At 45.5% G+C, this 72,089-nt stretch overlaps 2 protein-coding genes across 3 annotated transcripts; both read left to right on the top strand.

Annotated features, from left to right (window-relative positions):
* The first annotated feature begins 26,756 nt into the window (after positions 1-26,756).
* LOC139046973 (nose resistant to fluoxetine protein 6-like) lies at positions 26,757-50,112 on the top strand. Of its 2 annotated transcripts, none has more exons than XR_011507012.1 (5): positions 26,757-26,862; positions 37,134-37,233; positions 44,342-44,528; positions 47,408-47,550; positions 49,734-50,112. XR_011507012.1 is itself a non-coding variant. In XM_070520891.1 (5 exons), exons 1-4 carry the CDS (start codon positions 26,845-26,847, stop codon positions 47,503-47,505), a joined length of 414 nt encoding a protein of 137 aa, XP_070376992.1. In that variant the 5' UTR covers positions 26,795-26,844; the 3' UTR covers positions 47,506-47,550; positions 49,734-50,112. The 2 variants fall into 2 exon arrangements, 1 of the variants encoding a protein (XP_070376992.1); XM_070520891.1 differs by having other exon boundaries at positions 26,795-26,873.
* Positions 50,113-63,080: 12,968 nt separating this feature from the next.
* Positions 63,081-71,553, top strand: LOC135897675 (uncharacterized). The gene is made up of 3 exons (XM_065426369.2): positions 63,081-63,218; positions 65,812-67,482; positions 71,018-71,553. Exons 2-3 carry the CDS (start codon positions 65,953-65,955, stop codon positions 71,357-71,359), a joined length of 1,872 nt encoding a protein of 623 aa, XP_065282441.2. The 5' UTR covers positions 63,081-63,218; positions 65,812-65,952; the 3' UTR covers positions 71,360-71,553.
* Positions 71,554-72,089: the final 536 nt, after the last annotated feature.

Below are 72,089 nucleotides of genomic sequence, written 5' to 3'. Positions count from 1 at the left end.
CGCTTCTATTTTCACAAAATAATCTCTTCCGCTGTGTCCGCTATCTCTTGGAATTTGTCTGCCGCAAAAATAACCCGACATTCACGGAATACCTAACGTGATCGCTTAGTGGCTGCATTGGCGTTCTTCTGCGGAACAGGAAGTTGCTGTTTCTACGTCGATGAATGAATTAGTACCCTGACACGCTCAACTTCAATACTTCCATATTCGTTAAAACGGCCGCACTTCGAAGGGGTATGAATGCAAACATTTGCGTGTCTTGCGTTTTGTGGATGTCGAGAAATCGTAGTGGGTCGGAATTATTCAACATCACTCTCGTGTATGTCCTGATCTGCCTCTGTGGTGAGTTGGGACGTTACGTCCCATCAAACGATAAACTGATACTCAAGATCCAGAAAGAGCAAGAGTTAAAATTTTCAAACTGCATAGATGTGAGGTAAACGGAATACAATAAACAAGTAACGTGTACTACTTACGCACCCACTGCATTAGTTGCCAAGAGCATGGGCGGAGTGGTTGGGAGGCGAAATCTTCGAGTGGAAAATTTCTGAAGGCGTAATTTAAATCTTCGCGCTGGACTGGGATTTTTCGGTTGTAAATTTATTATCAACTTCTGGAAAAGCACCTTTGTATCCTCGAGGCGTTCACCGGTGAACACTGGTGGATGTAGAATCGACTAGAAAATTAGCGGATAACAACTAGTGTTGTAGGCATAGTGATTTTTGAGAACGAGTACAATACGGATCGTATAGTGCCACAAGCGAATCGAATGTAGAATTGTTTTGGAACAATGAAGAGCTGTTATCAGTATTCATATAAAGCGACGTTCACATCCTAGTGTTTTCAAAGTTGGCATGTTTCTGTCATTACATATCACGTTACGAAGCGTTGTCGAATAAAAGCAACAATTGGAGCATTAGGAACAAACAAGTAGTTTCCTCAGATACAAAATATGCTTAAGAGAGTGCGAATGCTCAATTTATAGACTGTAAAACATGGCTACCTAAACGACGTAGCTTGCGCCACTACGCAAGTCTTCCCGTTTTTTGTCTATACTACACCCACAAGCATCATAATTTACCGTAGTCTTGCTCTAATTTTGTGCTTAACAGCGTGCAGTTCAAGTCTTTCAATGTTCAAAAAGTATTCGAAAAGTGTTCCCATTTATGAACAGTGACTATTCGATTCGAAGACCAAATCAAATGGGACACTATTCGATTCGTTATTGGCAAGTTTCGAATAGTGGCACACCATTAATACCAACTATTGTTGTGAAGAAATCCTTACGTTATAATTATTGGTATATTAACGAACACGGCCGGTGAATCGTAAAGAGCACTTATGAATGAAAAGCTGTCTGGTATAGGCCCGTGGTTCCTATGTGCCATTAGTTATTTGTAATCGTGAAAAGGTCGTTTTATTAGGTTCTCATAGTTCGTATCAGTAGAAAGCAGCGCAAAGCCCACCAATCAGAAAAATAGCCTTAGGTTAAGATAAACTTTACAAATAGCGGCACTAACTGATATCATTCCAGTAGCCGCGGTCGAAAAAAAATATCAGAAGCTGCAAGCCCTCCTCGCTTTGCAGTCATTCCTTTGACTGCTCATTTCCTTTTTTACGAAGGGAGCCATGACGAGGAGGTCCTTAATTAAGACAATAATGCATAGTAGGATATAATGTATGATCAGTCATGTAAAATTGACAGATGCACTTGGCCCATAGATCGGATCTCGACCGCCAAAGACCGTACTCGCCACTACAGTTGTGATTTCCGTGCTGTTTGTTTTGCTAGGAACGAGTTGGTCCAGTAAAGTAATCAAGTTTTTCTTGTGCTTTTGTAGTCCTGTATTTCACATTTACTACAGCGTGTCATTTTTATGTGTTGCAGTGCAGCCCTCAACAATGGTACACGTCGGCAGACTTCCAGTGTTTTGCGTTCATGCTGTTCTTCACAATAAGACTGAAAAGGCAAGAAAATTTCTCAAACCTTTATTTTACTCTTCGTTTGACCCGTCTGAAAAAATATGGCAGCACCAATTCTTTATTGCATAGAAAAATCTATTTTGCCCATTCTACATCAAAAAACTATCGAAATCATGATGAGCTGATTGCCCTACTAGCCTGGAGTTTGAAAAGTTAAGTGCTGTATTACAAAATTAATTTTACGTTAATTACGCTCCCACACCATTGTTAACTTAACTCGTTCCTGTGCTATTAAATACTTTCGGCTGAAATTGCCAAAAAATAGCTTGATGGACACATGCAACTACCTGGTGAGATATTCACTTCTCATGCTGAAAATAACCTCTCCACTTATCACTGCGATGACTCCACCATGACAGAATCCGATCGTGTTCGTTGCATGCTAAACGGCACTAAACCTCCGTCGCGTTTAAAGCACTCGCGATGGAGAATGTCACTGCCGCTGACGATGCCGTCGATATTTGCCAACATCTGGACGAACTGCAGGTGACCCGTTTACAGCCGGACGCCCATGACGCACGTCCTTCCTCGCATGTGGACCTGCCTAGATTGATTCGGGCTCTCATATGCCAAGTGCTTCAAGCACGTGGCCTTTACGGTGCTCCCATCATACAACCTCAGTGTTCGGTTACTGACCTGCGTGACATATCATAGAGAAGCTGTCCATCATGGCCTGCGCTGCAAGCTGGGACTCTTCATCCCCGCCGGCCACACGTGCCCAAGTTGCTGTCATGCAACCCGCTTTCATTCAGACAGGGCATCTTGCTCCTAGTCTCAAACATCTGGGGTTTATAGCAACCCGTGCACCTGCGTCTGCATATTGCTACACCTGGCGCTCGCCCCGCCTAATTTGTTATTTTTGCGGTATTCGCGGGCGCCAGTCACGCTAATGAATACATTAGCGCTCTATAAGTCGTTTCATACTCTCCCTCCCAAGTCTTCATTTTTCCTTTTGGCGCAACAATGTATTCATTAGATCCCAACCAACTCGCCCGGCCACAAGTTCTACTCCCCTATCCCACTTTTGTCGGACACTCAAGCACGATGAACGCGGTGGCTACGATGCTCACAAAAGGAATACGTTGCCTCCATGGAGCCAACACCAGCGCCGGCCTTCACTACGCTCCTTTTTTCTGTCCTGCCCACCAGAAACTACTCACAACTACCATTCCTGGCTGCCGCCGCTTTAGCGATACGTTTGAACGTGCAGATGGTGTCCTCTGCAATCGATAAGCTGCATCGGGTATGTTAGCTCACCAGGCCCTCTTGTTCCAATATTCATGGCTGTGAAAAAGCTCACACGAGCAATTTTATAGCCTGTGTAGAGCGTGTCATTTATTCACTGCCTTCGTGATTTTGTCGGCCTAATGTAGGCGAAACAGGTGCATGACTTAACGATCGCCTGAGATAGCATCGAAATAACGTAGACAAGAATAATGACGTCTTTATTATGGCGAAAGCCTTATACATATATGTCTCGTCAATCAGTCGACGTTCAGTGCTTGGGCAAAAACGCGTCGACGATTCGAAAGGTACAAAAAGGCTACGAAACCCTCGACTTTTGGAGGGAGTCGAACTAACGACTTTCGATGTTAATTAAGGCTACGAACCCTCGACCTTTAGTGGGAGTTGAACCGCTACCAGTTGTGGAAGTCAAAACCACTACCATTGGTGTTAATTGGCACTCAAACCCACGAGCTTAGGTGCTACTGAAGGTGCAGTTGAGTAGGGCTCAGTTAATTATGATAGAGGTAAGGCACTCGAACCTACGGCCTTGGGCTGCAGTGCAGCATTAAGAAGATGAGTAAGCGAATCAAGAGGGATGAAAAATCGAATTAGACAAAGCAAATTAAGGGGTATGTCTACGTCATGAGTCCATTTTCAATGCATCGGCACTTGAGCTTTCGCCATCAAGTCATCCTGTGGATAACCCTGTAACCCTACGAGTCTTTGTTCTTCATTCCGCAATGATTAAATATCGAGGAAATTTTGATAAAGCCAGTATTACCAGCTACACTCACAATCAACAAATAAAATAAAATAATTGAAATCCCCAATTACAGCTTGGCTTAGTAAACTTTTGTTTCTATGTCAAGAACTTGGTATTACGAAGAAGTTGTATAACATACACGGTCAATAAGCAGGTAAAAGTTACCCCTAGGTATGTACCCTTTCTTTTGTACTCGTGTCTGGTACGCCGCCTACTCTAAATAACGCAGTATTTAATATCGAGGAAAGTGCTATATTACGGGAGTAACTTCACTGCCGTCTTGTGTCGCCGTCTTGCGTCCATAAATTTTAATACTTTCCGAGTGTCATTATAAAAAAACAAGCACGACACAACGTTAACCTAAGGCCATTGCGAGTTTTTGTTAATGTGCTTCACTGGAACGCTCTTTTCATGCACAATAAACAGTGAGAGACCATGTAACATGGTGCTCATAGCTCCACGTTAACCGCCTCAATATCGCACGCATAACAAAAGCAAAGTGCTTTTGCAAAAAAAAGTCATGTGGATCCCACGCGATGGAAAGTTCCAAACAATCTTCTCGCGTCGCCTTTCATCTCTGCCACAGTCCTGCCTTGTATATGCACTCTCTAAACAAATTCCCGATTCAACGTGCAAGACAGCCACAGCAGCAGCAGCAGCAGTGGAAATGTCGAAGGCAGAAGTAAAGAAAGCTTTGCTTTAAAAGGTGAACATACACTATGGCGGATGACTGATATTCACATTAGAAAGTGAAACAGAACACTGTGACTCAAAGTTGGCGTTTCGCCGAGAAAATCCACACACTCGAACTGCTTTACACGTCGACGACTTAATTGCGACCGATGGTTCAAATTCCTTCCAGGACAAGCAGCATGCGGCCGGTTGTCATTGCCATGGTAATGGCCATGTTGTTCAGCGGTGTTCAAAACTACATGCTGCAATATCCCGCGGGAAATATCTACTTCTCACCTATGAATAGGTACGTAGAACCATTATTCTGCTGCAAACGGTAACAATTGGGTCACCCATTAGTTTTCGTGTCTGCGGTCCCTACGTCACAAGGTGTCACTAGAAAATTTGCATAAGAGCTTCAAAATAACCACTCGAAGTGAGCTCGAAATCGGCATTTATTTAGATGCTTTGTGTTTACAAACGGTGGAAAAGAAGCACGACGAATGGTTTAACTACTCAACCCAAAGGCTGAGGGCAGGCTTCAAAATAAATGGGCAGGAAACTAAACCAATGAAAAGCAAGTATGACGGTACTTAGCCATAACCACTGACCTACATTTTCTTTTCTTTACTTACTGGACGAACAAAACGCAGAAGCTGAAATAGACCACCAAAACAGCTCTAAAGCTTTAAGTAAACTTACAGTTAATTCTCAGGCAAAGAGGCACGTGCGTCTAAGAACGATACCTATTGATGCCGTAGCTTTTGAGCCATGTACACACTGCGTAAGTACGCCAGATCTTCTGAAAAAGAATCGTTTCATTGATCACGTGCTTTCGAAATTCTATACAGGCACCATTAGCAATAATATATTGTAGGGAGGATCTTCGAAATTTCCTAAAGCAGAAAAACCAATTTTGCTGACTTTACGGAAACGGGCCGTTGTGATCACTGTAGCAGTTCCGAGGAAGTGAATGAATGGTAGTAGATGTACACTCGGTCACAAAATATTTCGGACCATGATAACTTATGAAAAGCTTAACATCTCTGCAACCTTCCAACGCAGTCTGGTGTTCGCATTTCGCGCCTCGACTAGAATACGCTAACAACATTATTGTGGACAGTTTTATCGGCTACTGCTACCGGCTGATCGGGAAGAGCGTGTTCTGAGGTCCCGTGGTCCGTAAAAAATTTCGTGGATGGGTGTAAGTACGCGCAGAGATGTACGCATCGGTTCATGATATGCAGATTGGTGCACGTACACCAATCTACGTACCACTTTCATTGCGCTGCGTGAGAGAGATCATTCCGTGGCAAGCACCAGAAGATCACGCGCCACACTGTAAAGCACCTACCATGAATATTGTTCATGTGTTTATGTTATGTCCCTACTTGCATTTTAATTCTATGAACCGTGCCTCCCCCAAGAGGTCTGTAGCCACGTCGCTTGTGAACCGCGTGAACGGGATCTTCAAAGAAACCGGAAGGTGTTACTGCTGACATACAGCACGTGCATCGGGATATCTCTCAAAGCGGCTACCCTGACTCATTCGTACGTTCCGTAGAACGTCAGCTAGCCCTTCCTGCACGCACAGACAGCGCGTCCCAAGAGTCGTGGTCCTGTGCCGTACGTTCTTGCGATCAGCGAACACATGGTGCGTGTTCTGCGTCCCTGCAGTGTACAAGTAGCGCATGTGCCAACAAAAAGGTCAAGACACTCTCTGATAAACATTAAAGCAAGCTATCTAAATTCCCAGGCGTTATCTACCTCATCCCATGCGCAGACTGAGATCGAAGTTACATCGGCGAGACAACTAATTTCCAGCAAAGAGTGAAGCAGCACATGTACGACGTCAAAACAGTGAATGTATCTTCGAATGCTCTTGACGAACACGCAGAAATGACTCGCCATGTAATAGACTAGCACAGCGCAAGGATAATGGGAAAAGTTAAGAACTGGACTTCTCGGCTTTTCCTTGCGTCCCAGACAGTCCAGATCATGGAGCACACACTTAATCGCAATGACGGCAACTTTCCCTACATGTACGCAGGTTGCCTACGTCACATGTTAAAGCCTACATAACCGGACCATTTGCGCTTTCAAATTCATTGTGAAGAAGGCTCCCTTGCGGGAGCCGAAACGTCTTTCCTTTTATGAACTTTCGTTATAGGCGTCCGCTTTCAACTGTCGTCATGTTTATGTTTCCGTTTTACGAGTATTTTGCGTGACAGACAGTTCACGACAGAGCGCACATGTATATACTGCAGCTACTATTGTGTTCTACTTGTGTATAACAAATAGGCGTGTGTTCGGTTGGAAGAGCTACAAGAGTGATTTTGGCGCTCAACCTGGGTGTTTTCTTTTCCCGGCGTTCCTCAGGTACACCGATGGGGACTATGTCTATTACATGCCGTACAGCCATGTTCCTAGCTATTGCATCGGAATAATTGCTGGTTTCTGGTACACAACAAAGATGTCTCGGCCGCTGTCAAGGGTAAGCAGTATCATTATTGGGCTTCCCAACGCTTATTCTAACCAACTTACAGAAACGTGCGTAGTATTGAAACGTGCGACAGATTGAAGTATATAAGCATATAATGTTAAACATACGGCCTAATCAAATTTGAACTTTTAGTGTGTTGGAAGATCAGAAAGTCCATACTGTCCGACCCAAGTTGACCGAGTTCATTTGTAGGGGTTTAACTCTCTTCCTTCTATCATCGGATATGCAGTTGGGGATCTCTTGCACGATAGCGTTCAGACACCGTATCTTCTAATCGAATATATGCTGCTTGTTGCCAACAGACAGGTAGAAGAGACAGTGGATCTGGTATTCTGGCAGAAAGCTGGGCTAGCTGGACTTGTGGTAACTGATGTATTCCTAATGTTGTGGAAGAAACAGCGGCGCTTTCACACCACACGTGTTATGAGAAAATACAAGGAAGAAAACCACAAGTTGATTCTTCCCGCCTGCAGCATCGAAGACGTGTCGATAAGTGTATTAGCGTTGCGGCTATCTTACAGACAATAAAAAAGTGCGACACATGGGTGCAGAAACTTGTCGTACACATCTGTGACGCTTCGCAAATGCGCCACGATTCTGGGTCTTTCACTTGATGCCACGTGGCATGTGGGTGTATCTTGCGCTAGTGAAATCACTCCACGACTAGCATCCTCCCGGTCCCCCTTCCCTTTTACTCAGTGCATATTTCCCGCTTGTCCCGAAGCACTGGAAATGAATGAGTTGCACATCGGTTACTACATTTCTCTCACTTGTGCCTCAAAAAGTACAAGTGGCATATTCAGGCGACTATGGATAGCTAAATCAACTTTGTGTACCTCTTTGTGCTGAGGGGATGGCTTATGAGGACTAAATGGTGCCAGGAAATAAATAACCAGTGATGTGTCTATGTAAATATAGCTACGTGAGAGCATATATTTACACGGGATGACGGAACCCAGTCATGCCAGCTACATCGCAGCAACTCGAGCAAGGCGAGCATGATGGGGCTTTGCACGCTCCGGCAGACGTCCCGCAGATGTAGGCCCTCTGGGAGTTTTACGGTGACCTGCTCACCGTGTGTTTCGTCTTGCTAGACAGTCACTTTTCCGTTAACAACTGCTACGCTACCACCACGCACAGCGAAATCTGTCAAAAACCTCGCTTCCGTTACACCAGATGCCACCTTCTGGACCAAACATCTAGGATAACCTGCGGCAAGCCGTCACACAACTAATACGCTACCTGCAAGCCGCTAGTCTCGTCTAGTGGGCACTCTGTCACAACAGCTCTCACCAGGTGAACCGTTGCCATTTTCTACGTCATGGCATCGCGCATTGCCTGATTCAACAGTGCCACTCGTCATCGGGTGCCGCATCCGGTCTTCGACTTTCTGAAAGGAGGAATCTGCCTGTTTGTTCCTTTCCCAACTGAAAGACCCCTGTGTGACGACTCAAAGCAACCGTCCGGCGAGCCACAAACACTCTGAGCTACTCTATGCACCACCCCCCCCCCCCCCCCATGCTCTGTCCTTGCAAGTTGCCTCATGCTTTCTGCCTTCTGTTCCGGAAAAGCTCATCCGTGACCACTGCGGGTTCTGTCTTACTTGCAAATTTTCTCTCGCTGGCACAGGGACGTTGCATGCACAGAGACTTCGGTGGCTTCAATGCTTACCACGTCGTACTCCTGTCACCAGTATCGGAGTTTCCCGGCAAGCAGCAGCAGACAGACCAAGTCCCGAAGCGGTGGGGTCTTTCCGACAGCAGCCGCCAACCCGTCCGTTGTTTAACAGGAGCAAGACTGTAATCTGGTTCACTCTACAGGAAAGCCACTTTTACCTCAATGACGTGACTCACCGGAACTTGAGCTATTTTCACGCAAGTGGCAAGCTGCGAGATGGCCTTACCTAGAAACTCCAGCTTGCACCCAACCCCGGCATCCAAGTCAACCTGCGCGAGACCCCAATTGCATTCCCGTTTTTTACATTCACGTAAAAAAATGCTATGGCATTCCCCTGTTTGCACCAGGCCACCAAGCTGCGGCTGCGAGCCTGCAACACTGCAACTTTTGCCTCTACCGCAGTCGCTGCCTGATTCAGGAAACTTAGATGCTACATCCCTAGCATGTAAAACATCAACGCTCTCTTCCGCGCGGCCATGTTATGCTACTGTGACGCGCCTTGCGCACGGCCCACCAACGCCTCCGCGAACTAGCAAGGTGCGCCACTACAGCCCTCAGAAGTAATTTGGCCATTCCTACAAGGAACCATATCTATCTTACATGCGTCAATCTTAAAGGTAATGCCAAATAATCACTCCAGGCTGGTGCAATATTTCCTTTACAGCGGAAGATGTCAACTGTAATTGTGTTTATTTTTATTTTAAGGAGATCACGTCATAATGCATAATGTAGACGGTCCGGTTGTTACGCATAAGGCAGACTGCGCAGTCTTATGAGCAAAGTCGTTACGAAGGCAGCGACTATGACCCAGAAGCAACATCATCATGATAATTAAGGTGCCAATGCTGTGAAAGCTCAACCCGTTCTCCCAACTAGCTGTGTTGAAAAGACAGAACCTGTACTACGGACAACCCAGCACGGCGTTCTAGACTCCGGTGACGATGGTTTCATTGCATTCCTTGATTTCTATTGGAGCAGGGCAAGGTGGTCTTCCTGTGGGTAGCAGCGCTTTGCAGTATCTTCATCGGTCAGTTCGGAACTGTCCTGTGGATCGGGCACGCGCAGCCTTCCAGGATCATCACGGCTTTGTACGCTGCGACACACCGTGGACTGTTCAGTGCGGGAATAGCATGGATAATCTACGCCTGCCTCACGGACCGCTCTGGTGAGTTGAAGAAGCCAGCCTTGAAGGCGCTTGAGGCATAATTCAGCTCTCCCTAATTCAGTTAAGTCATAATTCAGCTTGAGACATAATTCAGCCTAATTCAGCAGACATAATTCAGCTGCGCCTGTCCCGTCTTCTTCCTTGTGATTATCTACAAAGCGCATTGAAACTTTCCAAATAATTCAGCTGTTGAATCATTCGCCGAGAGGGGCCGAGAACCCAGTCAGGCATCAACTCTGTGTTCTCTCTTGTCATTATTATCCTCAAAATTTAGCATACAAGGAAGCTTTGGTCGATTTTTATGCAATACATTTATAGCACTCCTCCTACCATGATGGCAACTGCAGCAAGTGTAAAAATGTTCACCATTGACAAGACCTAACTTTACAGAAGAAGGCCAGGCAAGCGCTACTGCGCTTCGTGCGATCTACCGGCCTTCGTGAACGTTTCTAACTGGAACGTCCTTCGTATGGGTGTCTCCGTGTGTGCACATTTTCATCTTCCTAACCACTATCCCTCACCGCGTTTTAGGGTAACAAACCGGAGACTAATATCTGGTTAACCTCCCTGCCTTTCCTCTTCATTTCCCTCTCTCTCTAAAACATTTGACAGTTTTCTTTGCTTGCACCGAAACCAGCGAATAAGCTTGTGTAACACGACATGTTAAGTGTTCGGTGTGGATAAACAAAGCTCATTGCACACCCACTCTCGAGCTCACCAAATCACTCGGCGGTCTGAAGGTCTTGCTTCCACCACAAGAAATGGGGTTAACCGAGGGCACCGATTTTTATTATTCATATCATACGAAGCCAACAAACACTAACGCCAAGGACAACATAGGGGAAATTACTTGTGCCTAATAAGTGAAATAAAGAAACGATAAATTCATAGAAATTAAAGTGGCTGAAAAAACAACTTGCCGCAGGTAAGGAACGATCACACGACATTCGAAGGTTGTGAGAAGGTTGTTGGAACGTCTCTCGCTCAATGCTGGCACAAGCAGGACAAGAGACAAATAATAAACCTCACTCAGCGCGCGCTCAGTTCCCACTTGTTTATCTGAAATCCTTTCTCCACACTCAGCTGCTTGTGTTGCCAACGAAGTCACTTCTTGCTTCTTGTCCTGCCTGTCTACTTGGGCTTATGCCCTATTCTGAAACATTATCCAATGCACATACTCGGTGACCCAAGTTATCTAGTGGGGCACATATTCAGTGGATCAAGGTGCCTATTGGGGCACAAGGTACATGGCCTGTTGCACAGACTCCATGGTCCTATTAGTATGATTCGTATACATATTCTGATATTGACAGCTAGAAGAGCGCGCATTCTCGCTTTTATCAGTACATTGTTGGCATTTTTTTTGTTCGAGTGTACCTTACAGGTCTTATGGCAGGGCATAAAGAAAGGGGGGCATTTCAAATGGTAAAGACATAAAAACTACAAATTTCCAGTAGGAAAAGTGCTATAAAAAGATTGCCATATCATACAATATTCAAGGCACAGGGAATACAAAGCAATATCTGAAGGCACACGAACACTTGTTACCATTAACAGAATAATAAGAATACGGTTTATGAAAATAATATTGACACGTGTACTTGCCTATCTTTATCGGGCGACCACGTTTCACAAATGTTATCGCTCAGCGCAGGACGCACCTACATGTATCGGAAGTTTCTAGAATGTTATCGATGGTTCCATCCGATGTCTGTATACACATCGGACCTTGTATACACAAGGTTCGGTTACAGACAGCGGATGGAACCATCGATAACATTCTAGAAACTTCCGATACATGTAGTTGCGTACTGCACTGAGCGATATCATTTGTTAGGCGGTGAAACGCGGTCGCCCGATAAAGATGCGCAAGTACACGTGTCAATATACAACTTTGCAGAAATGCACGATAAAATCAACTATACTGGACATTCGTTAATGGCATCAAATGGGTAAAGCGTGAGTAACTGACAGCGGAACGTGTCGTGATTAGACATGGAGGCTATGTCATCAGGGAGGCCATTCCAGAGATGAATGGCGCGAGGTAGTGCAGATGAATGAAATGGATTTGTTTTACCGTATATGCACATGACACTGAATTGATTATATAATCTGCGGGAAAAAGAGTGGGGTACTTGTAGTTCTAACCGGGTTCGCTTATTAGTGTAAATATATTTGTGGAATAAGCACAGAAGAGCGATGTTACGGCGGATATCGAATGGCGGCAGTAGAAGGTCTAGTTTGTGTAATGCTTGAGTTTATACCATAGTAACGTGATATGAACCGGGCTGCTCTATGTTGTATCTCTTCTCTCATATTCATTAGGTAATTTTGATGAGGGGACCAAATTGAGGAGGCGAATTCCAACTGTTGCAGAATTAATGTTTCGAAAGCGAGTTTTCGAACGTGATGCTTTGGTGCATGTAGAAGTTATGTGTGGAATCCACGCAATATTCTCTGTAAGAACACCACCCGCCGTGGTTACTCAGTTGCAATGGGGTTAGGCTGCTGAGCACGAGGTCGCGGGATCGAATCCTGGCCACGGCGGCCGCATTTCGACGGGGGCGAAAGCACCCGTGTACTTATATTTAGGTGCACGTTAAAGAACCCCAGGTGGTCAAAATTTCCGGAGTCCCCCACTACGGCGTGCCTCATAATCAGAAAGTGGTTTTGGCACGTAAAACCCCATATATTATTATTATTATTATCTGTAAGAACACCAAGGTATTTGTAGGATGAAGTGTGGGAAAGCGTAGTGTTAAGGTGGTACGAAAATTTAGAATTCACACATTTTCGGCTCAAGCACATTACCTCGCACTTTGTAAAGTTTTGTGCCATGAGCCATTTGTTACACCAGTTTGCGATAAGGGTAAGATCTGCTTGAAGTGCCAACTGACCGTTAGTCGTGTTAATAGGACTGTAAATTATGCAGTCATCGCCGAAAATGCGCATGCAGGAAGTCATCTTGGTGGGTAAGTCGTTATTATAGGTTACGAAGAGCAAGGACGCAGCCTTGCGGCCCACCAGAGTTCACAGAAGAAGGTGCGGAAGAGAAATTGCTAACAACAGTAAACTGTTCTCGAAAAAAAATGTGGCGTGAGACACGTGTTAAGCGCCTCAAAGCGCTTTGGGTGCTTGAAGTTGGTTCTGAGCGAAACGTATTTGGGGAACCAACAACCAGCTCGTAATGTTTAAGCCGGCTATTCCATGCTCAGGACCACTATTTCTGCGCTTAGGCAACGCAATCAACTTTTTAGCGATCAATATTGACGAGTGCTTGCTGCTATTCTCCCTCTCCATGCGCAGGTTTCCTCAGCAGCGTACTAGCATGGCCAGGATGGGCGCCTTTGAGTAGGCTTTCGTTCTCCACATATATGTTTCATGACATCATGCTTCAGTATGAGTGGACGAGTTTTCCTAGCAGAGTAGACGGAGGCTATTACTTCATGGTAAGTACTCCTCTCGTCATTAAATGCTATTCCTTAAGCCGTAAATGCTCATAGACTTTACTCGGTGGACTGAGTTTAAAACACTCCAACTATTTTCTGCCGAGTGATTGTATATCAGAATATACCTCGTGACGAACGGCTATACGGTACCTCATCGATTGGTTGCACCCTTTTAGCTCAACTTGAAGCATTTAGTCAACTGGGATATGAAATTATAGAAAGGAACACTTAATCCTGCTTCGAAATGTGCTTTATAGTCAAGGTAATCGACTATAGATAATTATTTAAAATGCCCGAGTGACCCACGTTTCCGGAAAATCCGTTACTGTTGTAGGTGAAAAAAAGAATGGTTTTATTCGCCATTGAAAGAGAACATTCCAGCAGAAGGCATCTCGCGATGACTATCAGCGATAGGCTATTAGCATTCAAACAATGTAGGCTGATATCATATTGCTACGGCACCTTTATTTATATTCTGTAGTGGTCTTTCCAAGATTTTAATTGCTGCGACTGTATACGACATACACTATACATCTGCGGTATCATACCTATCTGCTATGACTCTCGCTAGCCAATGTCGTCCATGACCTTGAAGGCATCTAGATGACTGCATGACAATGACGCCATGACACCGGAGGAATCAGAAATAAACGAGGCAGCTGGAACGACGCAGAGGGCATTACGAAGACGGCTTGAGGACAATGACATCACGGTTCTGAAATAATGACGATGATATGGCCACGATATGGCGAGGACGACTGCTTGACGACACTGGGATCCCACTTCTGAAATAATGTCGGTGGTGCAAAGATGACAGAGAGACGACGATGGCATGAGTGCAGTGGGATGACAACGACTGCATCATGCGACAACTATATGACGACGACTGCGGGACGACGACGGTACTATCACAATTGTATGACGAAACTTGAATGACGACGATAAGACGTCACGACGGCATCACAACGACGCTACGACCAATCATGCACGATGACGACTGCATGATGACGAAAAAATGACGACGATAGCATCACAACGGTGACATAATCACGATTGAATGATGACAGCACAAACGAGTATTACAATCGAATAACGTCGATGGTATGACGAAGGCGCGACGGCCATGACGGCATGACGACAATGGGATGACGAAATAAATCCAGGTGGTATTACGGTGAATAGATGACCACGTGATAATGGCGATGGCAATGACAATGGCGGGATCAACACGGTTGAATAATCACAGCGTGACCACGATGAAATTACGAAGAAGGAGTGACGTCCAGGGAAAGACGAAGGCAGTTTGACGACTCTCGCACGAACACAATGGGACGACTTTCTGGAAACAATGAATATCGTACGGCACGAACGTCACTATTGTGGCACATGACGAGAGCAGGCTGTAGAAGCTGGATGAAACGACCACGGCGGCATCACGGCGACGATAGGACAACGAATACGTGTATGATAACGCAATGATGGCGCTGACATGGGAACGTGGCATAATCACAATTTAATAATGAGATCGGGAATACAGCGGCGTGAAGAAGACGTGGCGGCCCAAGCTAGTCGAGAACTTGGGTCGCTGGATCGGCGTAAGAGGATAGACATACATGCTGGGAGCTCGGTTTAGCGGAGGCAAAGAATACGCGTTTTGATAGCTTGAGAACGTGTAGTTGACGGGCTTTGTTCGAAATAATAGCAGGTTTGCCCAGTAGCAGTGGTAGCACCCCAGTCGGGCAGACGCCAAGAAAGAACAAGGTGCAATGACTCGCACGTCGGGGCACGGCGAGGTAAACTGGATTTCCGGAGCAAGGGACAATGACCCCGAGGGTGGGGCCAAATAAGTGACGGACGGTAGCGACAGACAGACAGACACAGACAGACAGACACAGACAGACACGTCCAGACAGACAGACAGACAGACACACAGACAGACACAGACAGACACAGATAGACAGACAGACAGACACACAGACAGACACAGACAGACACAGACAGACAGACACAGACAGACACAGAGACAGACACAGACAGACAGACAGACAGACAAAGACACAGACAGACAGACACAGACAGAGACAGACAGACAGACAGACAGACAGACAGACAGACAGACAGACAGACAGACAGACAGACAGACAGAGTGTCTAAAGTTGGCAAAGAATGCTAATCGCATTAGAAAAAGTACTTGATGTATCGATATTTTCACGCGCATGTATAGAAGGGCAACAACGTCAATTCGTCATCTTATCGCGGAAGACATTTTTCAGTTTTTACTGTGGATCCTGTCAAACGTTAATCAAACGCGATTAGCGTAAGAGCGTGGAAATAATTTCAATAATAACTACATACTACATAAAAACCAAACTGCCCCAGACATCATGGACATCGATCGCACGTGGTGACATTGAAGCAGGCATGCGCTGGGTTGAGGTGCGATTTCGGCGAAATCTGTTGCTCAACACGAACAAATTCTGAACACACTTGACGGCGTCGCTCTTCGCGAATGATCAAATAAATAATATTTCTTGATGTTCACGACGTATAAACGACCAGAGAAATTCAAAACATTCAACAGTTCTATTAAATGTAACACACACGTCCTTTAAAGAGAACTTCGCCGGTTGTCAGTACTGGTACTGGTTGCTCTGGATCCACCAGAAAAAGCAGTCAAGTGCCGGTAGCATAGAGTGTACGGCCCAGTTATTCTGTCTGATGGCACGGAAAACGATTGTCAATGGCGTTTTTACAAACCAAATTGTAGGAAAAGTAAACCACGGAGTCTTGGAACATAATCGCAGTGGCTTGGAGAATGTACGAAATTTCCGTCCGATTTTGCCCAACTATAAACAAATCACACAAGCTGTCCCTAAACCCAAACTTGCCTTAGGTTAGACTTCATTCAATGTCCGATCATTTATGGTTCAGATAAAGCAAATTGTTTATTTTTCTTTGCTTCAGGCTTGAATCAGTACGAATTCAAAGCAACGTCTGTCTTTTCCCGACTTTCGTTATGCCCAGGCGATCTTGGTGGCCGGAAACTGCGTCGCTTCAATTGCCGCGGCACTGGTGATGCACGCCGTGTTTGAGAAGCCCCTCGCCTTGCTTGCCACCTTGCTCGAAGAACGCCTGCTGCCTCGCCGACAGCCGGTGTACGATGGGTCCGCCGTGGAAAAGCATGAACGCGTCTCCGAGGGATTGGCCATTAATTGTGACAGTCCCCGCATCAAGCAATTGTGACGATGCACGTAGCTCGTTTTGTAAACAGCAAGCCTTCACCGAGGCAGGCATTTCTATCGCTTCCGAATTGTTCATTGTTTTTAAATAATGCCAAAACAAGAACATTCTTCGTCCCCCACTGCGGTACCACATGACACTGCGCCCTTGTTTGTGCAACGCGACACGTATACAGAGCCTTATCGTGCACACCCGCCGTGCTGGCTTAGCGGCTATGGCGTTGCGCTGCTGAGCACAAGGTCGCGGGATCGAATCAAGGCAGCGGCGGCCACCTTTCGATGAGGTCGAAATGCAAAAACGCCTGTGTTCCGTGCACTAGGAGCTCGTTAAACATCGCCGGGTGGACAAAATTAATCCGCAGCTCCCCACTACGGCAACCCTCATAATCAAATCATGGTTTTCGCACGTAAACCCACAGAAATCTAAGCACTAACGTGCACACTCATTCAGTGTTAATCGAAACACCTGATCAGTATTTGAGCCAGTTTAACTTTAGCATTTCTTCACCGCGACGAAAATGTGCCTCATACGATTACGCGAACACCGATTACTGTAGCATTAGTTAACTTTGTGCATGTCAATCACATTTAAGTAAGATCATGACAGGAATAAACATCCCTGGCTCTTTTGTTTTTTGTGTCCCATTGCACTGTATTAAATATGAACCAAATAGCCAAGTAATAAGGACTGATAGGCTGCAGTTGTTCTGTAGGTGGTCCTGCTCTTTTGTTCATCTCGGTCTTTATGGAATCTTTCGTCCTTTAAGAATTCTCACCTCTCTCAAAGTGCCAGACGTAGTACATGAAGTATTGCCTTGGCAAGGGTCTGGGACCACCTGAAATGCAAGGCCTGTTTGAATTGGAAGCTTGGAACATAGGGCGAAATTGTATGACTGCATGATGTACCTCTACCGCGCGAAAGAAACGTTCGCTCAAGGGGCGTCCGAGTTCTTTCCTTGCCTTAAAATATCATGAATACGCGTGCCAACCAGATATATCAGACTCGTCGGTTGTCTATATGCACGCTGATAAATTGACAAGGGATATAGCGGGAGCTTCGCTAAATGAAAAAAAATGGCAACACGTGCATTAGCCAGGCGTCGCTGACTCAGCTCAAGAGTGAAGCTAATCTGATTAAGAAATCCGTTGTCAGACCTCACTGAATGCTATCGTCCGTGCATGTGCGCACACATGCGTGATTTTCGTTATCGATTTAATTATTGCTTTCTGTGTGTAAAGAATTCTATGTCGAAATCAGCGCTTGTCATGTGTTTTCTTCAGCTGTGCCCACATATTTTGCGCTCTGTAAAGCTGCACTCTGTTTGGATGTATTAAGCCATCGTGTTCCCATGCTAAAAGGAACTGTAGAGTATGGAAGTGATTGTGTTCCCTGTTCTGGTCTGGCACCACAGTATTTTCTGCCCCATTACTACGGGGGCCAAATCTGTGCCGTCCAGGGAGCCCACGATGCAGCGGCCATGATCGGCCTGCCCGTCCCAACGTGGGAGCGGCCCGCTGCGCGATAATCGCATATTTGAGAACAGTTAATAAAGTTTTTCCATCCATCTATCCATTATAGTAATAAGTATGCACCTCGAAGCCCAATAACAAGTATTGGTATATTTCTGTGTGTAACTCTGGTTAACGGTAACAACGTGCATCTTTGAGCAAGTTGGCATTTCATCAAAAAAAAAAGAAAACACGGACTAACTGAAAAGTAGATTAGCGAGAGTGGCAAGCCCATAAATTTATGTATCCTGCAAGAATTCTGAAGATATTGTTCGTCCTTTCTTTTCATCTAATGCACAAGTGCTGCAGTCTCTACCACATCGTGTCTATCGACCGCAGTTGCCGAAGCGTAATAATTTACACGTGTTCCAGCATCGGCCAAAACTTCACGACCACTGTGAATCTGTTATTGTGATAGAAGCACTCGAAAACTCATGATTAGCTCGGTGAGTTGAAAATTGAATGATGTGCAAAGTTTAAATTCCGAGAAAATAGCGAAATGTTAGAGCTGAACTGTGCAAAAATAATGAAATGTGTGCATTACTTCTGGGCTAGGTTTTGATAAATGCTCGTTTTCTTCTTGTTTGGAAAAGCTGTATCAACCATAAACTTCTATCCTGCCCCAGGTACTTATATATCTCGCGCTTCTGCGAATGCTGTCGATGAAGTGGGCTTGTTCACTTATTGTGATGCAGGGTTGCATCCGCTTAGTATAAGCAATGATCACTTTCTCATGATTGAAATTTTTCTGGCTTTGTTGTGATGTGCTCTTTCTCTGTCTTTCTGATTTTTACGTAACGTATATGTGATAAGTTCCCGCCTAAGGAACTTTTTATGCACTTTGCTGTGCACTAAACTAATTCAATATTATTTGACATTGTTCATGCTTTTCAAAGGCCATGCACCGATCCTTCATTATGCATACTTACTATGGTGAGCAATATACGAGCGGGAACACAGGAGCGCATGTCAAATAGCCACGAATCCTGCTATGGGCGATACGTGGCGGCCGCCATTGGAAACAAATGGGAAAGGAGGACGCTCTTCCAATAACCGTTGACACTCCCACCGTGCGTCTCTTTACGCAAAGTGAGAAACATTGCATCGCCGGCGCACATCGATAAAGCTGTTTGATATTGCGGTTAATGATAACTTTGTGCACCGAAGCATGGCCAATGAAAGCACTGTTTGAAGCCTAAACATTACAGAGCTACATCCCTGGGAAATCTGTCCGTCTGTCTGGAACGCGTGACACAATACTATTCATAGGATATACGTCAGGTCCTATGAGGATATAACCAAAAATATCTTACGCTAAACGAAGTACAGGCGTCTAAAAGCTGCGCTCTCAAACAAACAAAAAAATAAGCTTGATTTAAAAGAAATTATTCGCTGTAAGTTGATGTGCACGTAACCGTCTTATCGGCTATCGGCGGCCAGTGAAATGCTGTAAGTTTCTGTTTTCCACAAACGTAGCCGCGGTGGGAGTGCCAATAGTTAGTGGAAGAGCGTCCCCCCTTCCCCTTTGTTTCCAAAGCTTCATCCGCGTATCGCTCTAATTCGGTTTGCAAGCTATTAGCGTTCGCGTGTTCCCGCTTATATTGCGCACGATAGTACGTGTTCGTGTTCAACTATATTTTTTTCTTGCATCTGCTTGTGCTACTCCAAGCGATATCGAAAAAATTTGAATTATTTCCATTTTTGTTGTGCCTACATTGCTGTCTATATTAGTGTTTGCACTTAGCTAATAGTTCAAGACAGTGGGCTGTTCACTAGCCAAGCTTCCAACCTGCTAAGTTATTGAGCATCAACGTGGAGTCATCCTTCGTAATTTTCGTTTGCGCTCTGTGCCCACATTATCTTGCAAATAAAGTTTATTCGGTTTTCGTTTTAATGGTGCATTCACTCACACTTTATTTCCCGCATAGTCACATCGCCATATGACGTTTTGTCTTTGTTGGTCTCCTTTTCTGAAACGTTAGTTTGTGTGTTAGATGCCACTAAATGTTGAATTGCAACATGTGCAATCAAGCAGCGCATTTTGTCGTATAAAATTACTGAAAAAAAATATTCACCGGAAAAAAGTTTCGCAAGTGCGATGCGAAAAATTGTTGGACAAACAAAGGCGGGGAATGTTCATCTGCAAAAGATGTATTAGTAAAATAAAAGTTTATGTTACATTTAAAGCCGAAAACATTCATCGAAATTCAGACACATAAAACTTGAAAACTCTATGCGGGCAAAACTTAGGTGAGTGGTTTCGTTACAGCTGCTGCAAACTTGACTATTGTAACCATTTACTATGACTATTGCTCGAAAAACAACAACACTGAAGATCCCTGAAAATCTTGTTCAGATTCAGCAAGGCCACAGAAATCTATTATTTTTATCCGGCCATGTTTTAAAGACAAACGTTCTATTTCTTTTTTAGGTGCCTATAATTTTTCAGTAAAAGTATGTCTTTTGTCGTCATTGTTGTCATTGTCGGCATCGTCGCGGTCATCGTTGTAGAAATTGTTTTATTTCACAAATGAGTTAAATCTTATTTTCTTATGTGCCTTCACTTTAATGCCGTTATGTGAATGGACTTTATCTTGATTGTTTATGTACAAATTATGCGACAGCACTTTACCTTTCTCACTGCCAGTCTCCACATTGTGAACACTATTTATAAAGCCAAGTACACCTGAACAAAAACTAGCGGTCCAATAAAATCCCGTCCCTTTTTTTTTTACCTCGGCGTTTCCTCATTTTCCAAAGGCGGACACGAAATCTCGGCTCAGGTGGCCGTTAACAGGTAAAGAACTTGGCCGCGAGGGTTTTGGCAAATCTTACCGTTCGCTATCAATGTCCAAGATTGTGGGCACTTTTTCCAAAGCCAAGTATATCCCAGCGAAAACTTCCGAAAGATTCCGAGAACGCGATTTACCAGCATGCATCACGTGTTTCCAAAGAACAAAGCCGACTTGCCCGTTGCAAGAAAACAAAAAAGAAATAAAAAGAATGCTTCACACCACTTTTAGCTCCCTGCAACTTATCCCATAACTTTCATATAATTCTTATACAGAACTGTGGCGCTAGTGTCTACAGGAGCTGCAAGCGTGGCAGTTTAGCCAGCGTGGGTAGTATGGGCAGTACATGGATTTGCCTAAACTTCGGCCTTCTGACTTTAAATGGCTTCGTGACTTTGCAAAGTGATCACATTGAAGAAAATACTGCATTATAAATAATTAAAGAAACAATCGAATTCTCCGAAGGCAGGTAGTGAACACAGGACGTTTAGTACAGACGCCCGATATAGAGACCATAACGCAAAGGATGCATGGACAAGCGGAACCACTGCAATTAGCAGCGATTACGCGTGCTTGCAGAGCCTTATCACCTTCCGCACTGAAGAAAGTATAACCTGCTTCGACATTTAGGCATGCTCATCCCCAGATAAAGGGCAATAAGGGAAGCCACAAGAATTTCTAAAGCCCCAAGCACATTTATCAGACAAATCCATGTAGTACCCATCATTCGCGTGGCGGCTGGACGATTTCAGCGTCAGAGTTTCCTCTAGCAATTTTAGGAAACCCCACGTATTAGCCTTATGCACAGTGGTAAATTTTCATCTTCACAAAGAAACTGCTGACGTGCCTGCCTGGCTTGCGCAGTACCGATTCCGTTGTTGGTGACAATGCGAACCCCAGAAAACACAAGGATAAAAAAAGTCAAGAATTAAGGGGACTGATAGATGGAGTACCACACTGTGTTATGAAAGTTATAAACAGGGATAAGGTGCCTCAGACAGGCGAGCCTTTCTGAGGCGCCTTATCTCTGTTGGTAACTTTTATACCTCATTGGACAAAAAAGAAACGACATGAACGAGATGAGCGCTGGACACCAACAGAGTTTCCTCACAAAGCGTGCACGTTAGCTTGACGCACAAGAGAGGGCGGATATGTCTGTGCACAAAAAAAAAGTTACCTGAAAAAAAAACGTCTGCAAGAACAGCATAGTGATGTCGGTCAGAAATCGGACCAGAGGCCCCCATAATAGCAAAAAATGCATACAATTTCACGCTTGCGATGGAAACAAAACAAATGCTGTGGCTTTATGTGCCAAAACCACGATATCACTGCGAGGCACGCCGTAATGTGAACTCCGGATTCATTTCGACCACCTCGGGTTCTTTAAATAGCACCCAATGCAGGGCGCAAGGGCGTTTTCTGTGTTTCACCGCCCATCGATGTGCGATGCATTCATTCAATTCGATAAGCGCACCCCCACTGGTGCCCCACAAATAGCTATAGTATTTGTGTGCGATGCAACCATTCCATTACTGTTGCTATTCGTGGGGCGCCAGTGGTGGTATGCTTATACAAGTGTAGCTTTTGTTCATAGCTACTGCTCTGTTTTAGCCTCGGGCATGAAGCCTTCGTTTATTAGAAAAACGATTCAGGGAGCTGATATTTCAATTCCGAAATGCACAGATGACTTTCCTTTCTTTCGTTTCTAATTAGCGAGCTTTCTTTCAGAGCCCGCAAAGAAGAATCACGTAAACAATAGCTTACTACTTTCACAATACAACGCATGGTCTAAAGCTAACAGGTAAAGATGTCATAATTGAACCTAGTCAGCTAACTAATTGCCCTTCGAAACGCCGTGCCACCCAAAGTCGACGCGGAAGTAGACAAGGTTGACCTACATTGTAAACGAAAGCTTAGTTATACCAGCAGTTCCCTGAGGGGAACTCTCTTCACCAGGGCAGTTTCAAAGTGTGTGTCGTTTTTCAACGTGGTAGCATGGTGTCTCCGTGGTGGCGATTTCCCTAATCATCGAGAACATTTGAAGTAGAGGAGAGGGTGGCCCACCTAGTCAGCCACTTCTGGGGCACTTCTACACTAAAGCTGCATGTTGTATGCTGGCTGACTTCGAGGGTGGTGCATATGTGGGCCTTTCCCGTGGGTATGGACCCCTGTGCCATGTACCGCTCTCCAATTAACTTCTCTGACGCCAGTTTGGGTGTGTACCAGTGGGTGTGAGCCATTGGAAATGTGCTGCATGGGCCACTGGGTACCCCCCGTTCATTATTTAATGCCCCTCTGACACCAGCTTGAGTCACTGGGTATCACCACAACAACAGAGAGCACCATCTCATGCGCATCACATTAGTTCCCAACACGTCCTAAAAGCCTTGAACGTACTCTGCAATATTTATATAATTTATAAAGATCATTCTCTACCAAACAAAGCATGCTTCGTATTACATAAATGTCAGTTGGAGTGGTGAAGATTTCTTTTTTTGCCTGCCTTCCACCCACCCCTGTCAATGGTTTGGAGAAAGGGATTGATTGTGCATTTAGCTTAGAAGACGACGGAATGTTGCTGAGGCATATGAATCGGTGTATACAGGGTTTTTCATCTAAGTTTTCATTTGTGTGTACAAAATTGTGTAGGCACTGCACGAACTCTACGCACCCAGTGTTGTTCACTGTCCCCTATAGCTGCCTAATCTATTTTTTTACTATGAGCTTAAATAATTTCTTATAGAAACATTGTCTGTCCGAGTGGAAAGCATTCATAGAAACGTAGCACATTCAACGAAAACATTAGAGGCACAATTGAATCTTTGCACGAACATGCGCTGCTGTTATTTCATTTCTGGGGGATCCAAAGCACGGAAGATTTAAAAACGTACCATGTGGCCCTACATGGGCAAACTGCGGCATTTCTTTCACCTTTCAGGTAGAAAATGAGTAGTTTCTGTAGACCAAATGCACGAATCATCCTCAAGCAAAACTACTGGTAAACAGGCGGCGGCCATGACCATGGTTTCAGGCATGCGTCATTAGCCACCACGAAAACCAGCTCGCCCTTTACGCTGTCTGACAGCTACAAGAACAGTGACAGACCTCGAAGAAATTTGATGCGATTTAGATTGCTGTATGACATGGCTTAATTTCCTCCATTGCTTCTCCAGATAAGATATCATGGAGGATGTTGAAGCTGCTGTCTGCAATTCGTATACGTTGCTTTCAACTATGCAGCATCCATCATTGGTTAGACTCACGTTTGAGGGCACAAATGCAGCTGCGCGCGAATTCTTAGTCACGTGGAACTTTTTGCAGACCTCACGCATTTTCTATTGCGCCCGGAATAAATAACACCACAAGAGTCAAGCTCGTGTAATAAAATCGGTTGAATATTGCTCAACAAGGTCCCCAGCTTGTTCGTTCAATTTTTTTGCGTTTAGCTCAATCGTCTTTATACAGTCGGTAATCTGTTTAAGTAATGAAATATAAGTGCTCAGAGTAAAAGTTACGCAGACTTGCTCAAAAGGACTGCATAGAATACCAAGGTGGTTGCATTTGCATAGCGCACGTGATTGTTTATATGCTTGGTAGAAGTTAGCTGAAACCCCCTCTAGAGCCATCTGTACGGTCTCCTGTTGGCTTGAGCGCTCGCGGTCACGGGGCCTGGCGTCACGCGGGGGGTAGCTCTGTAGCCTACGCCACCGGTGCGTCTCGAAACAGGTACCTGGTCCACACTACCGGGGCGTAAGAGGGCAACCGCTGACGCCCGAACTTTTACGACGACAGTTGCTAGCTTTTTGATGAGTACGAGGTCGAGAAGTTCGAGGAACGGAACACGGGGTTTATTCACATGTGGGAAAAGGCGGGCAATCTTATTTATAGGCATACTCGTACTGACCGAAGCACGCAACGCTGTACAGCATTCTCATAGCATGAGCTAGATGTCAGAGCCGACTACGTTGTTCTGGGAAAGCACATCACCACACACTGGGAATGTCTCTTAAGAGCCCTCCGTCTTCCCTAGTTTGCACGATACGGAAACGGATGATGTTCCACTCAGCCAGTCCAGTGGTGCGTATCGGCAAAATACACCACCTCCGAAGAAGAGAATATAGAATACAATTTATTGACAGGAAACACAGAGGAGTCGACCTGAGCTAGTGCGCTCTAGTCTGCTACTGTGCACTGGGGAAGAGGGAAACGGAGTGAAAGTACTGTGATGGGTGATGATGATAAAAGAAGTGGTGAGCGTTTGTGTATATGAGACAGTTGCCTTGCTAGAGCCGCTCGTAGAGTTTGGTGACCTGGAGAAACTTCAACAAGACTTTAGTTGCACGCATTGAAGTTGCAGTGTCAAGCCGTGGGCCGAAGATAGCTTCCTCCGACAGTGGTTCCCTGCCAACACTGGCTAGGAAACTTTCCACCGTCCTTGGCTCCAACATATATGCTAGGCCATCGCACAGTATGTGTTCCAGTGTTTAGCACATCTGGCAATGTACACAATGTTCGACTGGCCGATGAGGTGCGCATAGCGACGGGTTAAAGCAACGCCCAGCCTAATCCTGTGTAGTAATGACGTTTTGCTCTGCGTAACCTTCGAAGGCAAACAAAATTTACCGAGGGTTGACACAAAGCCCATGCGCCTCCCCCAAGCTAATCATGGAAAGGGGTAAGCAAGCACACCAGACCCAGTGTTTCACTGACGACCAGAGAGAGATCAATGGCTCAAGCTCGCAAGAAGGTACAGCTTTTCCTGGTCCTGGCGCCTTTCGCTGAAGCTCTGGGAGAACCTCCGTCGTGTCGTTCTCCCGCCGACCTCTGATTCGACGTCACTGTCAGCATCTCAGTGTCCACGTTAACTCGATGAAATATTCGACGTCGGTTCCACAATGACCCCGGCCTCCGCTCCAAGGTAAATATACCTGGTAGCGAAGCTTCCATAGGAGCCCATACGTTAAAAACATGGCGGTCCATCGGCGGTCCTTGGGGCTTAGCGCCATCTGTATGTGGTGGGAACACTTCCGGCGGAAGAAAAAATAATGTGACGCCATGTCCGTGAAAAGCAGAAGCGACGTCATTTTGTTTCCGAAGGCGCGAAATTTATATATATATATATATATATAAATGCCCCGCCATTCGACTTGATGGGCGTTTCGAGCTTTCAGCGTGGAAAGCGATGCAGGAGAAGGCCAGCCGTACGGTGGTCGAAATCGCATCCCTGCACAGAACATACTTTCTTTGGAGGCCGACGAAAACTTTAGGTGTAGAGTGCTGATCCTATTGTTGGATGCCAAGCCCGTCGGCCAGCGCAGTCGCCCGAAAACAGCTACACAATTATCTGGCGGTCGTAACTCACTACTTTTGACTAAACAGAGTAAGAAGCAATGAAGCTACCCGCGTCACCAAATTCAGACAAACTTCGACAAGCAAGAAAGCACAAACTGTGAGGGGGGCGTATTTCGACAGGTGATACGAGTGCGCCTTTCTGCCCATTTCAAGATGTGCATTGCATTGCGAGTGATAGTGGCGTCAACGCCCCCTGTAGCGATGGGCGCTGAAAAGAAGTGCATTTATTAATAATAATAAAATTAAGCTTGTATTTTCTCAACTCGTCACGAATATATAAAATTGACTAGGAATTTTATTTTCGTTGAATGAATCTAACTGTGTCTCGTTTGAATTAAAAAAACGCGTTTTTCTTTCCCAATGTTTGTTCCCTCCAAACCTAGTCGCGCTTCAATCGCTGCTCCCATAACCCCCCATGCTGATATCGGTGACAATCTGTACTGAACCGCTTTTCGCCCGAAGCTTCGCGACCTATTTGAATCGACCTTGTCCGCTCCTCGGCGAATAGGCCAAATGCAACACGCTGCAGAGGTGAGCCACAGGTGATCTCTTTTCTCTACAGAATTACGTTTTCGTAAATTTCGCAACATTGCATAGCTACAGTACTGTACTGTGCCACGGCGCAAGACGAATGCCCTATTGCGTGAATTTTCCTGTTTTATAGCAAAGCTGTTCGGCTCTCGGTGGTCAACATTTTTCGTGTCAATCTCTGTGGGAAAAAAAAGCGGGTCGATCGCGGAGGTTGTGCAATACCTGGCCGACCTGTCGCACAGGGGAAGCAGGCCTCAAACATTCAGCAAAGTGAAGCGAAAAGTGCATACACTCTTTAGAACCACGCATACCACGTACAGAACAGCATTCGTTTCAAATGAAAAACGAGCATCCGAACCACATCATTGATGATAAGGCACTGCTGATAACAATGCCACACAAGTAGAACTCCCCGCATTCGCTTCCCAGTAAAGATTACGGCTGCGCAAGCCGCCGTGGCGACAACACAAAGGTAAAAATAAACGGCCATACGACAGCGCCGGCGTCCTGCCAAAATTTCATTACTGCCATTACTACAGTTACTCTAAATTCCCATTACTACCATTACTCTAAAGAAACAAAGCACTGCGTACACCCCTCGTCAGTTGTAGTGATGGTTTTCGACAGCTTCGCTGGACATCCACTTTCGCGAACCGCCGTGGTCGCTCAGTGGCTATGGTGTTAGGCTGCTGAGCACGAGATCGCGGGATCGAATCCCGGCCACGGCGGCCCCATTTCGATGGGGGCGAAATGCGAAAACACCCGTGTAGTTAGATTTAGGGGCGCGTTAAAGAGCCCCAGGTGCTCGAAATTTCCGGAGTCCTCCACTACGGCGTGCCTCGTAATCAGAAAGTGGTTTTGGCACGTAAAACGCCATAATTTTTTTAATCCACTTTCGCAGGGCCGGTATGGCGAGTCAATGTTTTCACATTCGAGGCAGTTCCACATTATTGAATCTATTTCAGGTTATTAGGCACATCGTGAAACAAGAACAATAAACGAAAGGGAGGGGAACACCTTTGCTGGTTATGAAGAGTTCCGGAGGAGTGAAGAGGACAGTGCTTTCAGAGACAGCGCCACAGAAGACGGGAACAACGGCAGACGAGTACGGCGGTATGGCGATGTCTTCCCGAAGGCCTAGCTTATCAGGAAGAGAAGTGGCGCCGAGGAGGGGTACGTCACACAAAGGCAATAATTCGACTTCAGCACGTGCACAATTAATGAAGGCTTTATTTCGCGAAAGAAAGTCCCACCCAAGTATCACGTCGTGAGAGCAGGAATGAAGAACCACAAACTCCACAATATAGAGAACGCCCAGAATAACAACTCTAGCTGTGCATGCTGCTGAAGGCTGCACTGGCTGGGCGCTTGCTGTGCGAAGAGAAAACCCAGAATGTGGCATCGTAACTTTTCGTAAGGCGCGAGAGAGGCGTTCGTTTAGGGCAGACACGGCTGCTCCAGTATCAATTAGCGCAACGGTAGGGACGCCTTCAACAGTAAGGTCAACAACGTTCGAAGGCGAAAATGGAGGACTTGTACAGATCGATGGCGACGCAGTTCTTGCCTCCTGAACTGCGGCGCTTAGTTTTCCTCTTGCGTGGGTGAAGGGTGCCGACGCATGGGGGACAACGAGCGGCGACGCGCGGAAGGCGAATAACGTGTAGGGACCGGGCGCTCGGCTGGTGGCCTGTTCGACTGCCGACTAAAATAAGTGTCTTGAAAAGGTTGCACGTCGGCGTAGGGAGGCGACTGCACCAACCCATCAGAGTGCAGCATGCGGCGGCGGCAGAGTCGTGCAACATGGCCGGGAATACCTCATGCATAACATATGGGCCTGTTGTCTTGCATGCGCCAAGGATTAGTAAAGGCAGGAGCAGGTCGATGAACGGGATTACGAACGGGTGGTAGCGGCCGTGGATGTAGCGCAACTAGTGATTGACGAGGAGGCTGCGCCGCGATGGATGCGTAAGTAGGTGGCGCGGCGCCGGGGTACAGCTGATGCTGCATTGGTAGAGCCTCAGCAACTTGAGGCTGCGCGGCGGCGGATGCGTAAGTAAGTGGCGCGGCGACAGGGTACTGCTGATGCTGCATAGGTAGAGCCTCAGCAACTTGCTCTTCAATAACCCGCCGGAGCGTAGGGGCGAGCTGTGTAGGAAGCTGTGACGGCAGCGGCTGCTGTTGAGGTAGCTCAGCGAAAGGTGGTAGAGAGAGCTGACGTGTAATTTCATCCCGTACGAAAGCTTGGATTTGTGTGAGCAGGGGGAAGCGATCAGGGAAGACGGTCATGGAAGATAGGGCCTCGTCAGCCACTGAGGGGTGCCTGGTCAAATCGCGCTGCCTCCTCAACTCGTCGTAGCTTTGGTACAAGTTTATGAGCTCTGCTACGGTGCGCGGACTCTTGGCGATCAACATTTGAAAAATGTCATCGGCGATGCCCTTCAAAATGTGCTTCAATTTCTCATTTTCGGGCATAGAAGCATCCACACGTTTGCACAGGTCCAGAACCTCTTCGATATAACAGGTGAATGTTTCACCGGGTTGTTGCGCTCGCTCTCGTAACCGCTGCTCGGCGCGCAACTTGTGGACAGCGGGGTTACCGAAAACGTCAGCGAAACTGGCTTTGAACGCGGACCAGGACTCAAAGTCGGCTTCGTGATCTTTAAACCACAGGTGAGCAACTCCCGCAAGGAAGAAAATGACGGCATTTAACTTGGCGGTATCGTCCCATCGATTGTGCTAGTTCACCCGTTGGTATGTAGACAACCAGTCATTGACGTCCTGCACATCCGTACCGCTGAAAACAGCTGGATGGCGTTGTGGGACAGCGCCAGAGCAGGCAACGGAGGTTGGCGGCGACATCGGCGGGGAATAGTCAGGCATGACGGGAGGCAGAGTGCGAGACCGGAGTTCCAGGCTGTAGATGTTCTTGAATACCCCGCACCTTCCACCAATTGTAAGGGAGTGTTTGAACAGTTCAGTTGGCCGCGTCTGTTCGTAATCGAGAAGGAAGGTCATGCAGAGCAGGTACAGCTGGCTGCCCGAACGGCTAAAGCTCTTGCTAAGTACTGGCGATCCGGATGGCCCATTGGTTCCACTGCAGGCACGGAACAAACGATCTGGCTGCCCTTGTCCTTGTGCTCTTCTTCTTCATTACAAATGTATATTTTCTACAAATGTAACATTGCAGGTCTACTAGGCTACTTCTGGCGTACTTCCGACATCGAACTAGCGAAACTTCGAGCAACTCGCTGTCGCACGGAGCGAAGATATAGGCGCACGAAGTCCAATTAAGATTTGAGATTGGCTAGACGAACACAAAAGAAAATACAGCGTCACATGAACAAGCTGGCTTCGCGACAATGCGTATCCTTTTGCGAGTCCCTCGATCCGCAAAAACCTTCGCCGCTTATATGGAGGACTGTCCGTGGCCTTCGCACAACGTCTGGTCAGCGCCACCCGTTTAAATCTCTGGCACTCCATCTACAATGTAGAGATATTGACGTCGCTGAATCTTTCTACAGAAAGATTTCTGGTGAAGCAAATTCCGATGGAACGGGTACGGGAACGCTCGACCACCTACTGTTCTTACGCGATCCCCGCATGGAATGCCCTTTTTCTATGGAAGAACTAGAAGCTGCACTGGCTTTGTGCAGGCGTTCTTCAGCGCCAGGACCTGACGGCATTACATACCGTGCCCTGTGTAACCTAGGAGACCAAGCTCGGAAGGCACTCTTGCTCCTGTACAACGACTCCTGGCAGACAGGTACGGTTCCGGAAGAATGGAAGTCAACTCGCCTTATTCCACTTCTCAAAGCCGGCAAGTCGCCTTTGGACATTTCCTCATACCGTCCGATCGCACTTGCCAGCTGTGTTGGAAAAACAATGGAAAGAATGATTTTAACGCGTCTGGAATGGTACTTAGAGTACTATGAAATCTACCCAGATGCTATGGCCGGATTCAGTCGTGGCCGTTCGTCAACAGACAACGTTGTTGACTTGATAACATTTCTGCAACACCAAAAGGCCCGTAAGCAAATATCTGCTGCTCTGTTTCTAGACGTTAAAAGGGCTTATGATAATGTCACCCATGAAGCCATCCTTAGCACGTTAGAAGCCGTCGGACTTGGTGGTAAGATATATATGTGGGTGTGCAGCTACTTACAGAGGAGACCATTCTACGTGCACACAGAAAATGGCACGACATCCGAGCATTACGGTAGCTGAGAAGTCCCTCAAGGCGGAGTGCTTAGCCCGACTGTTTTCAATCTCACCCTCTGTGGATTAGTTGACAACCTTCCAAGCACCGTACGACTTTCCATGTATGCGGACGACATCTGCATTTGGGCATCAGGTGTGACACGACTTCAGCTTCGCGCTCGGCTTCAGAAGGCAGCCACAATGACATCTTGCTACCTTCGTGAACGAGGACTTGAAATTTCATGCGGGAAGTGCGCAATGGTGGCATTCACGAGGAAGCGAATGTCTGCTTACGGCCTATCTATTAACGGGCTCCTTATACCATACAGCAGAAGTCACAGGTTCTTGGGAGTCGTAATTGACAGAGACCTATCTTGGACTTCGCATGTGAATTACTTTTGTTTTTTATAAACATTTTCCCGCGCACGCATCGCCTTCAATAATCCATTATTCAAACAGGAGCTTTGAGAGGAAGCTATTTTTTTTTCATTTCCTTCTGTGAGAGGTGAAATAAGAAGTGTGTGCGCAGCATAGATAACAATTTCGAGAATCCTTGCTTTGAGTCAGTAATATAAGTTACCGAGGACCAATTGCCCCAAAGTCGCTGCACCAAACTGCAGCCTCGACGAAGACGTGTTAGAGCAACTGGTAGCAGTCTGTAAAGACGAGCGTATGGAAGTGCTGCCTGAAACGGACGCTATCACGTCATATGACTCCAAAAATTGAAATGAGCCATTAGGAAAATTTATGGGAGGTAACAACAAAAAGGAATGGCATAAATGCACCACCTGAAATTTACGATGTAGACAGTTTTCTGTTTCCCTTCACAGTGAAAGCCAAAATAATTTTCCAGTAGCTGTGTCTGAAAAAGTTCAATTAAAACGATATTTTTTTCTGTGGAAATAAGCGACACATAGGGAAAACAGGGCGATAATCTTTGTCTAATGAATATGACACGTGTCCCACATATCCCTGCGACTACATGATCGGCGAACAAAACAACATTCCATGCTTTGTTACAGATGCCAGCACGGAGTAGCAGTTTATGCATGAACAAAAACAAATAAACCGGAAGTAATAACAAGAGCAGCGATTGGGAAATCAAGAGTGGCGCCACTGAAAAACCTATAGCTTCCGCGATAAGTATTTTTGGGAGCTATAATGGCAGCATGACTGATGCACAGTGTGCAGAAAGAGACATTGACAGCCTTCAAAATACTGTTCTCGTATAATTCAGCACTGTTTCTTGGATGGATAAGCTGAGATGATGAGAAATTGAAGGTTTTCAAGTGAACAGGCTAATATACATACAAGATCTAAGTAGACCAGGTCAATGGCGATATTGCCCGTCGGAAAGCAGCCCCGCCGATTTACTCACGCGTGGGGAAGCATTTTCAAGAAAGCACTCCTTGGTGGAATGGGCCTGGCTGGCTGATTCAAGAAAATCAGTTTTGGCCAACTGTACTCTCCATGGACCGGAGTAAACATGTGAAAAATAAAGAATAAATAAAATGTTACCGCGGCATGTACAGCCGTTTTGGTAGACCTCTGCCACAATAACAACCTTACCAAGGTTATTAACACCACTGCGTGGATTTTCCACTTCGTTCAATACAAAAGGAATCGGGATGTGAATACAATAGGAGCACCTGTCAACGATTGAAATGCAAGGAGCAGATAAATTTTGTATCTCTAATGTACAAAAAATCGCGTTTCGTAAAGAATACACGTCTCATAATAATCTAAGAAAATTGGTTCCTTAAGAAGATGAGAGAACGTGTAGACATGCAGTTGGTGACAGACTGCAGAGTTCAACATTTACGCGCAGCAAGAAACTTTCTACAGCTCTTCCGACAGACAAGAATTCACCAAGCAGGTGATTAAAAGAGAGCGCTGACGCCTTTTCCAAGCTGGAATTCGTGGCGCACTTACTGAATTACGACAAAGCTACTGAATCATTAGAGGGCTACAAATAGTCAAAAAAGTTATTCGTTACTGCAGCGTGTGCCGAATATTTACAGTGAAGCCACTGAGTCAACCGTTTGTACTTCTATCCAAACAGTTTGACAGAATGTGAACAATTTTTCATCGTTCGAATATACTTTGCTGGTCACTGTCTGCAATACAACATTCAGCACTAAGCCAGCATATATTGTGATCTTCACTTGTGCTTTCATACGCGTAGTGCACATAGAATTTGCATACAGCCTCAGTGCAGCAGACTTTTTAGACGCATTCAGGCGGCTTACTGTAAGACTAGGAGTCTGCCGAACAGTGCATTCTGACAACTATGTCAGGTTTAAAAGGGTTTCGAAAAAAGTCGCAGTCCCGCCCGAAAGTCAAAGCATCGACTGCGATAGCAAATTAGTAGACAGCAATAATATATAATAATCGTGGTATTGTCGACCGCATGAACTTATAAACACTCGCTTGCTAACTTGATTAATCGGCATGGTGTCAGTGCACACAGGCAAACATCCACACGTCCCACTTGATGACAGCGGACACTCGCTGTCAAAACGCTCGTCTGAGAAAGCGCGGCAGCAGCCGCGAGCGATGTGCCCTTCGTGCTTTATATCACTTCAATGCAAACTGAGCGGCGAGAACACAGCATGCGCAAGGCTACGAGTTTCGGCTCACCTATGCTCTCCACCTGATGCAGTTCGCATCAAATATAAAGCCCGCGAGGCCGAGCACGGCGACGACATTTGGAGTTGCTCCCGAAGTACAGGTGAGGTAGGGGGCCTTACCTCACCTCCTCCCGTTTTCTTGCGCGCGACGGAAGACGGCGCACTTCCTCCCCACTTTCTTCCCTCGCGCACATGAGATTGAGCCGCGATTGTCGGCTCACCCTCGCGCTTTCCTTCGCACATACAGCATACGACCCGCGGCGACGGTGTTATCGCCCTTGGACTTTATAAGGAACACCACGGCGACGGCGACGTCGACGGCAGAAATGTGCCTTGAGTGTCCACAAGGTTCATTTTGCAATAAAAGCTGGAAATAATTTGGGACTCGATTTGGGAAGAACATGTGTTACAGTATTTCAGAGAGCAGTGATTAAAATGGAATATTATAGCGGACTGGGCATCCTGGTGGGAGTGAGAGGTTCTGGGAACAGCTCATACACACCGTACAGAAAACGTTGCGAAAAGCTTTGAATAGAACCTTATTGAACTGCGGTGATATACAGGCGTTGTTGACAGAAATTTAATGATTGGTCAACTCCCACCCATTGTGACCATTATCGAGTCAACTGGAACAACCACCGCTAACACCGGCTCATTTACTGATCAGTAAACTGCTCTCTCTCTCCTTAAAGACGACGCTCTTAACACAGAGCCCATGTCTACAAAACAAGTGCAATAATGATGGAGGTAAAGACAAGTTTGTATTGATGCCTTTTGGAAGAGATGGCTCAAAGAATGTATTTTGCAGCTATCGTCAGTCCACTATGTCAATGGCGCTTCTTCAAGGGAGCCGAACGGCAGAAATGTCGCGCTTGTTTATGCCCGAAGAAACTGCGAGACTTCTGTGGGAACCGGCTATCATGAAAGACACCTTTCAGGGCCCCGACAAACGGGTTCGTTTGTTTCTTAAGAAAGCCAGACGGGAAAAAGTGCGAGGGATCATAAAGCTTCTCTGCCGCTTGAGAGCTTCAAGTTAACCACAATGCTGGCGGGAAGACATTGGCGAAAAATATAATTTCAGAGAGCTGTTGGCAGGCACCTTTTCTTCTTCTCATCTTGCTCGTTCTAATAAACATGGCGTATACGCGTCACCGACTTCGGGCATTCCTAAAACGCTGCACAGGCTAACGCACATCGGCGGCGCTCTTCCGTCACTGGAACAGTGCTAGGGTGCGATCGCGCAAACAGCTCGCTTTTCCGTTCGTTCGGTCTGGCTGCTACGTCACAAAGTGGGCCGTCCGCAAGATTTGTGAGAACGGGAGGGAGAGCACAGCCAATAAACGAGCGAGCCCAGCCCCGGAAGTTTGCGTCACCAGTTTGGGCTTCGATCGGGGACAATATATTACGTGCAGAATGTTTGTGATGCTTTAATAATTAAACACGTAATATAAGAAAAAAACACTTTCTGTTGCAACATATAATCTGCGTCGGAAATGTGATGCGAGAGAAGAAAACTAATTTAAGCGGCATATATTTTGGTTTAGTCCGCTAGGTGGTATCGCACACGCCAAAACAAATTGGCAGGAGCGCGCAGTTCAATTGGCGATCATTGTTCATCGACTGCGAATCGTTATGTCGTCGCACAAAAATCTAAGACTTGACCCGCACGTGTCGCCGCACCAACGCGAACTGTTGGTCGCGTTCATAGAGGGCCATCCGTACCTTGTGCGGACATCGCGCGCGCTGACCCAAGAGCGTCCCGTCGACACAGGGCCGGTATTTTGTAGCGATGCCTTTTCCGATTCTATGCTTTTTCAGGCTTTTTGCGCTAAGCCAGTGGTCAGAGCGACGGTCTGCCCCCACTATCAACGGGATCAGGCCGCCGTGTGTGGTGGATGATAAGAATAGCATAGAATAAGGCATAAGGCATCGCTACAAAATAGCGGCCCAGGCCACTACACCGGGAATGCGGCCGCGATCCGTAAAGGCCGCCTTTGCACTAGGCTTGCCGGCCGTTGTCAACGGGAAGCTCACCCAACCCTGTTGCCGGCGCATCCCGGTTATTGTTTCCGCAACTGCGCGAATGGTCTCGCTCACGGAAGCCAGCCCTATGGATACAAATTCTTCGCTGCCAATGGATCTTTGGAAGCTCCCCGTCGCGAACGGAGAGCACAAAGCACCTTGCCTTGCGTCGTGATGCCACCGGTCCGAAGGCCACCCATAACGTCTTCCAATTGCTCGCAGAACCACCGTACAGTGCTCTTCGAGAGCCTGAATTGCTCGCGGAACTCTTCCTCGGTAAGCTCGTCAAATGCGTCCCGAGAGATGCGTCGCCGAGGCTGCCCGAGAGACTCCAAAAGCGCGATAATAGGAGCTGTCATCGTGACTCGTGAGCGTCAAACCGCCGAACAATGAACGCGATTCTCTGAGCACAACGTGAAACGGCGAGCATTGAGCAATGAGCAATGAGGTCAGAGCAATGAGGTCAGATCAAACAACATTAAAAAGAAGAACACTAGTTATATTTATCACAGCGCAGGCACAACATTTAATTTCACTGTGATCACAGTTGTTTTCAATAATTAACATCGCTAACGTTCTGCAGTGGCGGATCGCGCTTTAATCTAAAAAAACTGGACCCCCGGCAGGGCCATCCAAGCTCGGCGAGCGACGACATTACGAGCAGACGACAGGCGCATCGTCTGCTACTAGCGCTGCTATGGCAACGGCCATTCATTCTTCGAAACGAATGCCCTTGTCGACCGTTCCACGATAGCGGCCGATTTCACTCGGTTTTGGAATGATTGACAGGAGTGTGACGTAAGCGCATTTTGTGGTCCCGCCCCGGCGCAATGACGGCCGTGACGAAACGCGCGGGCGCCAACGAATCACGAGAGGGCAAGCGAGAGAACGGAAAAGCGAGCTGTTTGCGCGATCGCACCCCTACCTGCAATCACCCGTGCCCGCTACAGGCCCCACTTTTTTAATTCGATTGGCACACTTTGTCTATCTTGGTAGCGCTGGCTGGATATCCTCGTTATGCCCTTCGCATGTTTATACATTCTCTATTTCGGGCCATTTTAACGTTATTGGCATTGTTTGTCTACATCGAGCATATTGACAGACCACATCCATCCATCCTCTTAGGCCAACCCAGTGGCTCAAGGTGTCTGTACGAGATTGGGTCACTCGGTATGTCCTCGTAGTCATGATGCTGTCGCAGTTTAACAGATTTCTCCACTAAGGTGCGCCTTCCGATGCCCGGGTGTTTCTTTAAGAATTTTGGCAGCATCATATTATACTTCGTTAAATGATTTTTCTTCTGTGCCGCACTTCATACTGCTGACCCGATAGCCCCCCCCCCCCCCCCCTTGTTGTGTAGGATGGGTCGCAGGGCAATTCTGAAGCTCCAAATGGGTCTTCGTTTTTCTTTGCTGCTTTTAGTCACAGCGCTGGAGAGCATGACTACTACATGCCCAGTTATTGCCTCGGAATCCTTGCTGGCTTCTGGTACGTCACAAAGGCGCCACATCGACTGCCTAGGGTAAGCAACAGCGTTTTTATCTTATCATTGTTTACGCTATTGGATTCATCATAACACAGAGAAGTGCTCCTTATGGCAAATTTTAGAAAGTTTGAAGTGCAGAACGTAAACTTGTAATGAAGCACTAAATGTAACGAAGCCCTAAAATTTCATTCTTGTTATAAAATGATTGTGCGTTACAAATTAGTAGGCGTCACACTACTTTATTGCGAGAACAATTATGCGGACGCTGTAGGATAATTTTTGCCGATGTTGTGGACTTGCGAATAATGTCGAAGTTCGAGAAGAATGAGTGGCCCACGCTCCTTATATTGGGGGTCACGTGATGTGCTCAGGGTGTGCTTGCCCTCGTACTTGCTGTCGTCGTTACGTCGTCCAAGATTAAAGCTCAAGTGATCAAGCTCACACTGTCCCAAACCAGCCTAAAGAGAAGCAGGTGAAAAGCAGTTGACATCGAAGGAAGACAACGTCTTATTTTCAAGTCTCACATTTATTTCTTTACCCATACTTTACGTCACACAAAATATGCAAAAAAAGTGTTTGGATCCATAGCCAAAGGCCAGTAAGCGTCCAATGAAAAACAAAATATATATCATGGAATATGACATAGCCACCTTTAATGAATACTATGAAATTTTCCAGTAAGCACATGGTTTATGTGTAACCAAAAGTTCGAATAACAATTGAAGTGCATACATAAATAAGTTTGAGGTTTGCACACAAACAGTATATACGACAAAAGCGATAAGCAATAGTATCCTAGAAGTTATTTTCTCGTTTAACAAGAAGAATAAATACTCTTTAATCATGGCATCACACGATCACTTTCAAATGGCACGGTACGTAAATTGATCATAAGGTAACAATTAGAACATATGTGTGAGAAAAAATTGGAATGCAGGAAAATTCATCATAACATTAAAAGAAAATACTGATGAAATTTGCCACCAGCTATTCCTGATCATGTTAGTTCTAACGCTAAACTAGACTCTGTTTTACCTCCTGTAAATTGGTCCTGCAGCCACCCGTAAATACTATTTAGAGAGCTTAGGCCAAAGTTACTTCGCATAAGGTTCTTTGTGGAACGGGAGGAGGTAGAAAAGATGGATGATTTGGATGGGCGTTTACGGTTCACTCTGTTGCTAACAGAAACGGCTCTTTTCAATTGGGCAAATAATGAAAAAGCAGGATTCGCGAAGCACAAAGCTGCGTCTTGCTTGGTTCATGGGGTTTAGGAAGCGTTATAATTCTAAGTGCGCATTTCTGAAGTCATCGGATTGGTTCGAGATAGATATTGTACGTCCAAGGCCAGGCTGCACGCATATACGTACGTATATACCATACAGTATATGAAACGGGTACGTATGAGGGAAAAGTACAAGATACACAAAAATATGTCACTCTCGAAATCCTCTAGTGCTTGTAGCAGTGCGCATCATCCGGATGCGAGCTTTGCGTAGATAAAGTTGATGTGGTTGGTGCATTGTAAATTTTTGTCTAAAGCAACGACAAGGTATTTAAATGGGCTTCTGTGCTCGAGCACGATGTCATTAATGAGAAATGTGACATTATCATAGCAGAGTCCTTTTTCTGTGTGATTGAAACGTATTATATTTGGTCTTCCCCTTGTTCACAGTTAGACTGTTCGATATAGACCAGCTATTATTTTTATCTGATTCATAGTTTTCTATGCGTTGTAATTCTGAGACGTCAGCGGTAATCACAATTGGGGTGTCGTCGGCGTACATTACAATTACGGACTTCTAACAAGACTTGTTGCCTGGCTAGCTGGTTCATGACTAAAGAACAAAAGTTATGGCACTAAGCAAACGAGGACGACGTGAGCTTCAGCATATGTCGTATATGTCGTTTGTGTCTCACATCATCCTCGTCTGCTTAGTGCCGTAACTTTTGTCCCAAATAAGTTAACTTCCACAGCAAGTCGTTCACGTTAAACAGAAAAGAAGCGGTCGAAGTATGGGTCCTTGTGGTATTCCTGTGGTTGCAAATTGTACTGAGTACGCAATACTGTTGATTGCTGCTAATTGTTAGCGACCGTTAAGGTAATTCAGTAACTTTGGCCTCTTTCGCTCCGAGATTCATTTTAATGCTTTCTAGCGCCACATGCAACATCGATGAGACGCTCACACATATTATCTGTGTCTGCCCGCGATACAGTGCTCAGAGACAAGTGCTGTGCAGAGTACTGGACCAGTTGGACAATCGTCCACTATCAGAACGGAAAGCTCTAGGTCATTACTCCCATAGAACATCCAGGCTAAAGGCCTTACTTGCGTTATTAAGGTTCCTGCGATCTGCGGGGCTTCACGATAGACTAACAACGCCGCCCCCTACCGCTCTGTAGTGTACGCAGTTTGGTCGTGCTCGTGTCTATTTCTCTCTATCTCCCCCTTCCGCTCTCTTTCTCTTTTTATCCCCCTTCACCCTTCCCCCGTGTAGGGTAGCCAACCGGAACTGCCTCTGGTTAACCTAACTGCCTTTCTATGCATCCTTTTCTCTCTCTCTCTCTATCGTCATGCTGCGTGCACGAAAAGGCGCCTCAAATTGTCTAATTTGACGAGAAGAAAAGACTGTATAGCCTTCTGCTTTTGCTTCGATTTCATTTTAATGTACAGAAAGAAAGAAATCAATAAAACAAAAAAAACTAAATGACCCGATAACCAAATAACATAAGCCCCAAATCATTTCGAAGCCTCCAAGGAAGACCTGGTCTTCAAAAAATGCGGACGTGCGTTTCCCTCTTCTAGCCCGGCCGTGGCTGTCCGCGAAGCCGAGCGATTAACTACGCGGTCCGCGCGCCGCGTGCCGGAGGTCATCTGGGGCAGATGCCAGGGTGAAACGTGAGCATTTCAGGGCAAGCAATTTATAGTGTGGCTGGTGGCTTCTCGCGCACTGCTGTCCCGTGCGCCCAGCTTTGGAGGTCGAATCACCTTAGCTTTAGTGAAGCGGCACAGTTGAAATGGCGAAGCTAGCGGAGGCACAAGGTGTTTCTTTCTGGGACAAGCGCGCGCGCTCCTCGGTGCTGAACAGTGTTAGGCTAGGCTGGCCAGCAGCGACCTGGAAGGTCAGCTCTGGGTCGTCCGGATGGCCGCCAACGCCACTGGACTGCAAGGAATGGCCGCCGTCCGAGGGAGGGGGCGAGAGGGGCTGACTCCCACCCCTCTGGCCGCCTTTGACCCCATCAAGGAGTCAATAGAAGTTATATCTCTCTCTCTCGCTGTCACGGCTCTTCATCACGCCAGCTTTGTGACAGTGAGTGCTCGCGGTCATCAAGGGAGGTCTGTTCAGGTCCGAATGCACACGCCTCAAAGTATGCTTGCCTAATTAGTAAGCGAATGTTTAATAGGATTCATACGGCCTATGAAACTACAAACCTTATAGTGTGGAAGTTATTCTTTTGCTAAATCCATCAATGATTCGCCTTTTGGGCGATATGGTGACATTTAGGTTGCGACCCTGAAGTCATGATTAATGAGCTTGCATAGGCTCAGAAAAATGCGGCTGGTTCTATCGTAGCTGACATTATCGTACATTTAGCAAAGCATTAATGAAAGGCACCTTTTTTCTTAGCCGCTTTGATCCCTCACTTGAAAACTTGTAACTTACGTATGCTTCGTCAAGTCTATTATTATGGTATTTTAGACGCGGAGATAATCACTGCACCCAGTATCATTCAATACGAACTAGCCATGATAGTAAAGCTCGGTGTGCGTATTGAGCACACCTGCACGACACTGGAATCACCTTCTAACTTACGTTCTTTCAACCTCGGATCAACGTTTCTTCACGCAGTCGTGTTCGGGTTTTCCTAATTCAATTGATCGTATCACAGAATCGAGTCTGATTTAATATTTATGTTATTTTCTAGCTTTTCACCCTTCCTATGTTTTCATTCTTGCAGGGGCCCTACCACGCAAACTATTCCAATATGTTTTTATTCCAATCTCTTGACGTCAAATTTACGTAACCGCCGATGCAAGCATCGGGCGGTCACCAGCAGGCTTCTCTGAACGAACCAATCATACGCGCTCCTCGTTCATAGGAGGTCACGTTTGTTTGCTTGAAAAACGAGTAACATTGCCTGCACTTAGCGGCTTGTCTTATTTAATTGGCTGACAAGAAACGTGGAGGACGCTCAAGTGGAGAGGGATACGATGGGGCCGAGCCACTGCACTGAAAATCGATAACCGGATGAACAGGGTGGTGCCGGCGCATGCGATTGGTCCCCTTTGCCTACTTAGATTACGGAGGCTGTTCGAAAACCCCGGTGGCATGCAACGGAAGCTTAAGAATGACGCTAAAACGGGTCTTCAGCAAAGAAGAGTTGGCAGAACGAGGTCTTAAACGTGCCGAATTTGCTAGGAAACGTTACATGGCCACGCAAAAAGTTTTGGTATGCACCAATAAAGCCATGCTCTCCGGCAGGTGCGAGTAGCCAGTCAGTGCCTGAGCGATCGGCGGCAGCCATCTTTTATTCCTTTCGGAAAGGGGCAGCCTGCGGCTATTCAGTAGAAAATTCAGTTTTGTTCGGCATATAAATGCACCTTTAAGGCGTACACGTCACTTTGACGCGGTGAGGTTTTGCGGTTTTGTGACGTCACATGACAGGTGAGTGAAGAGGGCGCCACTCGAAAACTTTTGACCAATATCCGAGGGCTAATGACGAAAAGGTGTCAAATCGGAAATACGTATTTTTCTTTTGTTCGGTCAAATCATGCATAATAAGCGTACACACGTCATGCGAGACGGAGAGCTATTGCGGTTTTCATATTGTCGTGTGACAGATAGGTGTAGTGGGGGTGGCCCAACAAAATGTTTGACCAATCGCGGAGTGCTGAGAGCGAAATTGCGATATAAAATCTTGGAATAGTTTTACGTTATAGCACCCCAGATCTTTTCTTTCTTTCACAATTTCCTCTATTTTCGTAGTTATTCAAGAACTTCGAATGCACTTATCTATACAGTCATCTTGCATTTGAGGTTATATTCGGTATATTTAATTTAGGAAAGTAACTAAATACTTGACAAAAGTACAATTTGTGCACTTGTTTGTACAATTTAAATTGGCACCGTCTCGAAACATCTCTCGAACGCTAGCATGCCTCCACAGTGCATTGTCTGTTCCATTTCCCAGAGTTAGCCATTTCCCAAATAGTTATCGAGCCAACATTTAAATATATTATTCTCTCGTGTTGTTCCTGCTTCAGTATAAACTGTTTTCTCCAGACAGATTGAAGTAGAAAATGCCTCGCTTGCTCTATTTCTATCCGTCTACAGCAAAAAAGAAATAAAGACACTAAAAAGGTAAATGCACCATGACGAAGCGTTAAATCAACGTCGTCCACGTTCACGTCAGCATGTTCTCGTGGAGGGAATGTCCGATGACTATAATATTCAAAATGGGTACAGGTGGTGTGTTGTTTTTTTACATATTCACAACACGCGAGTGAGGTGGTGCTCTCCTATTGCAACGATATTTACTGGACTGAAACCATGGGAGTTCCATAGGTCCCCAAAACAGAGCACTTATTAAGAAAATGTAAAGTGAAGCATCCGGGCTGTAGCTGTCTTGAATCCCCTCCAACTCTGACGCACACTTACCTATATCGATGCGCAGGAAGGCGCGGTACGACTGCCTAACGAAAGAGTTTTCTGAAGGCACTTAGCTCTCTCCTAGATTAGGGTACTAGAGAAGGCCATCCAAAAGGAGATCTTCGAGGTAGGCCGTCCTAGAATAGCTAACTGATACACATGTACTGGCTGCATGATCATTGTTGTTTCGAAACTCCTGGGAAACGAACAGCCTGTCCAAGGAGCCTGTTCAGTTAGATTATGGTGAATATTCTCGGAGCAGCCAGCCGCAACATCACATGTAGTATACTGTCTCCAGAATCCCCGAATATTTGCGTGATGTTTGTGCATAAGCAGGTAATTTTGCCTTAGTCAACAATGTCTTCCCTCACAGCTTTTAGAAATGGAATCATTAGGCCGATGACTATGGTGCGCTTCTCAGATTGGAACGCAATTCTAACAAACGTATTCAGAAATGCGCTTTAGTTTGGAGACCGTGCTTGACTTTGTTAAGTGGTCGGCTAGCACAAACGAGCCCTGGGAATCGCTATGAGCAACTTCTGCACGTTCACGCCTGGCGTTAAATTAACCAAATCAAGCACGAGCATCAGTTACAGCGGATCTCTGAATACGGGGGTTAGACACCTGCTACACGCGATAAATTAAAGTAATTTTTAGAGCTCGGCCTTCACATATAGTAACACGGGAATGGTTCATAAGAATAGGTAACCACTGCATTAGCAATGGAATAAACTTGGGGCATTTTTTCTCCAAGGCGTTTCGGAACATGATTCGCACGTTCGATCGCCCAGCAGGAAGAAACAAATGCGAAATAGAAAACACAATACCGGGGCGACATGCGAAATAATATGGCTCCGATTTTGGTTCTCACTAATACGTTCTTTGAAGCAATGCTGCTATTTCGATTGCCTCATGAGCGTCAGAAATATTGCACGCATTAAACAGGCGATATCGGTACAGTTCACGGCACCCATGCCTCTCAATAATTTACTCAATTCATACCTTCCTAAATCTTTTCTCAACTTAGTATGAATAACCATCGCTAACACAGACGTAATGAAAGCGTTATAGGTTACTGCCATAAATTAGAAAGCGAAATTTGCAGAAGAGACGTCCACTTCGGAAGGTTTTTCTTATATGCATACACACTGAACCATAGCTGGTGTCTTGGTCCCCATATTATAGGAATCGCATTGTTTTTACCGTGTAGCGCCACGTGGCCCCTAATAAAGTTTTTGTCATTGGCCGAGGACACAGCACGAACGGCCAAGGCAAAGGGTTTCGTTGAGAAAAGCGTAGGTGCCTAAGCGCTTTAGTGCCTTCGTGAGCCTTCTGCCGAATTCTCTATCGATGATGCCAACAACGACCCAGAATCCACTGATAGATGACGATATACATGTGTCGGACCGTCTAGTACAGTCTACACTACTTTCTACAGTCTCCAAGAGTCATGCAACCTTCGTAACAATGCATTCCATTTTCGATACCGTCGCAGCACAAGGTGGCCTTTTTGTGGGTGACAGCGCCCTGCCGTATCTGCATCGCCCGATTCGGAAGTGTCCTGTGGACAGGACATAACCAACCTGCCAGGGTCATCACGGCTCTGTACGCTGCCACACACCGCGGGCTCTTCAGCGCCGGGATCGCGTGGATAATCTACACCTGCCTCGCAGACAGAGCAGGTGAGTGCATTGGAGGTGGTTCAGAACGCGAGAGCTGAACCCGCTTGCCGCAGCATTCATCGAGGACAATGCAAAAAAAAAATGCGCCCCACGCCCCTAAAACTGTCTGCTTTCGCTACCGTTTCAGCACGAAATTGCAACTTTAACAATTTCTTCAACAGTTGTTTCATTCCTCCAACGTTCCATATAATTTCGCCTCCGCGGCTGTAACGTGACCAAGATTCATAATAATTTTGACAATGTGCTTAACCACCGCGCTCATACGAGGCACTCGCGGTAGATATGCTCACCTCTCGCTTAGTTTCAGGCCTCTTCTATAACTAAGTATATTAAAGCGTGTCTGATGGTAACATCGCGACTCGGGTACGGAGGGGAGCGTAGAGTGCCTCGATCAAGACGCACGCAATACAAAGAGGGGCGGGGGGTACAGTGGGTCCTCTAACACAGCCGCGCGCCGCTGCGCGCAATACTGTAGGTAATCTCCGGAAGAAGGCAAGGCCGGGAGAGTATAGACGGCTGGTCGCTGCACATGCGCTGTCTTCGCGGGCGCCTTGTGTAGGAGAACACGCAATCTCGTGTTTCAGAGACGCGTTGGAGAGAGAGGCAGCAAAGGCATTCGCTCGTCTCGATTATCGCGCTTCACCACGCCAGAGTTGCCACAACGTGTTCGCTCTCATCGATTGAGATCGGTTCATGTACGCCTGTGCGCGCGTGAAACGACGTTTGCGAATTTGATTAGCAAACTAACGGTTACTGCAAATATGCGGCAGATAAAACTACGAAGCTTACTTCGAGCAGTTGTGTAACACATTGCTATCGACATCAATGCTTCGCCCCTCGTACGAAACTGCGACTTTTTTTTCTTTATTGCCTCTTAGTACAATCACACAAGATACAATATCAGAAAACAAATCTTTAATCGTGTGTTGGCTGCAGCAAAAGGACTACGATTTTTTCACGAGAACTAAATCTTCATGAATTGAGCAACTCAGTTAGCTCAGGTGGTACAGCCTTCTCGCTAGCCCCACGCTTTTTATAAAGCTTTATCGAAGTTATCACGCATTTGTATTTAATAGTCAAACCTGCATATGTTATGATTCCTATGAACTGTTCGTACACCGCAACAACAGTGTAGTATGTGGCACTCTACCCGTGCACTCAGCAGGCAAGTATCCAATTCCACAGTGATCAATGAAAAACTATAAAACTATTTTGTTAGTTTTGCACAGCGGGGAGTCACATTGGAAAATCGGGTACCAACAGTCAAGAAATACGTGTTACATAGTGTCAGGCTCTTTTACAGAACAACCATGTTGTTCTGTTGTCGTTCGTGGTAGGTGCTAATGGAAGGAGTGTAAATCTGCCGCTTATAGAAGGAGGTGTGACGGATGAAAAATGGTAGGCATCCATTTTTAAAGTCTGAGTTCCCTAATTAAAAAAAAAGAGTACACGTAGAATGCAAGAAGTGGCACCTTTATAAACTCCAAACGATTTTAACCAAATTCACTGTACATGAGAGATAAATGAAAATTCTAGTGATTTGAAGGAGAATAATGACAATTTAGTGGATTAAATAGTGTACAATTCGTGATGAAAATCGAAAAATTTTGAAAATATTTAGCCACCAAGTTCTCTATGACACAATTCTTAACGAAAACACACCTGTTAGAATATAAAACGGTAAGACATGCTGTATTCGTCTACAGTTTGTGTGAAATTGATCTACCAATTTACAAATCATATGCACAGCTCCATTGTTTACGTGCGCTGCGGTATAGTTCTTTAAAAATTATTTAAATACATCGGTGAAGCCTGTAATATATATTTCCTTTTCTCTGTATACATCGCAGTAGGTGCAGTTCAAACAATTGCATTATCTTCTTAAATTCATTGTTCAGTTGGAAAGTTGTAAGCTTCGTGCCCTATTCGGTTTTCTGTAATTTCAATTTCCAGCAATGTTACTGAATAAAATATATGGCCTAAATCAAAGCTCGTCGCCCTAAGAGCTATATATTCTAACTTTCACACAAATGCAGCAAATCCATAATACCTGACGCAGTTAAATGAAAGCTAAACTACCTCTGCTTCAAAGTAGTCATAAACTGTACTAGTGTCTTTTTTTCTTCACTGTAATTAAAGCCTGGAGCGCTTCATTACTGAACGATATGAAGAACCAGCAGTTGTTCACGCTGTGGGCTTCATAAAAGTCAAGGCGAAGTAGGCATGGCACGAGACACAGATCAACCTTAAAGGTTATTGCATAAGCACTCTGGTGAACCTAGATCTCGAGAAGTTCCTTTCGCAAATCCAAAATATATTTTGCTTCTGTGTTCGTAGTAGATTAACTTTCGCGCACTCCAGTTTCTCTCTGTTTCTATCTCATTATTCATTGCCTCCCCTGCAGGTCACCAATCCATATTTGTGCAAAGTTGACCCTCTCGACCCGCTGAAGTCGAGTGAAAGTTCAATATAACAGATAGTGTTATAACTGTAGTACAGCACAAATACACGTATTCATTAGCAGATTGCAATTTTTGCTGTAATCTTGTGCAGTTCATGAAGCACTGATTTGTTACAGAATGTGTCGAGTTCCCGGTACTGACTACAAGCTCATCTTTCACTCAGCCTGATATAGAATTCCTTGTTTAATGTTCACGTTCGAATACCTTGCAAAAAGAAAGACATCAATAATATTCGCCTGACCAGCATGGTCATGCACAGCACCGCGAGCCATTTAAGTTGAGTACATTAGCCCGCTTCTTTAATCCCGGATCACTCAATTATTACCTGTGTTCATTCACACGCACTACGGGGGTGTGTTTACACCCTTCATATTTTTTGTCTATGAAGCTTTTCTTCTTGTGCCTCCTAATGCGCAGGCTTTCTCAGCAGTCTACTAGCCTGGCCTGCATGGGCTCCGTTGAGTAGGCTTTCCGTCTCCACATACATGATTCACGACATTATGATGCAGTACTAGTGGACCACTTTTACTAGAAGAGTAGACGGAGGATATAATTTCATGGTAAGTGTTACTGTCTTGCTTTAACGCCATTCAGTATGCCACCAATAATGTTTAGTGTGTCCGTTTCCTATATAGCTCCAGCTTTCGTTTTTTCGAATGCGGATTAGGTTTGTCTCTATGCGACGATACTATACTTCCTCGAAGATCACGTGCCGTGTTTGATGGTTATGATAGACACCTGCGCCGCACTGGATAATCGAAATATACCGTCGTAACACATAATTCCGTTTTTAAATGAATTTTTCAGAAGGTGATTGACTATAAAAAGGTAGCACGACAATATAAACAGCTAATTACTTATGGTAATTAGAAAGTAGAATTGTCAACTGATTATATTTGAGGTGTACTTTTCTACACAGAAATAGCACTTCATACTTATAATATCCATGCTTATCAGTAAAATGCCAACACCAGCGGTATGTTTTGCCTCTTCACTGAAGTTATCATATGAAATTTTTATGGAACCTAATTTACGCGTAACGGAATGCGATTCATAGAGGAATGCATAAATAGCATTAAAAAAAGAAAAAACACCACATTGAAACCAACATTGCAACTAGCAGCTTTGTGAGCTGCTTATCGTGACGTGAGTAATGCCGTTAATGACGTATTGGTCAGGAAGAAGAGCTATAATAGCTACATACGCGGGAAATTTGTTCCCCAACTGCTGAATAAACACCTTCTAAGACGAACTCAAACTGTTAATTTTTTTTTCTTATCACAAGTTCATAACAGAAGTTATCTGAAAGGAATCAATTTGTATTATTCTTTGCGTGCCTAAATATTTCCGCCAAAAAATCTCTATATGCACTATTGCATTAAATCCATGTGGATGTTACAAAAGAAGTATTTCTTTGTAGCCTGATGCAAGGCGTTGCTTTTTGCATATTTAACCTAGTAATTCCTAGCCCATACTGTACAAACCTATGCGCCATTGCAAATACATGAATATAACCTAGCTGGCTAAAAATTTATTCAGCATCCTCAGTTTGTTGAAAAATACGGCGCCGTAGGATTCAGAACATTATCAGCTGCATCATGTGCGAACACTCCTGGGCAATGTCCTTGCCTCGATTGTACGAATTTTGATGTCAACCCTGTGGACTCAGATGTGTTCATCGACGCTGGCGTAACGGTTTGTGTCCACAAAAACGCATTTTGCTTCTAGCGCTGAAAGTCGCCTTCTCCAATTCTGCTGATCCGTCTTCTTCGTTCATTGAGCAATAGAGGCATCAGTGGCTGCCGCGCAAGTTCGCCTTTACCAGAATTAGTGATTCGTTAGGCGAATTGCTGCTGCATTGGACCGATGGTAAACCAATCAAAAGTTGCGCTGCGCGACCTGAGCTGCACGACTCTTCTTCGCGAAAAGATAAATTAACAAGCCTACTTGGTGAAGGTCGCGTTGCTACCCGAAGCAGCAAAGGGCATAGTCGCGATGGTCTCTCATTCAATGCAGTTTTGCAAGGTGCCGCCACCAGGGCTGTCATATGTGTCCCTGAGGTGACGTCACAAGCGGAGAACACAGGGTGGCCAGTACAAACCATCCGTTTGAGGCGCGAATCACGAATGTGCTGTGCGTGTTTAAGGTCTACAATAGGAGCGTCAGCTGCGGGCCCTCCCTGAACCTACTGGCCTCTTCTAGTACACTGTACACTGGTGCTGACCCCGTCCTGCAGCGACGCACCCACTCGCCTTGGCGCCATAGGTGCTGGAATCATCTGCACGTGCGGGGCTAATCGTTTGTGGGCATATCGATCACATCGCATTCTAAAGCAGCCAAAACAAGACTGAATTTTTCCTACGTCACAAGAACCGAGATACCACGATACACTTTGAAATTCGTCACTCTGACGTACGCCACTGAGGTTCGGGCGCGCAATTCAGAAAATGAAAGTTCCACCTATAGCTATATTTTTTCTTTTTCAGTAATATGCCTTCCGTAGCAAAATGTAATGACAATAAATTATTTTAGCAAATTATCAAAGTGTCTATGAGATTTTACTATGCAAATTTTGTTCAGATCTGTATGCCTAAGAAGACGGTTTGTCTGCGGGTCACATATAATTCAATTTCTGATAAGTCGAGGTTCAGACATCTTCAAATAGCAGTAATACTACACTGTTTCTTTTGAGTTTTGAACTGTCTGTAGTGTTTACGTCCTGCATCTTTTCGTTTATGCTCAGGCCATCCTGACGGCTGGAAACTGCGTCGCTTCACTTGCGGCGGCATTCATGCTGCACGCGCTGTTTGAAAAGCCCCTGGCTTTGATCGCCGCTTTGCTCGAAGAGCACTTCCTGCCACGACGACGGCCAGTGTCCAATGGGCTCGCCATAGAAACTGGAAAGGACGAAGATGTCACCGGAGGGGTCACCACCAATGATGACGGCGACCACATCAAGTTATTATGACAAAGCATGTATCTTGACAAGTAAATTAACAGCAGCCCCGAGCCAAACCACGTGTTTTTGTGCCTTCCGACCTGCGCCCTGTCAAACTTCTTGCAACAAAAAGTTTTCCTTCCTTTGTGAAACATCACCTGCTAGTGTGCGCTTGCCTGTGGAAATAAAGTCACACACTACCTCAACTTGCACGCTGACACATGCTATTTTACCTTCATTTCCTTCGTGGTTGTCATCTATACACTTGACTGTGTCACGTTGAATTCACAGAATACAGGGTTTTTTTTTTATTGGTCACTTTCGCATAATGTTTCTTCTTACGCGAAAATGTATAATAATAATAATAATATTTGGGGTTTTACGTGCCAAAACCACTTTCTGATTATGAGGCACGCCGTAGTGGAGGACTCCGGAAATTTTGACCACCTGGGGTTCTTTAACGTGCACCTAAATCTAAGCACACGGGTGTTTTCGCATTTCGCCCCCATCGAAATGCGGCCGCCGTGGCCGGGATGTATGTATGTGTATGCGAAAATGTATGTACAGCAAAAGAAAGCAAGGAGAGAAGAGGCAGGGCGGTCAACTAATCGAGTGGGAAAAAAGTAGAAATAAAAAGATCCCTGTTCATTCATTCAGCCAGGCAGGATGTTTCCTTGTTTCAATAAATGATAGCTTCATTCGTGTTTATTTCCACCTTCATTTTAAAACAATTTTTCACACAGAACTACTCGTGGTTCGCTTAAAGGAAGCATAAGTATTTAAACTGGAGTTTGTTCAAATAGTGGATCGTTATTTGTTTTTCTATTTCGTATAAAAGTTTCTTTCTCTCATCCCGAGTTGGGGACCATATATCCTCATGCAAAATAAGTAGCAAAATCGAGGATTCCCTCTCATATTTACCAGTCTTTGCAGGCATACTCTTCAGTAATTTTTTTTCCTTACTAACAATCAGCAAGCTAAGCGTTCAAACATAGCACAAATCTGCGAAGGCCGTGTCTGCGAGAACATTCGTGCGTTCTCATCGCACTTGTTTGAGTCATGCTGGGCTGTTCCTTCTTTGTTCTCGCGTAAGCACGACAATAATTTTTTTTTATTCATTACAACGTGTGATAGGTTCAATATTACCTTATAGTAGAAGAGTAGAAAGGTGGCAGATTGATTACTGTTCAATTTGTAATAACTGCGCAGGACACAACAACAAGGAAACCAGCGAAAACACGGGGAAGGCGGGAGATGAAAATTCAAGACGATGAGCCAAACGAGAATAAGGTGAAAGCAGGAGCCAACGTTTCGACAAGTGGACTTGTCTTCGTCAAGGCGACATATGGCATTGGGCTCAAGTCAGAAAGAGAGCGATGATTCTGCCATTGCCACCGTGCTACTTGACATCAACCGCAAACTTGATGAACTGCTTCCTCTAAAGAAAGTCGTTCAAGACATGGAAGAATCCCTGAGCATGATGGCGAAGAAATACGACACCATTATTTCTGATGTTGCGAAGCACAACGTCGAAATTAAGAACCTGAACAACAGAGTGTCCAAACTTGAGGAAATCGGTGCCTGCGCAGAAATAAAAAAGGTTTCTTGTGCAGTTAACGACCTGGAATACCACAGCAGGAAACTAAACATTGAGCTTCATGGTATCCAGAAAAAACACAAGGAATCTTTAATGTCAGAGGTTAACGCTATTGCGTCAAAACTTCAGCTTGCACCATTAACTGAGCAAAGTGTATCTGCGATCCACCGGCTGCCCTCTAGCTCAGATAAGATTCCTGGAATCCTCGTCCGCTTTTCGAATCAATCGACTAGGGATCAATGGCTCGGTAAACGTAAGGCTTTGCCAACTGTTCAGAACGGCGCGTACATGATGGAAAACCTAACTACGCAAAACAGGGCCCTACTGAAGTTGGCTAAAACATGGGCGCATGAGCACGATTTCTGCTATGCATGGCACCGAAGTGGCAAAGTTTTCGTTCGAAAAGAAGAGGGCGATCGCGCGCACTTGATAAAATGCCCCAGTGACCTTGCCAAACTAGTTTCCTGAATTCCTGGTGACTGTATTTGTATACGTCAACCATGTCTTGTGCTGATTGGGTGTGCCCTTCTGACTTGTCTAACTACTTCGGGCCTGCACACAGAAATGGCGTTAAATGCGTCCATTTGAATTGTCAGTCTGCTTGCAATAAACATGATGAGCTCGACGCATTTCTTGGCAGTCTAAGCGTCTCTTTCGACTTTATCATGCTGTCAGAAACGTGGTACCACCAAAACTCGGCAATTTGGCACCCTCCGAACTACAGATGCTTCACGCAATCAAGGACGATTACACGTGGCGGTGGAGTTAGCATTCTGGTTCGAAACGAGTTGATAGCGCAGCGTATAGAAGATTTCTGTACCGTGACCAAAGATTATGAGGTCCTTTCAGTTATATGCTCAAACTTATTGGTTACTGTATGGTATAGGCCGCCTGATGGTAACACTGAGCGTTTTTTTCTCTTCCTTGAAAACTTCCTTACTTATATCTCTAATAATCACTATGAAGTTATTTGGGGTGGCGACTTTAATATTGACCTACTTGCATTAACCCCTTTGTGTCGTGACTTTAAGCTCTTGCTACATTCCTACGGTTTTTCAAATGTTATCTCGGTGCCGACAAGAGTGACCGGCCACACAGCCACCTGTATTGATTTATTTATTACTAATTTCCCTGAGTGCAATACCAAAGCTGGTGTCTGTTCTTCTGTTCTGAGTGATCACATGCCAATTGTTTTCAGTGTAAACCGTAAAATTAAAAGATGTTCCCCATGCGAATTTTCCACTCGGCTAATTACACTCTTGCGAATGCAGAAGTTTCGTGATGAACTGCGACATATCGACTGGAGTTCGATTTTTCAGTCAAAATGTGCTAACTTCGCGTATGAAACTTTCTTGGGAATTTTTTGTGTGCTTTATGATCAGCATTTTCCGACTCGTACTAGAACAAAGCGCTCCTCCAAGATAAGAAAACCGTGGATCACGGCAGAATTATTCCAAGAAATAAAAGAAAAGAATAGTCTATATAACAAGTTCATCGTGTCCCGTGACATGGCAGATCTAGCCACGTTTAAGAGATACCGTAATAAACTTAATAAGCAGCTGCGGCTTGCTAAGATTCGCTATAATAACGAGTATTTCGAATCCTGTTCGAGCGATAGTAGGAAAATATGGAAGAAGGTCAATTCGCTACTCGGTCGTTCACCTGATGCCCTACTCCCTGTTATTATTAAGAAAGACGGGGTTGATGTTAGCCCCGAAATGTTACCTGATGTTTTTAATGATTATTTCACAAACATTAGCACGTTGCCCACAAATAGCAGTGCCTGCCATTATATTAAAGCCGCGCCTCATGACACCGTTTTTCTCCGGCCAACTGATGAAGGTGAACTTATCAGTATTTTTCACAATTTAAAAGACAGTAGCACGTGTGATATAGATAACTTGCAGATGAAACCTGTTAAATATGTTATCGATGTAATTGCCCGAGTGCTAACGCATATTTATAACCTTTCACTCGCTAGTGGTGTCTTCCCACGTAAAATGCAAGCTGCAAAAGTGTTAGCTATATTCAAGAAAGGTGATAAATCAGCTATGTCCAACTACAGACCAATCTCTATACTCCCGATCTTTTCGAAAGCTTTGGAAAAAATAATTTTTATCCGTGTATCTAACTTCCTTGAAACTAAAAACCTTCTCACTGACTCGCAATATGCCTTTCGCAAACACAGATCGACTCAGCTTGCGCTTCTTCATCAGAAAGAATACATCTTACAAAGTTTTGAGGACCACCAGCTTACTTTAGGGGTATTTGTTGACTTTAGTAAGGCATTCGACTCCATCAGTCACGAACTATTATTAAATAAACTTACCTATTATGGTATCCGCGGTGTCGCCTTAAAATTATTTCGGTCATACTTGCAGCATAGATGCCAATATGTGTTCATTAACAACAAATCGTCCAAACTTTCTTCTGTTACGGCAGGTGTTCCCCAGGGCAGTATCCTTGGGCCTCTTCTGTTTAATCTTTACGCCAATGATCTCGTTAATATTGATCCCGATGCCAAATTCATAATCTATGCCGACGACACTACTGTCCTGTTTTCGTCCAATGATGCTTCTGAGCTAGTGTCAGTGGCTAACTCTTGTTTGGAAAAAATGTATTTCTGGTCTCTAGAAAATGGTCTCAAGATCAACGCTGAAAAAACAAAGGCAGTTTTATTTCAACCGAAGAATAAGAATATCTGTCTTTATGGGGACGTGGTGTTAGGGTCTTCTAAAATTGAACTCGTCCCTTCTGTGAAAACACTCGGGGTCTTTTTTGATGAAAATATGAGCTGGAGCGATCATATTGATTTTCTTGCAGTCAAACTCTCGCAAATTACTGGACGCGTTTTCGCTATTCGCTACATGCCTCGGCAGATTAAAATGTTAATTTATAACGCTTTATTTGCGAGCCACCTTCATTATTGCTGCCTTATCTGGGGCACCACATCTGTTACAAATATTAACCGTTTGCTTGTAATACAAAAGAAAATTGTTCGTGTAATTAGTAATATGCCCTTTGACTCCCCATCTGAGCCCCTATTTAAAAAACTTCGGCTACTTAAAGCCAGTGATATGTTTAACTACCGCCTTGCTCTTGGATACCTAAATGAAACCAAACAGAACTTAAGCCTTGTTTCATCTCTGGCTAGATTAAAACACAACATCCCATGTTATAACACTAGGTCCCCGGAATACTGGCATGTGCCGCATGTGCGTTCAACCTATGGTAACCAAATGACTTGTTACACTCTCCCCACTCTGCTGAATAATCTCAGATCTGAGTCCATCGATGTACGAAATTGTTCTGGCAGAGACCTGTATAATTTCTATTGCCCCAAGAATTAATTGGGTTTAACCATGTACCTAATGTTTTTCTTAAGAGTTTTGTGTATCTATATATCTATATTGTTTGTTTTTCCTGAGCTGTTTCATGTGTGAAGCAAATTGTTTAAGTGAGATCTATGTACTACATGCCATTACTCTTTCCTTTCTCCATTTTCGTTGTTCCTCTTTTCCTTTCATTTTTCTTCTTTTTTTTTCTCGCTCCTTGCTGTCTGCTGCCTTTAGGACCTTCTGGTTATTAGGACCAGTCAAGTTGCTTCTGTAGCAACTTTTTTCCTAATGCCTTGGCACTTTGTACCACTTGTTTCTATGAATAAAGGTTATTATTATTATTATTATTATTATTATTATTATTATTATTATTATTATTATTATTATTATTATTATTATTCCTCGGCACAGTATATATAGGTTGGGTTCTCTTAAAGGGGAGAGGGCGTAAGGCGCGTGGGTGCGGCAATGAGCAAAGGTGTGTTAGCGTTCTCGTTTTGTTAGCGTTCTTGTTCTCGTTTTGCAACAAGAAGAAAAGGCACATAACTCATCGCTTTATTGAAGAATACGAAACATTTATAAAACAAATCCCTTGGCTACTGCATCACGCGCTCCTTCATTTCACTTGTGAATGTTTTTGTAGACTTTTATTCCCGTGATGCGGCCCGATGCTTGACCTATCCTTTAAAGTGAGTTTGTGCGGTTCCATCATAAACGTTTAAAGGTAGTCAAGATTACCTCGGACATCCTGAACCTATTTTTTTTTCAATGTCGTTCGCGAAGATCACAGCGCAATTCGCCGCGAAGAAGTCACAAATTCAAGAGTTACGCAGGTCCAACGCTCTCCGGGATTCTATTTTATGCGAAGCGTTTTGCAGTTACGTGGCGATCCAGCATCGCTTCGGATCCGTGAAATGTTGCCAGGTGGATGAACATGTTTCTGTGCCACTGAAAGTTTAGTACGTTACACGTGTTCTATTGAAACGCAGGCGTGTGTAAGCAACGACACATGGACGGATGGCAAGGCGTCTGTGCCGTTCTTCTCGTTCCTTGTGAGCGTGCTTGCATGTTTGCCTTTTGAGTGAAATATGTCTGTGTACAGGACAGCATTCATTTGGGCTAGATGGTGCATACTTGAATTAGGAAGGAACAGCGCCAACTAAGACGATCACGAGATGGAGAACGACATGGCGCTTGTCCTGTGTCGTTCTCCCTCTCGTGATCGTCTTAGTTGGCGCTGTTCCTTCCTATTCAATGTCTGTGTAGGCGAGCAATTTTCCGCGTGACGCAGGCAAGTGCATAAAAGTGTCAATGCGACAGCGACGGCGATAGCATGACGGTGGTCGCATAACCATTTATTTGTTACACTCTGTAGAAGTACGTTATGGTGTCGTGCTTAACCGACCATTATATCCCTATCATGCGAAGTTTACGTTTTTGTAATGCACTGTCCACATGCTACGCCAAATTCGAGCACGAAATTAGGCGGATGCCGAGTGTGAGACGAGGACGAAGCGATGTCACGAGGAATAAGGCAATATGAGATGCATGTAGACAAAAGGATTGTGATAAAGTATGGACAGCTAGGTATTCTCTACCTCTTATGTTACGTGGCATATACCGTGTGGCACATCGCCAATGGCGCATGCCTAGAGATATATACACCCTGTGATGCTTACCTAAGCTGACGGACGGACGGACGGACGGACGGACGGACGGACGGACGGACGGACGGACGGACGGACGGACGGACGGACGGACGGACGGATGGATGGATGGATGGATGGATGGGTGGGTGGGTGGGTGGGTGGGTGGGTGGGTGGGTGGGTGGATGGATGGATGGATGGATGGATGGATGGATGGATGGATGGATGGATGGATGGATGGATGGATGGATGGATGGATGGATGGATGGATGGATGGATGGATGGATGGATGGATGGATGGATGGATGGATGGATGGATGGATGGATGGATGGATGGATGGATGGATGGATGGATGGATGGATGGATGGATGGATGGATGGATGGATGGATGGATGGATGGATGGATGGATGGATGGATGGATGGATGGATGGATGGATGGATGGATGGATGGATGGATGGATGGATGGATGGATGGATGGATGGATGGATGGATGGATGGATGGATGGATGGATGGATGGATGGATGGATGGATGGATGGATGGATGGATGGATGGATGGATGGATGGATGGATGGATGGATGGATGGATGGATGGATGGATGGATGGATGGATGGATGGATGGATGGATGGATGGATGGATGGATGGATGGATGGATGGATGGATGGATGGATGGATGGATGGATGGATGGATGGATGGATGGATGGATGGATGGATGGATGGATGGATGGATGGATGGATGGATGGATGGATGGATGGATGGATGGATGGATGGATGGATGGATGGATGGATGGATGGATGGATGGATGGATGGATGGATGGATGGATGGATGGATGGATGGATGGATGGATGGATGGATGGATGGATGGATGGATGGATGGATGGATGGATGGATGGATGGATGGATGGATGGATGGATGGATGGATGGATGGATGGATGGATGGATGGATGGATGGATGGATGGATGGATGGATGGATGGATGGATGGATGGATGGATGGATGGATGGATGGATGGATGGATGGATGGATGGATGGATGGATGGATGGATGGATGGATGGATGGATGGATGGATGGATGGATGGATGGATGGATGGATGGATGGATGGATGGATGGATGGATGGATGGATGGATGGATGGATGGATGGATGGATGGATGGATGGATGGATGGATGGATGGATGGATGGATGGATGGATGGATGGATGGATGGATGGATGGATGGATGGATGGATGGATGGATGGATGGATGGATGGATGGATGGATGGATGGATGGATGGATGGATGGATGGATGGATGGATGGATGGATGGATGGATGGATGGATGGATGGATGGATGGATGGATGGATGGATGGATGGATGGATGGATGGATGGATGGATGGATGGATGGATGGATGGATGGATGGATGGATGGATGGATGGATGGATGGATGGATGGATGGATGGATGGATGGATGGATGGATGGATGGATGGATGGATGGATGGATGGATGGATGGATGGATGGATGGATGGATGGATACAACTTTCTTGTACGTCCGGCAAGGTTTAACGCGACCCGGGCTCCGGTCTCCCACGGAGGAACGTCAAGGCCCTGCCTCAACGCCACCTCACGGGCTTGCTGGACTGCCCACGTCTGGATTCCGAGGTCTGAGCTGCACAGAGCGGCGGCCCACCTCGACGACAGGGTCTCCGGAGTAACTGCCATCCCTCCTATAACTACATTGCACTCCCACAGCATGTGTTTGAGTGTTGCTGGTCCTTCCTGGCACAATTTGCACGTGTCGTCCTGATGCTTATCTGGGAAGATACGTTTCAGACGGAATGGATTAGGGAAGGTCTTCGTCTGGAGTTGTCGCCAGGCGACGGCCTGCCTCCTGTTCAATTTGGGACTCGGCGGTGGGTATATCCTTCTGGCGTTCAAATATGCACTGGTGATGTCGTTGTATCTTGTGAGCCTGTCCCGTTCTGCTCGAGAAGCGTTCGCTATCGTGCGAGGGGCGTTGCCCTGTTCGGCGCGGCGGGTCATGTCTCGCGCCGTCCGGTGCGCCGTCTCGTTTAGGTTCGGGAGCGCGTCGCCTTGGAGCAAAAAAAAATACAAAATTCACCGACTATTACGATACTCCCCAATGCAAAATCAGAGTGCTGCTCTATATGTGTTTTCATGTCGCGTGCAAATATTTTGTATTATAAGTATGTAGGTACACGGTTAATATTAGGAAGAGAACGCTGTGAGTAGCATAGTTGGCGCGGACAATCTGTCTTGTGCGGCACATTGCAAACGGACCGAAGTATGGCCCAACTGCCACGCTTATCGGGAGATCGCGAGAAGCGGCGCGCGGGCGACGCGTGGTCGCGTATTGGCGCGTATTGGCGCGTATTGGCGCGTATTGGCGCGTACAGTGGAAGTGTCCTTCGATTCTTTGTGGTACTACAGATTTGTCACCACATTTATTCTCAATTTTCCCCATACACAACTGTCTTACAAGAAACCTGGCTTTCTAGTGGTCGAAATGTTTTACTAAAAAATTACCGAGTATTTCGTGTGGATCAACTTGACAGAGATGGTGGCGTTACTTTCTCGATTTCAACTATATTTAGTCAGAAGGCCGCGATATCGTATCAACGTATGTCTACTGAATGCGAAATTTTATCATTAGACATAACACTCTAAGAGAGCTCTCCTTTTACTTTAGTCATTTCTTACTTCCCAGCAGGAGTACAGGACACCCGATCTCTAGAAAGCGCATTAGCTTCCTGCAGAAAAGCCGTAGTACTCGCTGGTGACTAATTCTCATCATGTGTCTTGAGGTTTTAATACTGATTTCAGTGTAAAATGCCTGTGGGACTCGACTCTTGATAATAATCCATCCTGTCTAAATTCAAAAGACGCTACGTTTGTTCGCGGCTGGTCTCAATTATCTCAATTGGTCTAAATTATCTCACTTTCTGCAGCTCGTCTCTAAATATTTCCTCGTGCAAAACTATAGACTGCGCTACAAACAGTGATCACCTTCTTATTATCTTCGATATTAATTTCCCTGTGAATTCTTTGAGAAGACAAAATGCCACGTTCGTAAACTATGACAAATTTCAAAAGAACTTGAAGTCTACGATGCTTTCCCGTACGGATATGCAAGAGAATATTAGGGCTATGAGCCACTGTGCAGTTTTAAAACGTTCCTTAAAGAATGCAGCTCTTAATTTAAGCTCTGACACAGGTAAATCTTTCAGTCCGTGGTGGAATTCACAATGCACGCGTGCTCACCAAGAATGAAAAGCTGCTTGGAAGAAATTGCTTTGTAAACAATGTCCAAACAATTGGACTGATTACCAATTTATTACTGCATCTTTCAAGCATGCGATAGCTAAAGCGACAGATGAGTGTGATATGAATAAAACTCACTTATCTGTCTAAATCTAAAAACAAAAAAGCCCTAGGGCTCTTTAGATTTTTACGCCCTCGAAAAATGATTCTGATATAAGCAATTATTAACACTTTTGTCCTTTCGCCACCTGAATCGTCCGAATTATTGGGAAATATTGGAAATGGACTCGAAAACACATTCGCCTCAATAGTTCCACCGTGCCTACTGAAACTATTATCGCTGGAGGAATTTAGGGAAGTCACATTCCAAGAACCTGCGGATGTTGTTCGCTCTCTGCCTTCTTCAGCGCCAGGTCCAGATGGTGTTACCACAACCGGAATGAAAATTCTGCATGAATTCTCCCTGCAACAAATTTTGAATATGGTAAATTGCTGTTTAAAGAATGCCTCTATACCTCCAGAATGGAAAATTGCTAAGGTATTTCCCATACTTAAAAAACAGGGAGGTGGATATATTTTAGATAATATTACACCTATTTCTCTCACGTCCAACTTGGTTAATCTAATAGAATGAATTTTGAATAGCCGAATTACAATACATATTTCTGAAAACTCAATACTTAACCCCAGTCAAATTGGCTTTAGATCTGTGTGCCCCATATGTTGTGCGCACGTAGACATAGATAGTAGCATACAACTAGCTCGTCGCCGAAGAGAATATTCAGCATTAGTGACCATAGATCTAGTTAAAGCTTATGATTCTGTGGAGCATAGTATACTGATAAAGCAACTAAAGAATTGCAGGTTTCCGAAATACATCACGGCATGGGTTTCAGAATTTTTAAGGGAAAGAGAATTCTACTGTTTTCAAAGTGGATGTTCCTCGTCTAGGTATAAGCAGAAACGCAGGGTACGACAAGGGTCGGTATTATCTTCTGCTTTATTTAATTTATTTTTGAGCTCCATCCCTTTGCTTCAGGAAAATCACGTATACGCTTATGCCGATGCCATCGCTTACTTTTTGCATGGAATGATGATGTACATTCACCTTATCAATAGTTACAAAATTACTCATGTACTCTTGAAACTTGGATTGAGAACATACGTATGTCTCTGAACGTCACTAAACGTGCAATTATTGTTTTTTCTTTAGATGTTCCCGTTCACATTGCACTCATCTATCGTCAAGAGTTCATTTCCCAGTTGGATTCTCTTAAATACCTGGGAATCACTACGATGGTGCCCTAAACTGGAAAAGCCACATTGAAAAAGTTGTGCTTAAGGCAACTCCTGCCGTAGGATGATTGCGTAAGATCACTAACTGACGATATTGGTCGCGAGGACGTACATTAATTATGATATATATTATGTATATCCGACCCATCATAGAATTTGGGTGTGTCTTGTTTTCCGGTGGCCCAGCTTACAAAATGCAGCCTCTGATTTTATCAGAAAAGGAAGCTGCACGATTGTGCTTGGGAATGTTTAGGTTTGTCGCAAACACCGTACTATATATGGAAATGTGAATACCATGTTTAAACAGAAGATTCACGATCCTTACAGTTGAAACGTATCTAAAAATTTACAATTCTTCTCAAAGAAAATAAAAGTGTGTTTTCATTAATGAACCAAGTTCATTTTTTAATACTGATTGGTCGCGATTACGCACACCTCAAGATGTATTTATACAGGCACAGCTAAAACCATTTAGTGAGCAAATTCAGCGTATTCAACCAACAGGTCAATCCAAGATAGAATTTGACGATATTTCCCCCTCAAGTTCTAAACTAATGTCATACAAATATTTAAATGACCAATTACTGGATTACCTTCCTCGCCTATAAACAAACAATATAATAGCCACTGATAGTTCACTGTCTTAAGAGAAGGATGGCGCAGACATTTTCTCTCCGTCTCTTTTTTGGTCTTTTTCTATTAACCTTCCCCGTTACACGCCTATTTTCGTAGCAGAATCATTGGTGAGTGTCCTAGCACTGCGCAAACTTCCCGCTAATCAATCGTCAGCTGTCGTAGTTACAGATTCTCTATCGGAATGTCTGTCGCTTTCAACGGCAACGAATACAGCAACCTTAAGTATGACTCAGAATTTATTCCCTAGAACGTTACAAAAAAAAATAATTTCCTGTGGGTTCCTGGCCACCGCAGTTTATACGAAAACGAAGTATGGTCTGTTTATTAGCCACAACGACTCTAAGTGGACCTTCCATTCCGGTTTTACCGGATACAGCTTACACTACTGCATCGAGAAACCAAAAAGTTTGTTCGCAACATGATTTAGTCAAGTTATCGCTGATACCATCTTCAGACTTTCAGCATCTCGTTTCTTTGCTACAATAAACAAGGGTGTCCTTCTCGGCAATTGTAAGTTACATACACAACATTACGCTGTAGCGTCCCGCATTTGAATTTTTATTTACATAGAGTTGGTCTGACGGTGTCCCCTCTATACTACAATTGTAAGGAAATTTAATCAAGAAACCACTAACTCTTTGTCACGCAAACGATATTCACGCCACAGAAATACATTATTGGAAGTTCCACTGTGCAGAATTAGATTAGGGTTAAGTATACCAGCATAATTATCATCTGGGGCCTCGACACTGTACTATAGTTACATAGACTTGTGTTCCGCAGTATTGGATTATATAACTGAAACAAAACGCTTGCACTGCTAATCATTGTATCTTTATTCTAAATACCAAATCTGCACTAATTTCACCTAAATTGATTTCTCTATGTTTCTTATTAACATTAATTTCTCCTTGGTTGTAGCTTCCTTTACCATTCCGCTTTTGGTCAGTCTGACTGCTGACTCGCATACTAGTCTAGTCATTACAACATTTCTTTATTTGCGCGCGTTAATTTTACTTTGCATTTATCGTTTTTAAATAAGAATTTCCTTTAGCTACCTCCAGCCGCCCGATTCTCCGCCTATTCTCCTTAGTGGGTACGAGCCATGGGAAAGGTCTATCATCATCATCATTGACACTAAAAGCCTGTCGCTCTATCTCGGGCAACACTTCCTCGCCATCAGTGACCACTTCTACATGTCATTAGTACTCCACTTGCTGCACTGATTTCTTTTCTATGTAACTAGTTTTTTTCCTGCTTTTGGCTTCACGGGGTCGCAGGCGACGTGCTCACGGTTAAATAAAAATCAAATAACAATTTCCTCTTAAAATGGTGCTTAGCCGCTGCTATTATCACGCGCTGGCCCCGGGAAAAGATGAAGATATGTCATTTCTACCCTTGGCCAGTTACTGCAAGCACGATTTGCGCGTTAGCAACTGCGGTATGGCCCGCATCTTGGTTCGGACCACCTCCGAGTTTCCCGGTTTGCCGTTAGCATGAACGGTAAGCGTTTTCCTCCCGGGTTTCTATTCCGCGAGTTTGCTTGTTCAAGGTTAGGGAACGCATTCACGGTGGGACAGGATCAATATATTCCGTCAGCACTGAACTACGACACGAGAACTTGGGTGGATAAAGTAAGGAAGATAGGAATCGATGACCAGACAACGAGCGATGGAGCAAAAAAAAGAGAAAAAACCTGATGATATGTGCATAAGCTAGCCGATTGGAAGGGGTCAGTCAGAATTAAAGGGGTTTTGAAAAACTTTTCATCGAAGTCGAGAAATGCATTTTAAGTTGAAATAGAATCTTTCAGAAATACCTTGCCTCAAAAAGTACTTAGATGCATTAAGCATAAGGCGCAGTTATTGGCAATCGAACGTCCAGGCCTACGCAGTGCTTCCGCTCCTTCTTCAAAGTCTTGCACAGCGAAGGCAACGGCTCAAGCGAGGCGCACCTACAACGCTCCGCCCACCGTGGCGCGAAGTTCAAATGTGATTTTCATTGTCCACGTAGACGCCACTACTTCCGATTTTGGCACATACGACACGCCAAACGTATGCAAAGCGCGGTTGTGGTCAGGGAGCCGCGTGAGTTCAGCCTGAGGACTCGTCTTGGCACCCGATAGAGGCCACGGTATCTACGCCACGTAGCAGACGGCAGCTGCGTCCAATTTTAGTGCGTATGCGCAGTGTTTGCTTTCTACACGACAGGGATTGAGTGCATGCTCGTGCTCATGTGCCCCATTCTGGCCATGCTACGTGGTGCGGACTGGCTTTTTGTCCTGCACCAGCCTGCCTGACGGATATCACCCACATCCACCTTGCGCATTTCGAAGCGCTATCAATAGCTCAATACGAAGCGAAGTCTGCCAAGGAGTCTAACCATGGTACGGCAAAGATTGAGAACGCGCTGGCAAGCGTGCGTGTGGTCTTACCTCAAGTTCACGTATTTCGGGGTTAATTGAGCGTACGGAACTAGTCAAGAATTGTCGAAACCCGACGGCTATGCGACACCGATACGCAGGATGGCCAGAGTTTTTAACTCCTACGCGGGCGGCCACAACCAATTGCGTGAGGAGACGACAGGCAGCTTCTTCCGGAAGTACGTAATTATTATCGAAATTCGAAAGTAGATTTTTACTTCACCCAGTTTGTTAAACTGCTTCAATAATTGTACGCAGTAGCAGCAGGAAGAATAAGCGCACTGATCGAAGCACCTTTCTTGATTGCTGTCAGCTATTGGTCATTATAACAGCTACGCATGCAAATTAACTTATTGTCAATAAAACAGCGGTTTCTGTATAAAAGAGAGTGTTTTAGAAAAAGGTGACTTCGCGCTCCACTTGCGAACTACACACGCCGTGTACGGCTGCAAAATATGGCTGAGATGTTCACAGCTGCGTACGCTATCGGCGGAACGAGTTTTTTTTTTTTTTTTACCGAAGTTGAGGGATCGTTCGGGACCCGTTTAAAAAATCCGCCTATCTGATGTAACTGCGATTAAAAGGACGGAGTGCAGTTTGATAGGAGAGTCGTGAAATTCGCAGACGTGGTAGCCAGCAGCCCGTATTTGATATTGGAGTACCAGAACCATGAACCAAGGGAAATATAGTGAAATTCGCTACGACATGAAGTTAAAAGATTGAAAAGTTCATGCGCAAGGCAGTAGCAACTTCATATCGATGCAAAAGGCTTTTATTCAGCAATTGACACCAATATAGTGATTATGATGATGACCGTTCATCAGAAAAATGTTTCAAGCCAACAGCTTTGTATATAAGATGTCGTGGGTTGAATATGTGCCAAAACTTTTTTGGTGCGATTTCCGAGCGCTACGAGTAATATTTTTCGCGTTTAAAGCTATCAATGCTGTAAGTTTCCTAAAGCAAGCGCCTTCGTGTTTGGTGTACCGCACACAGGCGTTGACAACGAAGAAGTACATCTATTGTTTTACGATTTACGTTAAATTATTTATCTACGTTTGTTGGTGCTGCACAATGTTTAATCAGAAAAAAAACGTCGTTATGTTTGTTCTGATCCGTACGCTTCGGCATACGACATTTAGGAATTTACAATAATGTCTGTTTTCATTGTGTACTTCTGATTCCATAATTTTTTGTGCTTGTCGCAAATTTTCAGTCATTACATTTGTACCAACTCTATGGAATAAGCTACGATGAGTTTGTTTCTATATTGCTTAGCGAGACACCTTCTACATTCCACGCACCTTTAAGAATCGAAGTCAGACTGGGGACAGAGCTGCACTTCTCTCTTAAGACACTGGCGCACGTTCCAATTCCTACCCTTCAACGATTGCTGGTGCCAGAAAATTGACCTAGTTAAAATGTAACGTCACTACGTTTTCTCTTTTTTCTTGTGGGGGAGGGGGAGCAGACGAACAAAGCGCTTGTGGCCTATAAGTGAGATGAATAATTACGTCTAGTCCAGCAACGACAACTTTGATTTGCAAAAGTGAGGCAATTCTACGGTTACTGACCCACACCTCAAAGCAAAGGTTCGGTAGCCTAATGACACTAGAGTTTTCGAAGTTCAGTTCACGACGCTTGAAAACAGTCACTATATTTCTTTTTGCGCAGTATATACCATCCTTTGCGAATCCAGGAACAATGCAGCAAAGAAAACAGTGACCGTGTCAGCGGCTTCAACAAAAACACCTAGTTTGCTGCTAAAGTCCAGCACTGGATAGCCAGGGCTTCCGGTCACGCAGTTACGGCGTCATGGACTCGGCGTGTGGCAGCCACACCATGGAAGCTGAGGTGATCTATGACGGTTCGCCGAGCTTTCTGCGGTCAGGCGTTTTGCCGCACGATGACTACCTTCCAGAACGAAACCAGTCTGGAATCCCCATCGACGCCAGCTGGTGCTGTTACGATATCAAGCGAAATGCGAACAACAATGACAACTGGGTCAGCCCACGGAAACCATACTCAGACGTTTGTGCATGCGGCATTCGTTCGTGTTACCTGGAACAGAGCGAAATAACTTTTCTAACTCGTGATCCCCTCAGCGAAAACATTTCGTATCCGTCGGAACAACTTCAATATGGCCCCGAGCGCTTTCGACCAGGTGCCTCAAGACCAACGACGCCGTACCAGGACATTGCGCCAATCTTGCCGGAACACAACTACGCCCTGAATCCAGAAAAACTGCGGAGGGCCTGGAGCCTGTTCACGAAGCGCAATTTCAGCAGCTGGCAGTTGTCAAGTCCCCCTTTCATGCATTCTTTAGAGACGAGAGACGCATGCTTTCCATCCAGGCTTTCGACAGATTCACCCCCAATATGGGAGCCTATAATTCACGGTCACGATGGAAACGACCTTACTTCACTGGTCCACACTGGCCAGCACTGGTCCGATAGGCGTCAGCATGACTTTAATGATTGGCCAACACCACAAGTGGGCACGCGACAGACCAATGTCGCACCTTACGGCCTATTGGATACTATAGAACTGTATCAGACACTAGAGACAGCTGGCTGTGACAAAAACCTGGAGGAGCAACGAAGCGTAAAATCTACGCCTGCCATCGAAAGCTTTTTACCGAGTGATGCTGAGTTGGGCCAAGAGCCCGAGGCGATTCTTCCCGACATCAGTGGCCGCGACGGTAAGAGTTGGCATTTGAGACATATCAAGACCGAATCTGACAGCGTCGACTCTTCACGAACGCCGGAGTGGTATCGATGTTTGATCAAGCCCGCACCCACCACCGAGGAGCTGCTACGGAGACATAAAGAGCTGGGCCAGGAACCCGAGGCCATTCTTCCTTACATCAGTGGCGACGGTGACCAGAATAGGCAACTGCGTCGCATCAAGATCGAACCTGTGAGCGACGACCCTTCGCCGGCCCGAGCTGAGACCGAACAGCCGGAATGCCCTGCGGTAGTCGACGAAGCATCGGTGGGAGCAGTGGAAGACGCTCAGTCCGAACAGCGTGAAAAGCTCTTCCGGTGCCCGTTGTGTGAGACCGTGTTTCGTGCCAAGCGCTCGTTGGTCGTCCACATGAGGCGCCACACAGGCGAGCGCCCCTTCAAGTGTCATCTCTGCCCCACTGCGTTCATGTCGCAGCAGGGGCTCAAAGGCCACCTGCTACGCCACTCGAACGCTCGTCCGTGGAAGTGCGACATCTGCTCGAAGGGCTACATCAAGAAGCATTTCTTGAACGTCCACAAGCGCCTCCAGCACCAGGGCGCAGGGCTGTTCAAGTGCGACCTCTGTCCGCAGGTGTTCGTCGTATCGGCAAGTCTCCAGGTAAACTTAAAATTGAGGTACCTGACGTCCGAAAGGAGAGTGGTCGTGGAGGGAAGGGCGAGTTAATTTTTCCCTGCAGCTCACAAATGTATTCCGCAAAGTACTATGCACGAGAATTTCGCATTCCGCACCCGTGCGAATGCGGCGGTCGCGGTCAGGAATGGAAGTCGCGACCTCTAATGCTGCAACAGAAACCCATACCCACTGAGTAGCTGCGGCGGCTGTCTTCAGGTAACGCTTCTAACTTAACATCCAGGGCCGCCATAACACAATCTCAAAGGTCGCTGCATCAGTTGAATTATGGATATTTCTTTGTTCTTCGCCGCTCAATGATCCTGATGACAATGTTGGCAAATAATCGCGTGCGCGACTGACGAAGTGCGCAAAGAAATGGAATATCTAAATTTTTTTTCTTTGCCCCATATTTCAGCTTCGACTCTTAAACCGAAGCTTTCTTTTCGTACCCCCTTAGGTTTGGCCTGGCTGCCTGCTGCGGTTGGCTGCTGTAATTTGCTAAGTCGGTCGGTTTCTTTGCTGACACATTTGGGGATATATATATATATATATACGAAGGTTATATACGGTATATAAGCCGGCAAACCGGCTTATATAACCAGTATGCTGACCGCCAAAGCTAGCGCTGGTAAGAGCACCTCTGCTCTACGTAAAAACAGAACCCGCTACCTAATATACAAACATCTAATGTAAGGTTCGCGTATCTCTAACGCTCACTAACTCCTTAATGTAAGAGCGCATCATATTCAACACATTCTTTGACTGACTTGACTTGCTTTGCTTTGACCATTCGATGTGTGCCTCTCGAAGTGTGCCTTTTTTTTTTTTTTGGCCAAACACCCAGGAAGGGTTAGTGCCACTGGGAAACACGAGGTACAGAATCCTGAAATGCTGCTTAGTAGCTGTCGTACTTTTCTGTGCCAAAAACCGTCATCACCATTTCACCCTTGAGAAGCAAGGAAGGAAGGAAGCAGGAATAGAGAGAAAGAGCATCACACACCGCCTTCGCCCTCTGAACATGGCTGTGGTGACGTCTCACTCTTGAACCTGTCCGGTTTGGTGCTTTCACTTCGGCATATCTTGTGAACTGTGTAGTGCATAAATATAAACTTCCCGCAATGTTAAAGTTGTAAATTTGGAAGGGCATAAACGTAAACATTGCATAATATAACAGTTAGCATTGAATATAGTTAACGACTGCACGCAACTCCGTTAATTTATAGAACTTATTTAACCACTTTACTTAAGCGCCCTTGCACAAAGATACCAACATATGCGTTGGATCTGCATAATTTTTTTTTTCAGCGTCCCGCAATAGAAGCGTCAAAGCTAACGCTGCAGATTGTGCTGCAGAATCACCCGTCTTGTTCGGGCAAAACGATGATCACACTAAACACAAGAACAAAAGTTAAAAAATAGGACACCCGAGCATGTTCTTCATATTTAGGGCTGCTATTTTAGCGAATTTTGCGCTATACATTGAAACTCTTTCGTCACATGTTAAACAACAAAAATGCGCTTTTACCGAGTAGCAGACTGCGAACATGGGCCCGCATTCAGAAAGCTTTTCGTTCGTAAGTGGTCTTTGCCGTTGACCAGCGGCCTCTTCTAATATGTAAGGATCATGATTGGCTAGGATTTTCACTTACGAACAGAGTTATATTGCAAGAACATTTCGTGAATACGGGCCCTGATTTTTACGAAATAAATACCATATCACGCAATGAGGATTCGCCAGAACCTTTTTTAAGGATAGTAGTAGACTTGCAAACTTCTAGAAGAATATTCCGCTAATTCAGACTAGCAATCGTGATTTGCAAAGCCCATCTCTGAATATTTAGACGTTACGTAGAAGTATCTGTTAATATAATTCTCGCGGTACGCGATTTTAAAACGTGGAGCCTTCCTAGAAATTCCGCCGATAAATGCTTTGCATTTATTATAAACAAATGACCTAGGCTTGCCTTTCTGATATTATCACCCTAATGGCGGATACATCCGGGCCTTAAGAGTCTATCTTTACTTACGCCTGATCCTCCTCGTCGAAATTCCTGAGTGGATATTTAACGGATTCTAAGCGGATTTGTTCCGCTGCTTAGACTGAACCTTTGCGACAAAAACTACAAGTACGCTAGCGCCGTCTTGGGCGTTTTTATAAGGTGAACGCGTTATCTATAGGAGTTCATCATGCAAAAAGTAAAACTTGAACTAGCGCAGCTTAACTTCCGGAAACTACTGAGTGCATTACGAGGGACGCCGTCAGAGAGAGCTCCGATCCACCTTAAATTTCCAATGCCCACACGTCATAAACGTGCGCATAGAGAGCACGGTACACGAATGTTTTACATTCCGCCCCATTGAAACGGGACCGTCATGTCCGGCAGTCGAACCGGCAACCTCGTGATCAGCAACGGGACGTCAAAATGATAAGGAAAATAAGCGACCTCTTTAAATAAGGAAATGCGACAGGATCAGAGTGAAGCTAATAAACTTCAAAAGGACTCAAAGATCGCTCATCAAGCGACGGAACGAATAATGGTGGGCGTAGCGTTAGGAGATAGGAAAAGAGCAGCACGCATTCACGACCAAATGCGGCTGCCTGATGTTTCACTCGAGATTAAGGGGGAAACGGAGACGTGGAATAACCTATGCTTGACCAGACCAGATAACTCGCGGGACATTAGAGCAGGGCAGCAAAATGACAACGCAATGGGCATTAAAGAAGAAAAAAAGCACAGTCGCGTTAGATGACTACATTAACAACTCAGATAAGTAAATTTGCAGCTACACCGATAATGAAGGTTGACGCGGGACAGACGTAATGGTGAACCTCCGGAACGAGACCGCCCTAAGGTGCGCTTAAACAAGGCTAGGACGATGATGATGGTGACAATCATCATGACGACGACGATGGCGACAGTGGAGTTGCTTGCTATGGAAGCGAAGGAGCTGGTGGTGCCATGAATAGAAATTATGATTATGATGGCAATGGGACTGCGGAAAGCACACCCACCGTGGTAGCACAGCAGCCGCGGCGGCTGCATTCCGACGGCAAAGGAATTGAATTCTGGAGTTTTACGTGCCAAAACCACTATTCGGTTATGAGGCACGCCGTAGTAGGGGGATTTCAGAATGATTTTGACCACTGGGGGACCTCTAACGTGCCCCTAATGCACGGGACACAGGCATCTTTTGCATTTCGTCCCCATCGAAATGCGGCCACCACGGCCGAGATTTGATCCGGCAACCTTGTGCTTCTCTCATGCTTAGATTTAGGCGCACGTCAAAGAACCCCAAGTGGACAAAATTACTCCGGAGTGCGTCACTGCAACGAGCTATCAAGACCGTGGTTTTCGGCACGTAAAACCCCAGAATTTATTATTTTTTTAAAGGGAAAACACGCTTTGGAGGCCCGCGTATGGGGCGAGCCTACCGAGCCAGAACAGTTTCAGCTTGCTCTTATGTGGCGAAGCATTCGGGGACACTTTTCTATTGCTCCCTCGCTGCGTTCGATCCGCAGGTGCACCGACGCGCCCACGACGAGGACAAGCCGTCGCAGTGCCACGTCTGCCTCGCCCAGTTCCCCGACAGGAGCACGCTCCGGAAGCACGCGCTCGCCAAGCACTCGGACCGGCCCTTCATGTGCGACCTGTGCGGCAAGACGTTCTCCATGCGCGCCGCGCTCAAGAACCACCGCTACGTGCACGTGAGCTCGCGCAGCTGCGCCCCCCGGTGGAACAGTTCCCGGCCTCCACCCCCGGAACTGACGACGCCGTGCGCGGTCCAGCTGTGCAAGGTCGAGCCTGCAGACGACGCGTGCGTGGAACAGTCGCCGCCGGTGACCGGAGCTCCGCCCGTCTGACGTTGCCATGGCAACTGCGGGACACGTGAGATGTTTCGGTATGACGTAACGGCAATGGATCTAGCCGGACGGCGCCAGTGCAGAAGCCCTTTACGGAATATCGAAGCAGCTCCAATGACGTGTGAGATGTGCTCGGGTTTGTTGGTCGTCAACGCTTTATGCGGCTGTCGCAATAAAGCGCCTCGCTTCGTTTAGTCGGCTCGATGAGCACGCACATTCTCACGAACTTGTTTAATAAATGCCGCGGTGCTCCAGACTGAAACTACTACAGTTAAAACTCGATCTAACGAAGCCCGATTTTACCAAGTTCCCGATCTAACGAAAGAATTGCCATTCCCCAGTAGGTACCTATAGGGTTCCATGTTGTCATCAACCCGAATTACCGAAACTAACTTGGCCGAACTCGATATAACGAAATCTTTCCTGAAATAATGAGTAAAGAAAGTGGGGACTTCTTTGTAATTTTGACACCGACGATTTTTTCTTCGAACCTGAGCTCTGAACCTAAGGCGTTTATATATCTAGGCGCCCTAGTCGTGGCTAGCTTTATTTTGACGAGGCTGCACGCCGCGCCCATTCACGGAACTGGGGACTCGAAACCACCTCGGTAGGGGCGGCGGTGGTCACTTTCGTTATTTCGTGATTTATGTAAAAGATGGCCGAATTAGCGGCAAATACGATGCAGCGGAACCTTTCACGCGTCGCTACGTTAAAATCCTAAATTTCTATA

This window comes from Dermacentor albipictus, chromosome 6, assembly GCF_038994185.2.
Source record: "Dermacentor albipictus isolate Rhodes 1998 colony chromosome 6, USDA_Dalb.pri_finalv2, whole genome shotgun sequence".
NCBI lineage: Eukaryota > Metazoa > Arthropoda > Arachnida > Ixodida > Ixodidae > Dermacentor > Dermacentor albipictus.
Note: the sequence above shows the minus strand (reverse complement) of the source record. Positions and strands in the feature narration are given on the sequence as shown.

Bases quoted from the DNA above. Each gene is read 5' to 3' on its own strand.
- LOC139046973 (XM_070520891.1), top strand. From the start codon at position 26,845: ATGCAACACGCTGCAGAGGTGAGCCACAG. The intron at 37,234-44,341 runs GTAAGCAACAGC...ATACCGTCGCAG, and splicing joins CGCCACATCGACTGCCTAGG to CACAAGGTGGCCTTTTTGTG. The intron at 44,529-47,407 runs GTGAGTGCATTG...CCTAATGCGCAG, and splicing joins CTGCCTCGCAGACAGAGCAG to GCTTTCTCAGCAGTCTACTA.
- LOC135897675 (XM_065426369.2), top strand. From the start codon at position 65,953: ATGGACTCGGCGTGTGGCAGCCACACCATGGAAGCTGAGGTGATCTAT. The intron at 67,483-71,017 runs GTAAACTTAAAA...TTCGATCCGCAG, and splicing joins TCGTATCGGCAAGTCTCCAG to GTGCACCGACGCGCCCACGA.